This window comes from Nomascus leucogenys, chromosome 23, assembly GCF_006542625.1.
Source record: "Nomascus leucogenys isolate Asia chromosome 23, Asia_NLE_v1, whole genome shotgun sequence".
NCBI lineage: Eukaryota > Metazoa > Chordata > Mammalia > Primates > Hylobatidae > Nomascus > Nomascus leucogenys.
Genome location: NC_044403.1, coordinates 22767956 through 22833551, shown reverse-complemented (window position 1 = coordinate 22833551; position 65596 = coordinate 22767956). Strand labels below are relative to the sequence as shown.

Below are 65596 nucleotides of genomic sequence, written 5' to 3'. Positions count from 1 at the left end.
GGTTACCCCCATGTTACTGTTCTTGTGAGTTTTCATGAGATCTGATGGTTTTATAAGGGGCTTTTCCCCCTTTTGGTTGGCACTTCTCTTTCCTGCCACCATGTGAAGAAGTTTTTGGTCTGCATTTTGGTCAAAGCCATTCAACAAGTTACTAGGAAGTTCTAAACTTTCCCGTCTTTCCATCTTCTTCTGAGCCCTCTAAACTGTTCCAAGTTCTGCCTGTTACTGAGTTACCCAGCCTCAGGTAGTTCTTTATAGCAGTTGAAAATGGATTAATACACCTACCCTTTAGTCAGAACAGTGAAAGTGCATTAATGGCATTGCCAGGTGAAAGCAAACTGCTTCAGGTGAATCTTATGAACAGGTATGGAGAAAAAGGGATTTGATAGATCAATAGATGTATACCAAGTACCAGAGGATGAGTTAATTTGCTTAAGCAATGAAACTATATCTGAAACTGCAGCTGCAACTGTAAGTATCACCTGGTTAAGCTTGTGATAATCCTCCATCATTCTCCAAGATCTATCTGTCTTCTGGACAGGCCAAATACGAGAGTTGAATGGTGATGTGGGGGGAATCACTATCCCTGCATCCTTCAAGTTCTTGATGGTGGCGTGAATCTTGGCAATCCCTCAGGGAATGCGGTATTGTTCTTATTTACTATTTTCCTAGGTAGAGGCAGTTATAATGGCTTCAACTTAGCCTTTTGCACCATAGTAACCCTCATTCCACACGTTAAGGAACCAATGTGGGATTCTTTCAGCTACTAATGGCATATGTCTATTCCAGCTATGCATCTGGTACTGGGAAGAAGACCACCGGATGGACCTGGGGACCCACTGGACCCACTGTGAGATGACCCTGAGCTAAAACTCCATTGATCACCTGATTTTCATAAGCCCGTACTCAGACTGGTAGGTCAAAGTGATATTTTGGGACTCCCAGAATCAGTGTAATTTTAAAACCAGTGTCCAGTAATCCCCCAAATGTCTGATTATTTTCCCCAGTGATTTTTACCCCATTAAAAGGCAGTAGGTTTCTTTGTGCAGGGCTTGGAGAAAGATTAACAGTATACATTTTTGATAGGGTACCAGGGTCCTCCCTCAAAAGGACCTGGACTCCCTTTCATTTAAGGGGCTCTGGGTCTGTAAATTGGCTCAAGTCTGGTAATCCATTGAGGAGCCGTGACTCTATTTTTATGATTCAGGTTAGACTTTTGTTCACTTGACCTAGAACTTTTCTGCTTAAACAGGTAAAAAATGTAGTAGAGTTTCTATTTGCTTCCCTTCTAAGAGCACTATAAACAATTAGCTAATACCACAGGTCTACACAAAGACTATTCTGATTACTGCTTTGACTCTGATGCCCTCTAATGTACTACGCCCAACTTGCCTTGGCCCCTGCTACCCCAAGATCCAATTACTCCTACTGCATTTAGGTTTCCCAATTCAGTGACTGCAGTTCCCACTATGAGGTCTGGCCCATAGAGAGTAGAGCAATCAGAGAACTCTTCAAGGATGCCAGAACTCTCTTCACAAATTTATTTCTTCCAGTATTGCTGAAAGATATGTCTTCTGGACTACTCAGTGTGAGTATGTCTTAAATGACTAATTCACTCTAACATTCTAATGTCCCTATGCCTTTGGATCTCTTCCTTTACATTAAACCAATGCATTTTCGGTATTTCCAATTCACTCATGGTGAACCACCTTTTGATTAATGTTTTAGCAAAACAATCAAATTAATTGTTACAGCTCATTCTAACTCCTTGAGTTGAGCTGCAACATTAAATGTGAATCTCTGCTTAGTGAGCCCATGTCAATAAATTCAGCTTGATCCAATTTTATGTTCCTTCCATTATCACCCTACACTCTTAGTATCCATTCCCACACATATCCCCTGGATTTGTGTGTGTATGAATTAGAAAACTCAAGTAGCTCATTTGGAGTGTAGTGCACCTCCTCATGGGTCATACTTTCTACTTCACCCTTAGAGGCCTGCTGGGACTTGAGTCTAGTTGTAGGTCTAGAAAAAAATAAGGGTATTGGGGGTGGGTCCTGAGAATCAGCATTGTTTCACTGGGCCACTGTCTCAGGGAAGGCAATTACTGTTTTCTCAGACAATTCAGGGTTAATACCACTGGGGGTGAGGATGCCACTGTATTGAGCATGGGGAGGCTGCTTCTTCTGGAGTTGAGGGGACCACTTCTGTGGGGGCTAGGAAGACCTCTTCTACTTGTAAAGAATGCTATAAGAATTGAGGGACTCAATGTCCCCAGCTTCATCAGGGTCTTGCCACACAGCCACATCCCAATGTATAGGATCCCATGCTTTTTCATTTAATGCCCTCACTTCAATACAACATACCATGCAAAGCTGGGAATTCAACTTGCAGTGTACTCGGCCAGTCACAGGATGAGGTTCTGCCTTCGATTTTCAGCAATTTCAGCCATACAGCTACAGGAGGTAAGAGTCTCCTTCAGGTCAAACATAGAAGCTCTTGAGACAGTTATGTAGTGCCTAAGCTGAGATTTCATATCCCTGAGCTCATCCTTTTCTTTCAGTACTCTATCTAGCAACATAGGAACAACCAACTAACATCATTATTTTCCTTAGTTTTCCAAAAATGGTTGAGAGTATCATATACATAGTCACTTAGCTCCTTGCTTCCTTGTAAGTGGTGGACTAGGAGTACCCAGTGGAGAAATTTTGCATATCTCCATAAACAGTTCATGCCATACACTATCAATGCTTTATTTACTACTGGAAGTAGTCATTAGCATCTTTAAATCTAATCAGATTAGACAGTCAATTCTGGGAACTCCAGAAGCAATTCTGAAAACTCATCCTTAAAATTCTATTCCTCTAGAAGCACTCTCAATACCAAAATCTCTATTAGTCGGGGTTCTCCAGAGAATCAGAACCAGTAGATATATATATCTCTCATATATATGATGTATACATGATGTATATATATGTATATATATGATGTATATATATGATGTATATAAAAGATTTATTATAAGGAATTGGCTCATTATAGAGGCTGAGAACTGCTTGCTGTCTGTAAGCTGGAGTTACAGAGATGCCAGTGGTTTAATTCAGTCTGACTCCAAAGGCCTGTCAGAGGAGCCAATGGTGTAAATACCAGTCTCAGGCAAGAGAAGATGAGATGACATGTTCCAGTTCAAGTGGTGAGGCAGGGAAAAAGGGGCAAATTCCTCCTTCATCTGCCTTTTGCTCTATTCACGGCTTCAATGGATTAGGTGATGCCCACACACACTGTGAAGGACAATCACTTTACTGAATCCACAGGTTCAAATGCTAATCTTTTCTGGAAACACTCTCACAGGCACACCTCAAAATAATGTTTAATCTGGGTACCCTGTGGCCAGTCAAGTTGACACACAAAATTAGCCATCAAAACCTTCTCAACTACAACGAACTTCATAAAGGAAGGTCTCAATACCCATCAAATGCTGCTTGTTGGGGATGATGGAAATGATTAACAATTGCACATGCCACCAGCAGTCATTTAACCTTAAAATTTAACCTTAAAAAGAAAAAGGCAAAGGACTAAGCAGAAAAAGTAGGAGGAAAGGGTCTGAAAGTTCTGAGTCTGCCAAGAAAATGCCTTCAGGAATAAGAATAAGGAAAGCCATTATCAGCACACTTTACTTTCACAACATCATCAGGGTTATCTCAAACTGTACTTGTCAAAAACGATCTAATATCACAGTTTAAATACACTTTTCTAAATAGAAACTAAATGACCAGAATGAGCAAGGTATTTGATCCTTCTTTAGCTTCTCTCTTACCTATTTTGGTTGGCTATGCTTACGATACAATGTCATTGGCACACACTTGGATTACTCTACATTGGCTGAGACCTCCACTATCCTTTGCCCTGCAATTACATAGAGGTATAGATTACATGTCTCAGGCAGGGAAACATAATCCCTAGATGAGACCAGGACAGAGCCATCCACAAAAAGACAATGGCACATTCTACTTGAGGGAGAGCTGGGATAATCTGAAATGTCTTCCCCTTTACCTTTGGCTTAAAACTACATTTTTCCTTTCAGATATGTTGAAACCACGTTCTTGAGTGAGCAGCCTGAGGTTATAGATGATGAGGGCTTTAGACCTGAACCCCAGATCTTATAACTCCCGAGCTTGTTCTCCATCTAGCCTACTTTCTGTGAATTTCAGTCTTCTAATACATTTGTGTAACCAGCATCCACAATGTTCTCATTTCCTAAATGGCAACAAAAGTGACTAGCAAGGGTTGTTGTGGAGGCCTAAAACAATGTTGAGAACATCGGTATTTAATGTGTTGTTCATTTATGCAAGAGACTTTAAAGATAACTTCACACCATGCTTCTCAACATTTTTCACAAAACTTTTATAATCTTTCACTTTGCCCCACCCGATTTCTCTGCCTTCTGGAGTAGTCAAGACAGGTTTTGGTTAGATCTACTTGAGTTGGCAAGGCAAGTTTCAAAATGGGGGAGGTGCTTTAATTGGCTGGTTCAAACCAGGTCTTTTGGCAACCTCAGTCAGCATATGGCCCCAGGTTCCCTTGTCTCTCCCAAAACTCAGCAGTTATCATGTTCGTAGAGCAGAAACTACATGATTAGATGGTCTTTCTGTTGGTGCAAGGATAAAGAATAATATCACCAAAACCACTAAACAATAGCAGAATTATTTTTTAGAGCCCATGGAACATTCACTAAGACAGACCATATCCTGGACCGTAAACCAAATAAAACTCAACAAATTAAAATAATCAAAATGATGCGGTGTGTGTTCCCTGATTACGATGAAATAAAACTAGAAATTAATACCAGAATAACAGAAAAACCAACAAGCATTGGAAATTAAACACCATACTTCTTAATGGGTCAATGAAGACGTTTCAAGATAAATTTTAAAATACATTAAATTGTATGAAAATATGAATACAACATTTGAAATCTGTGGGCACAATTAATGCTGTGCTGAGAAGGAAATTTATAGCATAAGTGTTTATATTAGAATAGGAAAAAAGTCAAAAATAAATAATCTGAGCTCCAATCTTAAGAATCAGAAAAAGAACAAAATAAACTAAAGCAAGCAGGAAAAAAGAAATAATAAAGAGCAGATGTCAATAAAGTGTAAAACAGAAAACCAGAGAAAAATCAATAAAACAAAAAGCTGGTTCTCTGAAAATTTTGATGACGTTGAAAACCTCTTGTGAGACTGACAGAGAAAAAAATTATGCAAATTACAAATATCAGTAGTGAAACAGAGATTTTACTACCATTCCCAAAGACATAAAAGGAAAATCTAAAAAATCATTATAACTCTTCATACACAAATGTGGTAATAATTTAGAGGCAATGAATTCCTTAAAAAGCATAAACTACCAAAACTCACCCAATATAAAGTAGATAATTTGAATAGACCTATAATTGTTAAATTTGTAGTTTAAAAATTCTCAAAAAAAATCCTCTATGCTCAGATGCTACCAAACATTTAAAGAAAATTTAACATCAGTTATACATAATCTCTTCCAAAAAATAGAAGAGGAAGGAACACTTTCCATCTCATTTTATAAGGCTAATGTTAACTGTGATACCAAAACCAGACAAAGACAGTACAGAAAAAAGAAAAACTACACACCAATATCCCTCATGCACAGAGGAGTATAAAACTTCAATAAAATATTAGCAAGTTAAATCCAATAATATATTTAACATTATACAACATGACCAAGTGCATTTATTCAGGGAATGCTAGGCTGGTTCAATATTTAAAAATCAATATAACCCACCATATTAACAAGCTAAAGAGGAGAAATCATACAATCATATCAACTGAAGCAGGAAAAGCATTTGCCAAAATCCAATACTCATCCATGATAAAAACTCTCAGCAAACTAAAAAACAGAGAGGATCTTCCTGAACCTGATAAAGAAGATCTACAAAAATACCTACGGCTAACGTGATACTTAATGGCGAAAGGCTGAATGCTTTCTCCCTAATATTGGGAAACAGGCAAGAATATCCACTCTACTATTCTCAGTTAATATAACACTGAATGTCCTCACCAGTTAGCACAGTAAGAACAGAAAATAGGCCCGGCGTGGTGACTCACCCCTGTAATCCCAGCACTTTGGGAGGCCGAGGCGGGTGGATCACAAGGTCAGGAGATCGAGACCATCCTGGCTAACACGGTGAAATCTCGTCTCTACTAAAAATACAAAAAAATTAGCCGAGTGTGGTGGTGGGCGCCGGTAGTCCCAGCTATTCGGGGGGCCGAGGCAGGAGAATGGCGTGAATGCGGGAGGCGGAGCTTGCAGTGAGCCGAGATCGCGCCACTGCACCCCAGCCAGGTGACAGAGCAAGAGACTCCGTCTCAAAAAAAATAAATAAATAAATAAAAAATAAATAAAAATAAACAACAGAAAATAAATGAATAAATGGCATACAGATTAGAAAGGAAAAAATAAAACTGTGCCTACTTCCAGATAACATAATCTACCAAAACATTTCCTAAAACTTTAACTTCAGTAAATTTGCATCATAAAAGGTCAACATATACAAATCCATTCTATTTCTATACACTAGTTATGAACAGTGAAAGCTTATAGTGCCACTTGCAATCACTAAAAATGAAATACTTGGATATAAGTCTAATTAAATATGTACAGATCTTATATGCTGAAAAGTAAAATGCAGATGAAAGAAATCAAAGATTTGAATAAATAGAGAGATGTAAGTGCTCATGGATTGGAAGACTCAACATCAATTCTCTCCAGACTAATCAAGGGCTTAACACATTCCGTATCAAAATCCGAGCAAGGTTTTTTTTTTTAGAAACAGATTAGCTTATTCTAGAATGTACACAGGAAGGCAAAAGAATTAGAATGCTAAAACAATTGTGAAAACGAATAAAGTGGGAAGAATCACTCTACTTGATATTAAGATTTATGTAATTATGGCAATGTGTTATTGGCAGAGGGATAACAAACAAGACCAGTGGAACAGAATAGAGACCCTAGAAAAAGACCCACACAAGCAGAGCCAACCTGATTTTGGCAATGGTATAGAAAAGCTATTCAACTAAGACAGTCTTTTCAACAAATGGTGCTGGGACAACTAGACAGACAACAGGTGAAAACAACTTAAACTTCCTATCTTAGACACAAAGATGGAGAAAAACATGGAAGAATATCTTTAAGACCGAGGCTAGGTAAAGAGTTCTTAGACATAAATAACACCAAAAGCACAATCAATAAAGGAAAAAAAATAAATAAATAAACTGGAGTTCACCAAAATTAAAAACTTTTGTTCTGCACAAGACACTGTTAAAAGAGTAAAGACAGCTGGGCATGGTTCTCACACCTGTAATCCCCAGCACTCTGGGAGGCCAAGGTAGGGTGGATCACAAGTTCAAGAGAGAGAGACCATCCGGGCCAATATGGTGAAACCCAGTATCTACTAAAAATACAAAAATTAGCCAGGCGTGGTGGCATGTGCCTGTAATCCCAGCTATGGGAGGCTGAGGCAGGAGAATCGCTTGAACCTGGGAGGTGGAGGTTGCAGTGAGCCGAGATTGTGCCACCGTACTCCAGCCTGGCGACAAAGTGAGACTCTGTCTCAAAAAAAAAAAAAAAAAAAAAGTCAAGACAGGCTACAAACTGGGAGAAAAGTGTTTACAAACCACATCGTTGACAAAGAACTCACATCTAGATTACATAAAGAACGCCCAAAATTCAAACAGTAACAAAAACCAAACAGCCCAATCAGCAAATTGATAAAAGACATGAAAAGACATTTCACCAAAGATGATATAGAGATGGTAAATAAGCACATGAAAATATATTCAACGTCATTAGCTGTTAGGGAAATGCAAATTAAAGCCACAATAAATATCGCCTCACCTATAAAAGTTAAACAAATAATGGTAACAATACCAAATGCTGATGAAGATGTTAAGAAATCAGGTCTTATACGCTGCTGCCATGAACATAAAGTGATATAGCCTCTGTGGTAGTTTGCTAGGGCTGCCATAACAAAATACCACAGATTAGTGGCTTACACAACAGAAATTCCTTTTCTCGGGTCTGGAGGTTGGAAGTCCAAGATCAAGGTGCTGGCAGGTTTGGTTCACTGAGGCCTCTCTCCGTGGCTTGCAGATGGCCTTCCTCTTGCAGCTTCTTCACATGGTCATCCCCCTGTGCATGCATGCTTCTGGTGTTGCTCCTCACAAGGACACCAGTCACATTGGATTAGACCTCACCCTAAAATGGACTTATTTTAAACTCATCTATCACCCCTTAAAACAATTTATCTCCCAATATGGTTACATTCTGAAGTACTGGAGGTTAGGACTTCAACATTTGAGTTTTAGGGGGACACAATTTGGCCCTTAACAGCCATTCTGGAAAACATCTTGGGAACTTTTTAAAATAACAACACACACACACACACAGACAAAAACTTCTTCCCACAATTTTTATTACTCGGGAAATTCTGTTCTCAACTGATAAGAGGGAGTTTTCACCAGTGGTGCCAAGTCCATATGGCAGGCACAGGCGTTGCCTGAAACCCCTCATGTGCAAGCCTTCATGAATCTGACAATGAGATCAATGCATCAAAGAACAATACTATGGCAACAACAAAGTGGTGATTTCTAGTCTTTTATCACATGCCTCTATTCTATACCTCTTTTACTAGAATACTGTCAAACTAGAGGCATAGGGAGGGATCTGCAAACTAAGCTCCCTGTGTTATTTGACCAGTGTGGATCATTCATTAGAGCTTACCATCCCCATTCTGAAAGCCTGGGTGATTCTGGAGCTAGCTCATCAGTTAAAATGAAATGCTTTCACAAAGCATTTTGGGAAAATCACAAAGCTGATGAATTCTTATTTCTGCTACTGCACAAGATCACATTTCCAGAGATTTATATCAGCACCTGTATCCTTTCTAGACTTTTTCTTATTAAACAAAATGCTTATGCCATAATATACAAAATCAATCTTGAGATTGTTTTCCATTTTTTAACTGAAACCAGCTTCAAATTTAGCTCTAAAATTTTTCTTTAAAATCTCAAAACATTAGTCTTTATAAACACATTCATCCACTCCACTGAGCAAAAAGCTTTCAAAACTTGCATCTTTGCAATAAACACAAGAGCCCTTATGACACTGTTACAGCTGACTTACTTGTGATCTGAAAGCACCCATCACTCTTAAAACATAGTAGGAGACAAATACAGATTTGCGCAGTGCTATTTTCTGATAGGTGCAGTGCCATCAAATATGAACAACCACAGAGTTAAGTTGTGATTGCCGTATGACAGATAGCCTTCTAGTTAATTTCTGGCTGTGGTCTCACCCTGGTAGCCTGTATTTCTTGATAAAGCAATCCAAGGTCCCTCACCAGTAAAATAACATACTTTTGACCCATCCTCACATCACATCCAATTTGCATTATTTCTGTACCTACAACCAGTGTGTTTTCCCCAACTCTGCATTCATCGTTCCATTTTTTTTTTCCCAGAAATAGCTACCATCCTGAAACAGATGATAGTATTTAGAAGTAAGGATGTTGGGATTATATCAGGCAAAATGTTTGCAATGGCAATTAAGATACCCTCAATATCCCATCATAGAAGGCTAGTACAATTATGGATAGCTATGTAATGGAATGTTATATAGTCAGTACAAATGATGAAAGGACTCTACATATACAGTTGATAATAGGAAAAATACTAGGTGAAAAAGAAAATCAGTGCCAAAAAGTATATGGTACATTTTAAAAACATTTTAAAAAGTATTAACATTTTAAAAAGTTTGAAATATTCTATACTAGAATAGCTTTAAAGTGAGCAGGAACAGAGAAAGGGAAGTTAGGAAAAAGAAGACTGGCTAAATAGTATAGCTGAACTATCCATAGAATTTTAAACACGGATATGTCTAATGATTGTTTTTAAGTTGTTAACATAAGCACAATTTAAGCTCATTTCTTCTTCTCAAATTTGCATTAGTCGGCCAATCACACACACACATACACACCAGACTCAAACACATGAAATATGTGAAATGGATATATTTTTAAGATATGCTAACTGGTTGCCTGGAGGAAACTGGAACCAAGATGGGAGCCTTTTTTAATAGAATAAAATAGTTGATTTTTTTTGCCTTGGCCTATTACCAATTTTTACCAACCCTTTTAACTTGCAAGATAATACAAGGTTCTTGAACAGTTCACATCCACCTGCTTGCCATTTATTAGACCAAGAATGCTCCCTCCACCTGCAGTGTTCTTCCCTGCAGATACTTAAATGTCTAATGATCCCTCACCTTAGGACTCCATTTAAATAGGAGACCCTCCCCACTATTTAAAATCAACATATCCCCTATGACTATGCCAGTCCCTATCCTCCTACCATGTTTTATGTTTCTTAATAGCACTTATTGCCATCTAAATTAAATTCCGTATTTGTTTATTTTCTGTATGTGCCTGGTCATTGAAACAATGGTATTTTGTTGGTTTGTTCCATCCTAGTCACTAGAATAATGTTTAGCACAAACCTAGACTCAATATGTACTGTTGCAGCAGATCTGAAAAGTAACTATACGGCACTGAGAGCTGCTATAGTTTTTCTCAACTTAGGGTCACCATGGCTGGAAGGTGGGAGAAATGTAGTTGTAAAGAGCTCCCTTGTATACCTACAACACAGCAGTTAGTGGTAAAAACCCTCAAGTTTAAGGATGTTAGAACTATTAACTCCTTCATTAATCTAAAGGTCATCACGTCACCTCACTGAATGAAGATTACTCAAAAAGAGACAGTACCAAGTAATTCATGCCTACTACTGAACTCAGACATGAACTTGTCAATTTCCAGCTGTACATTTCAACAGGAATCCAATTTTTTTATCATCTCAAGCTTATATGCCTAAATTTGTGAAATAGCATTAATTTAACTTTACATTTGGCTTTGAATTTACTATTAATCAAGTCAAGTAAATGAAGTGGTGGTGAAGACAAACACATGCTAAGGTCGGCAAAAATACACTCCCATTAAACATTGTCCTTTGAAGGGTAAAAATTTTATTTTTGAGGAACTTCTTACCGCACATTTTCAAAGAGAGTCACATACGAAAGCAAAAATGTTATCCTCCCCTCATCCTAGAAATAAATAAGGAGGACATAAATTTTTTTTTTTTTTTTTTAAATCATGACACTTGGAGGTTTAGCACCAGCATCCAAAATGAACAAAAACGGAAAAAAAAGCATTTACTATATATTTCAGATTTCTTTGGTTGGGGTTCTCCCCATGTGGTATTAATATTTCTTGTTTCAATATATGTATTACCAAAACAGTAAAAACCAGGAAAAAAAAATATAAACCTAGCGGTTGCTGAAACTGGGGAGGCTGCTCTCTTGTCTTCTGTGCAGGAATTCCCAGATTCTCAGCTTGCTGGAAAAATGTGTTGACATTTTCTTTTTGTAGTTGTTTCTTAAAGAATAACAGTAAACATTCCAATGTCCAAATCTTGGTTAGTCTTCCACTTTATTGCTTGGATGTTTCTTTGGTGTTGGTAAGGTTGTGGCCTGCTTTTTGCTTTATTTCTGAATGGTCATTAATTCTTTAGGTCACCTGGGAAAAATTAAAATCAAATTTATAAAGAGTGACAAAGTAACGATGAGTTAAAGAATAAAAAGGCAGAAATTATCTGCTTTTCATATAATTAGAAAAAGAGTACTTCAAATGCTCTAAATACAATCACATCTTGTATAGATCTGTAAGCTATATGTTAATTAAATGGAAACTCTCACTTTTTAATAAAGTATTTTTATAAACCAGAAAAGTCAGTACATAAGAGCAAAGATTTTATAAAATTGTATAAAAGAAAAGTACCATTACTAATGAACAATACTCAAAATCATTTTAGTGGCTGCACCCTATCTCTTAATATGAATCTATCACAATTAGTTAGCTATTTACCAAATGTCAGACAGACTGTAAAAATATTTTTTCCCAATATTTAAAATTATTTCCTTAGAAACAATACCTAGAAATAATGTTACGCCATAAAAGGTTATGGCCATTTTTATATGATTAATATGTTACTCTAAATCAGTTAATTCCAAGTTTGAATAGGGAACTTATTTCTGTGACAAACTGTCCATGCCACCCAAGATAAAACAGAATATTGTCCTCATAGCGAATGCTTACCTAATTAACGGCTGATTAAAATCCCACATCACTGGATATAAAAGCAGATGGCCTTAAGACACAAGAACTTATAATAATCTCAAAACTTCATTTATGCAATTTTAACAATTTTTGAAAAATAGCATTGACACTGAGTTTACAACCTCTCTCTTAACTAAAAGCCAATGGAAAGGGTGATAACCAAGGAGTATACGAACTAATGTCTCAGTTAAAAGGGTTATAGGTTAAAAAAACAAAAAACCCAGAATTTATAATTGAGTTGACCTTTCTAGCTATAATTCTATGTAAATAAAATGCCCAAGACCTTTAAAAGACAGAAAAAAGTAGAAAATGACAAGAAAATAACAAGCTATCCTTTTATGAGAGGTTATTCTTTACCATACCCTATTGTAAACACTTCCTGTTTTTTCACTTAATAATCCTTGCACAACCCTAGTAAGTATAATTAGTATCCTAATTTTTACCAGCAGCAGACAGTACTGAGACAGAGGATCAACTGCTCAAGATCACCCAGCAAATGAGAGGTGCAGCAGAGCCTGCATTGGGTAGAAAAACCTTGGCTCTTATACACTATGCTGCACCGCCTCAAAATAAATAAAGTTGATTATCAAAGAAAAAGGGAAGGAAAAAAAAATCCTTCAGTTTATTCTACTGTTTCTGATTACTAAACAGGTTCTGAAACTGTTTCTGATTACTAAAACCAGGCCTTTGTTAGGGACTTTTAGCATCAGTTTTCCTAAGTGGTACTAGTAGATAAAAAACTGCCTGTCTAGAAAAAAGAAGTTGAGTATCATCAACTCTGTCTGAATGCTTATACCCTTATCAAAGCTTATCAAAATGAGGTCAATCCCAGAAATATTTAACCACCGAATCACTTTTTCTACAGAATCCCAATAGAGACAAGGGGATGGCACAGATGAACTGCAGAACTAGTTTAGACTAATTTGTACTCTTGTTGAGAAACCAGTGATACTAAAAAGAAAATACCAATTCAAGACTGGGCTGCCCCAGCTCTTACCTGCCGATGGTGAAGGTGCCTGGGGAGCCTGGTGTTACTCAGCACTGCTCTGCTGGGTGGGTGGAGCAGGGTTCTCAGTTGGTGCTTCACCTGCCTTGGCCTAAAATGCAAAACAAAGCCATAAATCAGATAAAGTCAGATGACAGTGGAAAGTTCAAGACCAAAAGTTCTTAAAAGTTTGAATTTTCCTGTGAAGGAAAATTAGCATGCAAAAATTTAACTACTCGTATGTATGAGTCACAAATTAGTACCATATTCAGTCCCTGGCATCTCTACCAAAACAAAACAAAACCAAAACCCACAAAAACAAAAAACAAAACAAAACAAAATTAGTACCATAGAAGAACAGCTTACAAACCGCAACCAAATACCACTACTCTCCATAAAGTCTGTGATATACAACTGCTTTCAACTCATGCTTAGAGGCAGCTTCCTCTCGATAAATGCCTCTCTTCTTTGAAGAACCCTAAATGTTTTAGCTCTGAATCCCCATTAGTATGGGTCATTCTTTCAGAGAATGTTAACTGGATTCAACAATGTGGTCTGTGTTATGTGCAAGGCATACCCTATATATATGGATCTTGAGCAAAATGTTTTTGTATTTGTTAAGTGTCAGGTTATCATGTGATAAAACCACTTTTAGAATGCTAAAGTTTGACATGATTAAAGACAATCTGGCAACATCCGCCCTGACTGGTTGGATTTACCTCTTTGCCATCTTGTGAAGGAGCGTTAGGAGGACGCGGGCGACGCCGGTAATTGTAGGGACGCCGGTATCCACGGCGAACAGACGGCTGGTTCGGACCACTGGAGGCTTGCTGATTTTCTTTATCTTCAGCCTCTCCAACTGCTGGGGCAGGTCGTGGGCGAGGAGCTCCCCTGCTGTAGGGAACACAGAATAAAATAGAACAAGTGCCAACGGGACAGGGCTTCTCCAGAAAATAAGGTTTTATTTTTAAAAATTAAAAAGTCAAGTGATCAGGGCCAGGCATGATGGCTCACCCCTGTAATCCCAGCACTTCAGGAGGCTAAGACAGGTGGATCACTTGAGGTCAGGAGTTCCAGACCAGCCTGGCCAACATGGTGAAACTCCATCTCTACTAAAAATACAAAAATTAGCCAGGCATGGTGCCACATGCCTGTAATCCCAACTACTTGGGAGGCTGAGGCATAAGAATTGCTTGAATCCATGAGGCAGAGGTTGCAGCAACCCGAGATTGGCACTGCACTCCAGCTGGGTGACAGAGGGAGACTCCATCTCAAAAAAAAAAAAAAAAAAAAGCCAAGTGATGAGTACTTATTGCTAGAACTATTCACAGGTCAATGCAACAAACGGAATAGAGGTTTCATGAAAAAAAAAATCTTAATTTTCCATCATTTTCCCCTTTCATTTGAATACATATTTGTAAGGAACATACATATACCGAACACATACTCTGTTCCTATCAGGCCCTTTGATAAGCACTAAGAATAGGAAAATCAAAAAAGAAAAGAAGAGTCGTCTGGTATCTGCCTTCCATGAACAGAATTTAGCGGAGACTAAGGGAATTAAACATGAGAAGAAACATTATTATGTGCCAGAGCCTGTGCTAGTCGGTTTTAAAATTAAATATTTAATTTGAATGGTAATTCTGTGGATGAGATTTATAACAAGAAAACCAAGAGGTTTAGACGATAAAGTATATGGCTGAGCTATATAAAAGTGCTGCTTTTATAGGTTAAAAAAGGTCAAATATGACTTTCCAAGATCACATATCCAGGGACTGACAAAGCTGAGCCTCACACACACTACTGAATCCTTTTTGTTCCAGTAAGACATTTCTATGCCGTCTCTTTTATTTTGAAAGTCCTTAGTACTTAATCATTAGTGATTATGCCTAACGCTGGAGGAAACCTTGTGAAGAAAAAGGGTACAATCCTTTTATAATTATACTGGTAGAATCCTTTCCCAATATAATATACTTTTTATCCTTCAATAAACCCATACTGACAAATTTCAAGATAGCATAAACATCATTCAGGAAGGAAGTTGTGGTTTTTCCACTTACCACAAAGGGTAAGATAAAAGAATGGGCAGGTTTATATTATAAAAAGCTTCAAAGGGATCTTATGGAAGGAGTCTAGCCTAATTCAGTCTTCAAAAGGAATAAAGCACAAATACAATAACTCAGCATTCACACTAATATTAACCTCAATGGTGGTGATAATATCTAATACATAGTGAGGCCTTTATTTTATCAGGTACCACACTAATTATCTTAGCTGCATTAGTACTTTTAATCCCCAACTATAGAATATCTCTTTGTTTTCAGACAGAGTCTCACTCTGTTGCACAGGCTGGAATGCAGTCCAAGAACATACATCTAACAAATTGTAGAGTAGGAAGATAAATTCAGGCGATTTGATCATACCCTGATTTAACCCCTCTAGTGGACTGCCTCGGTGATTAATATTCACTCTCCCAAATACCCTCTGACACTCAATTCTTCCTCCATTTGCAGCATTACCATGGAATTGCCCACCAATAATTTATCTGATTTCTTTTGATAAAAATTAAGTATTAATTTACATCTTATTATAATTCCAGAATACAAAATGATGCTTTGGTGCAGAGATAACTAAAAAGTCTAGTATTAAGTAGGTGGGAAATGTCACACCACCACCTGAAAACTCTGGCATGTAGTCAAAGCATTCACATCTTCTAGATATGTAATAAATCCACAAAACAGAACCACACAGTCCTCATTCTATCATTGTGCACACAAGTCCTTTAACTGGCCATTAGTGGAAAATGCGACATACCTACGGTACCTTGGGCGGTAAGTTGGATTTCGATGAACCGGTCCCTGAAGTTGTGCTCCCTCTGGGACTCCATCCTTCATCTCTCCAATCTCCCCAGCCTGGAGAGGCAATGAGAGCTGACAGTGAGTGTCACGGCACAGGGGATAAGATACAGTGCATACAGCTACGCTCAGAATTTTTTTTAGAAGTAAAAAACAAAATGCTTCATTACAGAGCTAGGCACTCGCAGCTGTAACACAAACTGTTTATGAGTAAATCTTCGTGAACAACTGAAAAGGAAGACAAACCTAGTCTGACTAGAACAGTCACGTGCTTAGTCCCAGAGCACCTAACTTTATTTTCGCGTATCAATTTTACATTTTGAAATTGGATACATTTCATTCATCTCTTTAAATAAAATACTCTTTTATTTTTCTTTACAACCAACTTACTTTAAGCCAGTGGAATAAAATTAACTTATTGTACAACTTCCAGGGGAAAGAAAGAACAACTTAAAAAAAAAAAAACAAAAAAACTCACCAACAATGTCTGCAATTCTTTACCATACAGCCATATCTCAACTTTCTTTTTTCTCAAAACATCCCTTCCTCCCCCTAAGAGCCAAATACTGTCCTTCATATTTCATCAAGAGAAACAGTCAGAAGACAATTTCCACACTCATTAGCAAATCTACCCAGCTCCCTGTATTTAAATTAGAATTTTCTTCTCTCCCATTGCCCTGGATAAGTGGTCCAAGTTCATATCTGAAACCAACAGCCTCTTTATTCTCATCAACTAGACACAGCATGTTAACTCTATCCCTTCACTATATTTTTACCTTTTCTATCATTTCCATCCAAGCATACATACCCAGTGAAATAGCACCCAACCTTTTCAATTTTTTAAAATTTTGAAATAAGCACAAAGTTACAGAAAAGTTACATGTAATTCTCAGAGCCCATTCAAGTTTCACCATTTGTCCCAATGATGCCCTTTATAGCAAAAACACCATTTCGAAATATGCACTGAAGTAAGTTATATCTTTTTGTTTGGAGCATTTTTTTTTATTATTTATTTATTTGAGATGGAGTCTCGCTCCGTCGCCAGGCTGGAGTGCAGTGGCACGATCTCAGCTGACTGCAACCTCCGCCTCCCTGTTTCAAGCGATTCTCCTGCCTCAGCCTCCCAAGTAGCTGGGACTACAGGCGTGTGCCACCACGCCCAGCTAATATTTTGTATTTTTAGTACAGACAGGGTTTCACCGTGTTGGCCAGGATGGTCTCAATCTCTTGACCTCGTGATCTACCCACCTCAAGACTTCCAAAGTGCTGGGATTACAGGCATGAGCCACCACGTTGGTTTTCATGACCTTGATGTTTCTTTAAAGATTACAAACCAGTTATTTTGTAAAATATCCCTCAACTTGGGTTATTGCTGTTCACTAATGATTAGATATTGTTTTTGCATCCCCAGGGGGATGGAACAAAGTGACACTGCATTCTCCTCAGTGCATCCTGTCAGGTGGCATATAGTTTCAATTTGTGCCATTACTGATACTGTTCACTCTGATAATTGGTTAAGGTGGTATCTGCCACCAGAGTCCTCCACTGTAAGTTGACTCTTTCCTTCTTTGTAATTAATGAGTACTTTGTGAGGAAGTACTTACAAAGTGCGTAAATATACTATTCCTTATCAAATTTTTCAATATATTGGTTTATTTATTTATATTTGTACAGACTCATGGTTTTCTATTTTATTCAACGAGTTGTAATCTGTTACTATCATTACTGGCCAATGGGAACCCCTTCAAGCTGGCTCATATCCTTTTCATGTGTTTCCAACATTCTTTGAGTACTTCTTCACTTTCTGGCACAAGATGTTCCAGGCTCATATTGTACTTTCTCTGTCCCAGCTCTGAAATCAGCCATTTCTCCAAAGGGAATTCTTTTTGTTTCATGTTATTTAAAAACAAAAAATTGGGGGACAGGTATGCTCAATGCTGTTTCTAAGGTATCACTGCTTTCAGGACCTTTCAGTAGACAGAACTATGGAACACACACACACACAATGTTACATATATATGTGTCTATGTATGTGTGTATATATATGTATGTGGGTTTATGGCAAACACACATGCCTACCTTGATCTGCCCATTTAATGGCTTTAGAAGTAGTTGGTGAGATAAGGGGTAAGGGAGAGACCAGGGGCAACTCTGCATTGTAAAAAGCAAATCAAATCAAGCCAAAATCTTGCTCTGATCCCTTATCTTCTTCCAGCTACTACCCCATTTCTTTACAGACATACATACTAAAGAAAAACCAAATACCGTGACCACCACTACAGAAACCTCAATGGGGAATATGTCTCCTCTTCCTGCCCTTTGCTGTTTCTTAAGTTCATTCTATTTAAACTTGTCTTCACCAAACCACTGACCTCCAAGTTACCAAATCTAATAATCAATTCTCAGCTTAATCTCCTCTACTTATCAACAAGCATTTAACACATTTCCTTCTTGAAATACATTCTCCTTGGCTGCTCCTTCTCATTGTCCTTTGCTAGACAATCCTCATCTTCCTACTTTTTAATTGTTGGTGTGTCCCAGAACTTGATCCTAGGATCCTATTTCCACCTACACTCACTTTATAGTTAATATCATCCTGCCCCTATGGCTTTAAATATCCTGTTTTATAACTCCAAATCAGCCAGGCACGGTGGCTCACGCCTGTAATCGCAGCACTCTGCGAGGCCAAAGTGGGTGGATCACGAAGTCAGGAGATGGTGACCATCCTGGCTAACACAGTGAAACCCCGTCTCTACTAAAAATACAAAAAATTAGCCGGGCGTGGTGGTGGGTGCCTGTAGTCCCAGCTACTCAGGAGGCTGAGGCAGGAGAATGGCATGAACCCAAGAGATGGAGCTTGCAGTGAGCCAAGATCGTGCCATTGCACTCCAGCCTGGGCGACAGAGCGAGACTCTGTCTCAAAAAATAAATAAATAAATAAATAACTCCAAATAATTATTTACAGTCCCATTTCTCCCCTTCAAACTCCCATTCACGCCTTTCCTGGGACCTGATGGACTTGATCCCTTGCTCCATTTAAGTGTCTTCTCAAATACAACTTAATGAACTCCCAAAAATGCTGTCAACCACTGTATCTAAGACTACACCTTCCATCCTCCAGCCACTTTCTACCTCCTCCCTCTGCTTTATTTTTTCTGCCTACTTAACACCTCCACTTGTAGGTGAATTTAATGTGAGAAAAAGACCTCCAAAGAATTTTCACCTTTCCCTCCAAACCCAATCTTTCTTCAGTATTCCCGTATTTGTTTAAATCAAAACTGCAGAGGTATTATTTACTCCTCATACAATATATTGCCATTCCTCATACTCCTCACTCAATCCATCATGAAATGCCGACACCTTTATATGCTTAAAACATTTTCCAAATCTAACCATTTAATTAGACCTTCCACTGCCAGCTTATCTAATACAACCCATGTTCATCTCTCTACTGAAAAGATTATAGCAGCTGTTCTCCCTACTTTTATACTTTTGCCTCCTGTGGTCTAGTCCCAACAAAACAGTCCAATAATCTCCTAAATGTTTTTCTTCTGTTGAGATCCCTTTACTGGCTTCTCATCACATTTACAGTAGGTCAAGTATTTACAATCGTCTATCAGCATGTCTGACCTCCCGAGATCTCACCTCAAACCCTGCCCTGCTTCACTCACATCATCCCGATCACAAGAGCCTCTCTTTAGTTTCCTAAGTAAGCTCGGCCATTTCTTCCTCAGAAACTGTTGAGTCACAAAAAAAGACTGAGAGAAACAGCAATTAACGTGTACAAAGGATGAGAGTCTGCCAGAAAGACTGGATGACAAGAACAAAATGAATTGAAATTAAGTTCTACCACTTCTTGTCCATGTAAAATAAAAGTTGCTGATTTTTAAAAATAATCAAATTCCTTCATTTGTGACAACAACAAAAACTATGGAAACCACTGCTTCCCTCAGGCTATAGAGAGAACTAAAGTAAGAACCAATTGCAAATATCTGTCACCTGGTAGATGCCACAATGTTGCTCCCTTCCCTCCATCATATAATTATTTTCTCAAAGACAACAAGTACATAGTAGCTCAGTGAATGATTCTACTTAATTCTCAAATCTATAAAACTATTTTCTTTAAAAATGGAAGTCATTCAGTCACTAATAAATCATGCTGTATTATGTCCTTAGTGCATAAGGCAAACACCACTGGCTTATATATTCCTAATTTTTTTTCTATTATGCCCAATAAATTTCATAGCGTTGTAATAGTAGAAAATGTTGGTGAAGACTTTTCTATTTGATCTCAATAATTTTTACTATCCTAGAGATCCATCTATATATTTTTAAGACAGCACACTGACAACCTTGAAGCAGCTTAGTTATACGGATGAGAGCTTTAGGAATTTTCTTTTGATGCTCTTGACTGGCTTGATCAGACTACTTAGGAAACTAGTAGATATTATAAAGATTATTAAAAAATATGGTTTAAAGGATCAAGACAACTTTTACTTCTGACATGGAATAGGTAGGAAAGTCAGCCATTCAATCAACAACTAAATGCAGTGAAGTTACAAGAATAAGTGTACATGTTCAAAAGTAGCTTTCGATTAGCTTCTGCATACGATGTTTTACATGGCACTAAGGAATGACTTTGCTCTGCAACTTCAATTCCTAAGGTGAAATACGTTTTATTTCAAAAGATATGAAAAAGAATCATCATGCTTTCAGCAAACGTGATGTATGTTGTATAGGCCAAACACTAAGGAGGAGCATTTCAGGAAAGCACTATTAAGACACTAAAAATAAGTGCATATTACAATCTCACCGACTTTTCCTGTCCTTGTTTCCTAGAAGCCCAGAGTGCTGCCCTAAAGCTACTATGTCTCATGTACCCAATCTCTCCATATATGTAAGTCTACTTGTTATTTTTAGCACATTTGTCAGAGACAGCTGTTGAAGAGTAGAAGGAAAAAAACAAGAAAGAACACAGTCATGCATGATGGGACAGGAGAAGGGTAGCAAACAACAGACAGAACATAATGTTCAGTCAAAACATCTAGTGGGGGGAAAGAAAAGAAATACCCAAGGACACCAAGGAGAAAAAAGTTGTGGCTAGTGATAACAAAAATGATGACCTATCCCTAGTTTTCCAAGCTCCCTAGGAACTGCAAAGTTGATGTAAGGTTTATTAAGCACAAAACAAACTCACAACAGCTGTACTAATATTTTGCAGTAAAAAAGGAGAATCAATAATCAACAACCTCCGTTCTGGTAGGTTGCCTTTAAAAATCAGCACTGTCTCATTTAAATCCAATACTTTATAAACGTTATTTATGGCTGCAGGCATCTTTTGCTAAATCCTTTATATTTAATCATCACGACCCTATGGTGCAGGCATTTAATGCCCCCATTTAATGGATGAACCTAATCTAAAACTTGGTTTTCTCAAAACCTCACAAATAAGTAGCAGAAACAGGATTCAAATCCAGCCTGACTTCAGAGTCCAAGCTCTTACACATTCCCCCTGTCTTATTACCTTAATTCTTTTGTTCTTCTATCAACTAGAAACTTTAGCCATGAGGGTTCCCTATTATAGGCATGGATCACGTGGTTTTGCTTTTAGAAATGTTACCGGAATGACTGCTTTGAAAAAGCAGACTGAAGGCCTTGCCTCAGCTTTTGTAGCATCAGGAAGCCATAAGCAAGGTTTCTGGCAGCTGGTGTTGGAGGAGGAGGAGGAAGAGGAGGCAGAGAAGGACGGAAGGGTGAGGATTGCTGAAGAGAAGTCTCAGTTGCAATTTTACCTGTATTCTGTTGGGATGGGGTAAGACCCGTGAGCGACGGTCAAAGGTCTGTCCCACGTGGTAAGGCGGGAACCGCCGCTGCCGGTACTGAGGGCGATACTGGGGGCGGCGCAGCTGATTCCGGGCCCCAGAGAACTGCCTATCAGTGGCAGGGGGGTCAAATCCTTCACTGCTGCCGCTCCCTTCCTCCTCCTCCTCCCCAGCGTACTAGCGAAGCAAAGAAACAAGAGATTCAGAAGTTTTAGCAAGGAAAGAACCAAAGAACACCATTTAGGATATCACCAAAAGAAAATCTCCCCAAAGCAATATAATCCTCTCCATTATACAGACAAAATGCATTTAACCCAGATTATCATGTGATTGCCTGGGATAAACTACATTAAGATTAGAGTAGATCTGTGCAGATAAAATACCAAGAAGCAGAGAAGCAAGAGCAATCAATCTACAATCAATTCAATAGTCATCTAATTAGAACTGCTATCAGCTAAGCAACCACCCGAACAGTATCTGCAAGGTTTATAATGTTTAGCTCCATCAAATGCGTGTCTCCCAGCATTTACCATCCACTGAGGCAATGTCAGGGAAAAGCCAAAAAAGAATACATTTTATGACGTTACCAACGTATTTGACCCCAGTGGTATTCTTCCTACAACAGTCTGTAAAGTTTAGATGGGATCTCTGAAAACTTCCAGGGGGTCTGCGAGGTCAAACTATTGCCATAATATTACTAAGATGCTATTTGCCTTTCCCAGGCATTCTCTCAGAAGCATATGGTGGGGTCTCCCAAAGGGTACAATGACATGTGGTCTCTCAGCAGACTGAATGCAGAAACAGTTGTGAGAATCCAGCTATCTTCTATTAAACCATACATCAGAGATCTGCAAAAGTATAAAGCAATACCACTCTTTTCAATTTAAATATTTTTTTCCATAAAAACTATTATTTTCATGAACATATAGTTATTTTAAATCAATTAACATTTTATTTTGCTTTCTAATATAATATTAATATAAATAAACATTGACGAAAACTCCAGAATCCTCAATAACACATAAGCATATAAACAGATCCCAAAATCAGGAAGTTTGAGAACCACTGACCTATGGCATGACTGCCTTTATACATTTAGGAGTAAAGCTTTAATCGTACTTTGATGGTAGTAAGCCCTGATCCTGGAGGTTTCTAAATACAGACCTTATTAATGTTAACAAAAGAAATTACTGATTCATTTTATATTTTTCTATTTAAATTATATCATATACCACCATTTTACATTTTAAAAAACCAAACATCCTACAAAAACTACATGATTTCAAATCTTACTTTAAAGAGGATACGCAAATGTCTTTAATGGGAAGTAACTAGTTTTTAAAAATGAATAAATAAAAAAAGCAAAATAATGACCCATTATTTTTTCTTACAGGAGTGTATTTAAGCTTTGGACCCTTCCAGAACAAGTCCACATGTGCAACCAAGCTCCCCCTCCAAAAAAGCCTCAACTAGTCTAACTTCAAAACAAAAATCAAGTCATTCTACTCTTCATAAAGCCTCTAGCAAAGAAGAGATTCACAATTACGTAAACGTTTATTTGCACAGAAAATGCTTACCAAAATATTAAGTGTGAGACAACATAAACTGTTTTTCTTCTTGGGCTTATCTTCCTCTTTTGCATTTCACACAATCAAATCTTTAAGAGTTTTACAAAGCATACTAATGGCACCAGCACTGCTGAACACGCTCTTTTGAGAGATACTGAACAAGTTGTTGGGACTTAGATATTACAACAAAAAAGCTCATTTATTATATTTTAAGAGTTTTAACAATTTTATTTCTTAAGCATTTAAACAATTTTGTTTCTATCTTTTATTTGCATGACTTTAGAATTTTCAGGTTTTGGAGGGGAAAAGTCTTTAAGAAAAATTTTTCACTGAATGTTTTCCTACCACTTTTATTTTTGAACTAACCTGGGAGTCAAAATAATCAGTTAGAGCTCTGTGACTGATGAACGTGAAAGAGAACATGATGTAGGAAATGCTACAGCAGCTCATTCCTAGTTATCCTCTCATAGTTTATTAAAAATCAAATAAGCAAAAACAAAGAAACAAGTGGGAAGTCCTAAGGAATCTGATAGAATTAATTTGGGCAGCAGGATGTGATGATGGCAGAATAAAGAGGAAAAGCAATTAGGTAAACAGAAAGATATAAATCTATGCAAACATAAAGATAGGTCATTCTCGATCTGCAGATATTTAATTCTGATGAGTTTTTCTTTGGATGAGATAGGTAGTCACAATCCTGTGCTGACAAACATTCGGAGTTTTCTTCAATGTGCCAATACCTGGTTCTAATTCTAGACACACCAAGAACTGATTCAAATCTAGTAAATTCCTCATGACCACAAATATACTGGGTCAACTTTGGGTGCCTTGAGAATACTCCTATAAACTGAGCCTCCCAAGAAAGCTCTAGCCAGATTTGCTTACAAACCCTTTCCCCTGCACTGAAACCAACCTAAAGAACTAAAAATCCACAGAATCACTTATTGTGTCTTTACTTTGAAATAATGGAAAAATGCTATGCTAAATAAAACAGCCTCTTAACCAAGGCAATTCGTTAATAGTTCTGTGGCCTGAACTTTTATTGCCTGTTCACAAGTTATTTCCCATTCTTTCACCAACCAAATTTTAATTTTCTTAGAGGTCAACAGTGTTGGCACCAAGGAATGAACAAGGTTAAGTCAATGATGGAAATCCATTCCCCTTTGCCAGTGAATATCTGTGACTAGGTTCTGGCCAGAAAAAAAAGGCCAAATGAAGAGAAACCTTGTTAAAACCTCAGCACTGTCTCCCTTAAGTCCTCCTGTTACAAGACAATTAAATGTCTATTACTTGTAGCCAAATATATCCTAACTGATACAACTTATGAATGGCAAGTTTCTAATGAGACCAGTGGCTCTGGAAAAATTCTGAGCACTAAAATTTCCCCTTAAGAGTACCGTGTACACTGCTCCAGTGATGGGTGCACCAAAATCTCACAAATCACCACTAAAGAACTTATTCATGTAACTAATCACCACCAGTTTCCCAAAAACCTATGGAAATGAATAATAAACATTTTTAAAAAAAGATAAAAATTTCCTCTAAAGAAAAAATAAAAATCACTTAAATCATTTGTCTCCAGGAGAAGACAAGGTATTTATCTGCTCCAAGTACATACACTTAATTCCATGCATGAAGAATTTCTCAATCACTGGCAAGTAACAGAGACAACGTACATTCCGGGGAGGGCCACGGCGCCTTCCATAGTAGCCACGTCTGTAACGGCGCCGATCTGCAGCGTAACGACTCCCTTCCACAGGAACTCCATCCGGGCCAGTCACATTGGCAGCTTCTGCACCCTGAGAAGAAAATAAAAAGACGGCCTCAAAATTAAAAAGAACATAAACTAACTCAAAAAACAGCCTTGGACTGCTAGAGTATAAGACTGGCAGAACATACTAGGAATTCCCACTGTGATTTTAAAAACAGATCTAGGTTTTAAACAAAGTGAGCAAGGTACTTCACATCCTGATTTAAACATGTATGGTTTGTTTGCTCACAGAACCTGAGCTTTGCTTGTCTAGTTATGTCAATCGCAAAAGCAATGTGTAACCTCCTTAAAGAACATAAATTAGCAAATATACAACTGTCAAAGTAGAAGCAATGCTAGACCAGGAAGAATATTCCTCAATGGGAAAGACCTGAGATACTGTTATTTTCCTAGAATGTGTTGAAACCTATGTTATTCTAGGAGGTACCAAGAGGACAATCCCTATTCATGGGCTCACGATTCTCTGTCCAGCACAGAGGTACTGAGTGAAACTTCTCCCATTTTGGCAGCAACAAGAAGAAAGGGTCTTTGATGAATAATATTCTCCACACATGTAGTCCTTCGTTAGCCTTTCCTATTATCCTTGAAACAGATTTAGAATTCTTATTCTCATATGGACAAATGGAAAATGTTTCAAAAATGTTAAAAAAATGTAGACCAAGAAGATTTCAGAGAGTGTATTTCACACCTTGCATCAATTTGTAAAACCCAGAGTTCTGAAAACATACAGAAGAAAAATCAACACAAAACAATTTTTTAAAAATTGGATGGGATATCAGAGATCCTCATAGACCAGCATGTGCTGGTGAGTGATTTGAAAATCTAAAAGACTTACAAGACACCCTGGGGATCACACTGGTAAAGATAATCACTTAAATTTCTGCATCAGGTGAAATAGTTTTTCTTTGAAAACACAATGGTTTGAGAGCCATTAGGAACATGAACTATGGAATGGTATATGTGTATGTGGGAGGAGCACATACAGGGAGTTAACCTGTCATTCAGTTAATTTATAATTCAGCTGCCATGATTAGCTACCATGGCAGTTGTGCTATATGTAGTTTTAGTGTGTTTTTAATCTTACTCAATATTGTTTTACTAATATCTATAACACACTAAACACAAAGCATAAAGGACATTACTGACACGGAATTAAATATATAACAGTATTAAAAACTTCTGTAGCTAGTCTTCAGGATAATCCCTTAACTTCTTGGATTCAATTCACCTGAACAAAGCTATTTTAGGGTCTATCAGGGTACCTTCAGCTTCCCAAAATCCAAGCCAAACAGAAAACAAAATGATTAATATTCAATTTCAATCTCCTTTTATTGAGATTAAAATATTCTTTACCATGTATTATTTGTAGGCAGAAGTGCTTACAAGTCAGCCTGAAAACTTTACTTTGATAAAAGAAATCTTTTGCCCCAAAGCAGTTTTTTTTTCTTTTCTTTTTTAAACAGAATCTTGCTCGGTCGCCCAGGCTGAAGTACAATGTCTCAGTTCACTGCAAACTCCACCTCCCAGGTTCAAACGATTCTCCTGCCTCAGCCTCCTGAGTAGCCGGAATTACAGGCGTGAGACCACACTCAGATATTTTTGTAATTTTAGTAGAGACAGGTTTCGCCATGTTGGCCAGGCTGGTCTCGAACTCCCGACCTCAGGAGATCCGCCCACCTCAGCCTCCCAAAGTGCTGGGATTACAGGTGTGGGCCACCACGCTCAGCTGCAAAGCAGTTTTAATATATTGTTAAAGGATAAGATAGTTAAATTTTAATCTGCATTTCAAAATATGTACCTTTGGTATAAAAATATAAGTTATCTTTAAATTGAGAAATCAGCTTTTCTTTCCATAATCAGAGTTGATCATTTATTAAATAAGAAATTAAAGTATCTTTACTGCAGAATGTTTATAATGACAATGTCAAAAATATTTCTGCTGGCTGGGTGTGGTGGCTCACACCTGTAATCCCAGTACTTTGGGAGGCTGACACAGGTGGATCACCTAAGGTCAGGAGTTTCAAGACCAGCCTGGCCAATATGGCGAAACCCCGTCTCTACTAAAAATACAAAAATTAGCTGGGCATGGTGGTGGGTGCCTGTAATCCCAGCTACTATGGAGACTGAGGCAGAGGAATCGCTTGAACCTGGATGGTGGAAGTTGCAGTGAACCAAGATCGCGCCAAGGTACTCCAGCCTGGGCAACAGAGGGAGACTCCCATCTAAAAAAACAAAACAGAACAAAACAAAACAAAACAAAAATTCCATTTAAAAGTCACTTCCTGCTATTGTATAAAAATTCCAAAGTCATGTCAATTCATAAGGGGCTGACAGATAATTTATTGTGCAACAAAACTATGTGCCAGCACTTTGATACCCAACCACAATTTCCTCTCACCTTCTCTCCTTCAACCACATCAAACTCCACAGTTTCTCCATCTCCTACACTGCGCAGATATTTCCGTGGGTTATTCTTCTTGATGGCAGTCTGGAAAGAGAATAGAAAATTTTATTCGATGTATATTTCAATATTGGCCACAGATTTCACTGCTTTCAAGTACACTAGAGTGAACTTGAAGAAACTGTTGACCAATTCTTATTTTTCCACCATTCTCCCACTAACTTGGATCTCCAACACAACAACAAGAAAGCACTATAAAACTATATTACACATTACTTTCTTGATTTGTGCTATTCATCTTGACAGGTGGATTAAACAGAACATGTTTTTTCTGTAATTGCAGTGTGTGTGGTGACTACACACTACTGTTGCAGGCTGGTCACCTGATCATATCAGATGTATTAATTACCTCAAACCATTAAGCTTCGGAGACTCTCTGAAGGAGGAAAGGAGGCAGTGATAAAGAAAAACAAATTAAAATGCCAAGGGGATAAATATTTCTGACAGAGTAAAACAAAATTATCTCAAGAATCAGAACGTATAAGTAATAATCTGGCCTCCCCTCTCCTCCCATTTTGCAGATGAGTTAATATGAGGCTAACAGTTAAAGTGATTTATCTGAAGTCACAAACGTAACAGCCCCAGGGATGATGGGGGAAGTGGAGGAGAGGGAATTCATATCCCTGTACCCTACCTATATGATATTTATTCAACATTTCCCCCATCACACAATTCATATTTCAACAAATCCTATGTTCGCTGATAATACATTAAAAAGTTAGTGAAGATGCTATTCTTCATTAAACATCTGCACCTAAATATCTGCTTATGAATAGGTGCTGCTCTCTCTTTTTCAATCAATGAAGGCAGAAAGTTAATTCCTGCCATGCATTTCCATTTCTTTGGCTGGTATCTCTAAACAGTTAAAGGGGCTTGAGTTTCTATGGAACTAGGTCAACCTTACTTTATAAAGCGATTAAGCATGCATAATCCAGCCCGTCCCCTAACTCTGAGTAGGAGGGAAAAGAAATAGTGAGCTAAGAGAGCAGAGACCTCACCCACAGAGGAAAAAAGGCAGTTCAGGACAGGATATATGCGCACACAGCACGAACATTCAGCCATTCCAAAAACAGCCCCTCCCTGCTGGCTCGCTCCCTTTTTCCTGTTAAACTGGGCAAGCCTCAACACATTGAGGTGACTCACCACACAACCTCACGGGGGCTGGAATCGGGTCATATACTCACAGGCTAATAAAGCCAGCCACCAATACAGCAACTTCTGAGGACCTTCACGCTAGCAGTCTTCAGAATTCTTACCCCAAAAGGTCTATTAACCTCAAACCTCCAAGTATTATAAACAACACTATTATGACCCTAAAAGTCACTGTATCTGAACAAAATAAATCTACTCAAATTATCTACATACAACTGAGATATATCCAGTCAAGTAGAAATATAAACAATAGAAACCACAGCTAGATACCACTATCTTCAAATCCTACGGTCACTCCAATACACAGACAAACCTAAACAGAAGGAAACAAAAACACAGATGTATTCTGGATTTCTGCATTGCAAGAGAATGGGCTGGCATTAGTACCTGCTGCTCTATCTTCCTTATTGTTATACCCTGAGAACGCATATTTCAGACAATTCACTGAAAGCTAAATAAACAAAAAGAACACTAAGGATAGTATTCCTTCTCTTAACCTATTTTATAAAGGAAGTGTAGGACATATTAGTAACAGAATAAATAACACCCTAGGCTAATAAAGCAAAGAGAAACTGAGGCACCTATAGCAGAGAAGCTCCATATCTTACCCATTTCCTCTATTTCCTGCAAATCTAAGGGAATTTGCAGCTTTTGACCTGGACATGTCCTAACATGCCTCATTTAACAAGAGTGAGGGCTACCCTGGGAACTGGAAGTTTTCTCATCTTACTGTCTGCTTCTCTGTGCTGTTTACTTCAATTCAGAGCTGCTCTGATAGAGGAGCTTTAACCAATACCTACCCAGGCAGAAGCCAGATTGGCTCCAGGCAAACACTAAGGAGGAACCACATCGGGAGAACAGGATGCTAAAATGGAAATAGACTTTTTTTTTTTTTTTTTTTTTTGCTAAGGACTCAAGGCTTTAAAAATTAGAAAGTGGTCTAACCAAATATCACTTTATACAACTGCAAAAATAAAACTATTTGAAAACAGTTAATATGATGGGGTAGAAGAACTTATTTGCCAATCTTAAAATGTGGAACTGAGCTCTGGTTGCAAAATAAATCACAGCAAGAGTTTAGATTAAAATAATAATCCATAGGACTTACTTTTGGGAAAGGGCTGACAGAAGATTACACACCCCCTCCTCACATAGCAAACGTAGTATTTATAATCCCTCTTACCTGATGTACAAATACATCTTCTTTGGTGTCATTTCTGTTGAAAGACAAAAAGCTCACAATTAAAGGTAGTAGGTATGTGGAAAAACTTAAAAGAACCTATGTGTTATGAATTTAAATCCCAAGTCCTCAAAACACAACACATATTTTCACTTATTTTCTACACTCAATTCAGACACCTCAAATCAATCCTTGTTGAACATTTCTAACCCCACATGCCACCCACCTTCCTCCTCCACATTGCCACAGTGCTTAGATCCAAGCTCATAGACTCAACATACAGAAACATCCCCTTCCTCTGTCTCTTTCTGAATCACATGGTGTGTAATCAGAGCCTTAGATTTTCCTCCCAGCAAAAGCAAAGCAAGACAGTTAAAAGGACAGGGCACAGCTGTGAACTAGGCTCTCCTTACACTGAAACTTAAAACAGCCCCCCACCCCCACCCCACCAAAGGAGACAAGAAATTGGAGGAACTTTCAGAAAGGGTGGGAAAGCAAAGAAAATGCCGATATCATGTAAAAACCTCATAATACTCCCAACATCTTGTAGTTGTGTTCTCATTCCTGTATGGTTAAAAGTTACCACAGTTTACAGTTTCTACATAGGACTGGACCAGAAGTGGGTTACAGATCCAGCTCAATTACTCACTAGTTGGGTGACCTTAGGAAAGCTGCTTAACCAGTTTAAGACTCCATTTCTCCATCTGTGAAATTATGGACATGGTCTCATTTATCCTAAGGCCCTTCCCATTTCTGATTTTATCTCCCCCTCCTTTTTTTCCTTAATGACTAGATTTTATGAAATAAGTTATTTATTAGTGTCCTGGAAATGTATTTTAAGTAATATTTAACAACCAGTAGCTTAGAAATGAGAATATTTACAGTGCTTAGAAACCTAAAAAATTTATATAAACCATTAATGAAGGCTAAGGGATTTATAACTGCTGGTGCCACAATGTAAGTATAAACTTAAAACATGCAAATATACACACACACATACCGATTTATAAATCCATATCCATTTCTGACGTTGAACCATTTGACAGTGCCAAGGACTTTGGTGGCTAAAATAGGATTAAGCAGATAAATTAGTACCTGACCTACAAAGAGATAAAGCTCATATCACTAAGATCTTGATAACATTAGACAAAGCCTAAACATACCTAAAGAAACCATTAAAAGCTTAATTCCCAAATACATTAGAAAAAGAAAATGGAGCAAGCCAAGATCTCATAAGGAAATACTTTTCAGAAGACTAAATCTTTCTTCCTTATTCAACTTTTCAGGAAAGTCACAAGATAGGAGTGGTTGTAAGTCTATACAATTCTGTAATCATTAAAATCGAGAAACACTGAAGGAAAAAAAGAATGTTCAAGATGAATGTTCCAAGTTTTAACCTAGACAAATTTTATAAGTTCAAAAGATGAGCTACAATAAAAGAGTGAAAGACCTTAACACATCACTTTCATACTTGGAAATATTAGGCAAACTTTAATGAGAAACAAGGTGGCTCCTTGTTAGCAGGCAATCTACAAAGACGTAAAGCAACTTGTCCAGTTGCCAAATGGGAGCCCATCAGAGGAGTCAAGAATAATAACAGAACTGCTGCTGTCTCAATCCAGTTCTGTACTTACCACCCTGAGACATGATATAACAGGTCTTTTCAAACCACATGATGAATTTGGGCTTGTTTCTTTGTTTACCTTGCCCTCTACAGTTGTGTGAATCAAACTTAAGCATTTTTCCATAAAGTCCCCCTCTTTACCGTGATGGTTGTCTCTACCTCATGAGCAGGACCACTTCCCTACAATGCCTGATTTTAGCAGAATTAAGAGAAGGAATCTAAACAAAATAAAACTTCATGTAACTTGTATTTTGTAGGTTTATATTTATCTCAATTATTTCAAATATGATCTTTGGAATCAGTTGTGAATGACAAATTCAGTACTTCTAGGAAATGCCCCTGTCTCAATTCAGGAAGTGCAAAAAGCAATTATCAAGACTCAATGAAACAGGAAAATTGATAATAGATTACCTTAAAGAAAAAATAAAGAAAAAAGGCTCAGTAGAGAATGAAACTAATTATTAACATCAATCCATGCTGTCTCTCCATAAAATACAAAGTTTATAATTTCCAAGGATAAACAATAAGGCTTCACTTTTAAATTCAAAACTAAAATAGTAATTAGGACTTGCTCTGTTGCAGGCAGGGTTAGTTCTGAATTTTGCTAGACTGATATACTTGGGAAAATACTTTAGCTCTCTTTGTGGGTGGAAAGAAAAAAACAAAAAAACTTGTCTTTATATCTCCAAAGTTATGCGGTCTACATTGATTAGGCATTCTCCAGCTTTAATTCCAAAGATCTCTCATCTCTCCAAAGGAGAGATCAAACCCAGGCAATCTTACGTTACAGGCCCCTCTAATTGGAGCAGCAAGGCAAAGGAGAAAAAAACAGTTGATGTTTTAGATGCAATGTACACAGAAGAGGCCTGTTTTTGATACATTATATGCATTTAAGTCAGGCAATATTCCAAATAATATGCGTTTAGTGCCTCTTTTCATTTGCCCAAAAAATTAATTACCTGGGAAAATATAAAGACTGGAACTGTTTTTAATAGTTAGCATTGTTGAAGGAATAATATTATTAAAATGGCAATACTAATAATAAAGGAAAAAGATGATAAATAATTCTCAGGTCTAACCTCAATCCAAGCTGAAGGTTATTTTTACTCTCCAATGTAGTTTAAAAAAAGTTTCGTAATTCCACAAATACTTCTCCAAGGACTTCTTATGATCAAATTCATTCCCACTTCTTGCTTTAAACCATAAATCCACTTCATATACACTAAGGGGAAGGGTTGGGAAGGAAGACCATCGATTTCCATAATATTTATCAGAAGGAAAATTTTTTTCCATTCATGAAAACTATTTTTCCTGGCCTATGTGCCTATAAACTCAAGTTAAGGCCCATTTGCAAATACTAGAACATACCCATTTTAGTCAGCACCGTGCCTGGCACATCTTAGGCATCCATGTGCTTGCTTGGCAAAGGAAAGGGGATGGCAGGACACACCAGACAGAGACAAACAGTGTTGAGGTGTCATGTACAAAGGGCTGTCCTTCATTTTTAGAGAGACGCAGTAAGAGTGGAAAGATAAAAGTCATCAGACTCATCACCAGGGATCTGCAGAGGCAGTTGGTTGAGGAAATTAACCTTCATTTATCTGTTTCCTTCATCTTTAAAGATAGTATCTGCTTTCCCAATCTCAGAACAGTACAGGATTAAGTGAAAAACCGCAAAAGCCTTCTACAAAAATAAGGTATCATTAAGCATGTTATCTTAACACTGCTTTGGAGAACACAAGATTGTCTCTCTCAGACATCTGGCAGAAAGTGTTCCAAGAAATATTTGCTAGAAACAACATCACAATGTACTACTGACTAGATTTAAGCAACTTTTAGTCCAGCAAAATCAGGCCTATTTTGTTTCTTAACCTACACAGGTTACAAGTAGCATGTTGTTTGGTAGGGACTTAGTAAAAGCCCTGGAAAAAAAAACGAGAAAATAGTCCTCTCAAAGTGGGGAGTATTGAAAGGTGTTACACTTTTCTCACATTGCTTCCTCAACTTTCTTCCCAAAGGGGAAGTAGGGCTCAGAGAGATGAGACAAACATGCCCCACCCCAAATAGTGAAGTTGTCTCCGAAGCATCCTACACCATCTGTTAACGTTCCTGTTTATAAGAGCGAACGATATGGACACACACCCCTTAGGGAGGTTATTCACCACCCACCTGCTTTGCAAGCGTTTAAGAACTCACACAGGGGCGTTACTTACGAAGAGAACGCTTAAGTTATGTGACTAAACCAACAACCATCACAGAAACCCTTTCCATCCACTGCCCCCCCAAATCTCAACATTTCATCTTCCTGTTTCCCTTCCTAGGTTACAAGTGCCAAGGTAACAATGTTTTGAACTAACGTCATACCCCCACTTCCGACGAAGTTTTTTCAGCTGCTACACCACGTGCGTTCCCACAGTCCGGGAAGAGGGAAGCGTGTAGCCATTGGTGGACACTGAATGGCTGTTTGCAGCAGTGGGCCCACAGAGGGGGAGGAGGACGTGGGACTAGGACCCAAGTTTCCCGGAGACTATTGCAACACCTCTTTGCTGGCATGTGGCCAACAGGAGCATGGCGTCTTTCCCATGCCCATGTGGGAAGGGCGTCAGGGACAGACACCTGACCCTTCCTGGCAAGAAGCTTTTCTATCTTTCCCTCCCCGTCTCCTTCTAGCGCCTTCCTCTTCCCCAAAGGAAACGCTCTCCTTTCCCAGATCCCAAGCAAGGACCCCAAAGTGCCAGGCACACGTGTCGGTCCTTCCCCTACATCCATCCCTACCCAAGGTCCCCTCTCCCAGACTGCCTCTCCTTTCCTCTCCAAACGCAGGCATTTTCCACCACGGGAATCCTCGACAGTGCCCGTCTGGGAGACAGAAGTTAAGACCTAAACTTTCTGGCCCGGAACCAGAAGGGAGGTGCACACGGCCGCGAGGAGCGCAGGGCGCAGCGCGCTCACCTGGGAGCGCCCGCAAGGGAGGCGGCCAGCGCTGGGGACCCGGAGATCCCTGGGGACCCCATGCTGTCAGCGTCTCCAGCCCGGGTGGGAGATGTAGCGCTAGCTGCCCACACGTGCTCCGCGGCCGGCTGGGCCCGCCCCACTACGGCAGCCCCTGCTCTCCCCGGCCTGACTCACCGAGAACTTTTTTCTCCGCGTCTTCGCTGCCGGCGACGGTGGCTAAAGAAGCGGCGGCCGCGGTGCCCGTGGCTGCTGGGGCCGCGTCTCCACCGGGGTTTCCTGCGACGTGGGCGGCGGGCGCCGGGGCCGCGGCCTGGGGCGCACCGCTGCCCACCGGGCTCTTGGGCGCGGGGTCCTGGGGAGCCGCGGCGGCCGCCTCTGTCGGAGCCTGCGGGAGGGTGGTGGTGGTGGTGGTGGTGGTGGTGGTGGTGGCCTCGCCCGCCTCGCTCATGCCTCCTCCTCCTCTGCTCTCGCTCAGGCGCCTCGGTGGCGGTTGGTCGGCGGTTAGCGCGGCTGGTGGTCGCGGCGGCCGGGGCTCGCTCTCGGGGAGGCCGGGGCGGATCTCGCGGCGCAGGCGGCGGCGGCCGAGGTGGGGTCGCGCGGCGGAGGCGGCTCGAGCTTCGTGCTGCGCGCTCGCTCTTGGGCTCCTCGCTCGATCTTACTGCCCCAAAAATGGCCCCGCACAAGTTTTTCTAGGCGGCGCACCGACCCGGGAGGGAAGGGCGGGCGAGGGGAGAGGGTGGGGAAACTTAGCTCTGGAGTCGGGCCCGGGACTCTCATTAGCATTTAAAGGCGCCCAGTGCGCTTTCCATGGCTCCAATCCGCCGGGACGCGAGCGCGCGGGCCGCGTTGCAGAGCCAAGGAAAGCCAGGGTGAACTGGGCGCCCGGGTTGTCGTCTGGAGCGTTCCGAGGAGCCCGCGCTGCTGACCATTTGTTGGAGCGGGGTGCAGAGGCTCTCCTCCCTCAACCCGTCTTGGCACCCGCAGCTGACAAGGAGAGGTGAAATAGGGCACCCCAACTACTCTGCGCTTTACCCTCTCAAACACTTGTTTTTAAATCGTTTGCATCTAGTCAGTCATTCAACATGTATCAAGCACCAGCAGCTATTCGTAGCACAGCCGTTAAGAACTGGAATAATAAAACCTTAAGACTATTTGGCAACTTACTCCTGAAAGCTAATATACAGATAATTTCATCTGTAACACGGAGATGAGGAAATTGACCTCACAGATTCAATGTAAATTCAGAGTTTACACCAATTTAACCGCGACGAATAATGAGCTGTCAATATATATTTAATAAGGAACACGAAAAAAGCTGAATAAATCCACTTCCTACCTTCTGCTCCAGTTGCCTCTGCCAGCTGGTGAAAGCTTAAGGAACTGAGCCCTCTTAGCCTCGAGGATGAGAGGTATAGAGAAACAGATCACCCAGTAAACATTATTCCCAACTTGAAGAGCCCACATGGCCCTTTGAGAATGGACTGGATGGTACCAAACACAGGGCCAAAGGGTCTGGGATCTGTACCCAAAGACTGTCTGGAATACAGGACTATTTGGCCCCTAGGGTTCAGACAGACTAGGTATAAATTCTGGCTCTGTTTTTTATTAAGCAGGTTAACTTGGGACAGAGATTCCATGTCCCAGAGTCGGTTTCCTGCTTTATGAGAGGTTCTCAAAGGTGACATGAAAAGTAGATGAGATTATCATGTGTAACTCCAGTGTCCGGTCCACCTACATCTCCTTTGTTTTGTTTTTTAAGTTATTGCCTGTTCCCTCAAACAATTTACCAAATTTTTTCCAGGAATGTGTCTGTAATGTCGATGTCTACCTTATATCAGTAGGGTAACTATCAAGTGTAATTCATCTTTGTATCTCCACTGGTTAGTACAGTACGTAGCATAAAGTTTGGACAGTGAATGTTTACAAAATGGAAACAGACCAAATTCTTCCAAACTCAATTACTTATCTGCACATTTGCTATCAATTATTATGAAACTTTCCTGAATTCTTACTTTCTTATTTCATCCACAAAAAACACAAAGAAAATAAATTATTTGAAAAAATAGCAAATTATGGAATTTTGAGCTTTTCTATGTAATTCATCAATATTTTAAAAATTACAAACTCTTAAATGTTAGATTCATATTTTAGTCTGACTTCAGTACGGAGTATACAGTGATGTTATATAAATGTAGATGCTTTTAAAATGCTGGTCTAATTCTAAGAATGATTAAATTATTTCTTAATTTTAAGGATTATGGTCTTAATTACAATTAAATTATAAACATGATTTATTCTGGTGAGGACTGACCATTGACTTTCTTATTCAGCAAAATAATTATCATTGCTATTTACCTTTCAGAATTACATTACAAGAAAAAAAATTATGGAGATTGAACTCTTCAAACTGATCCAACAGTAAAGTCTGTAAAAAAAATTCATCCTTGGAAATAATTCATAACTAACAGGCGTGATCTCCAACCTCTGGAAGACCCTAAAATAATTACAGATGCACCCTGGGATTTCCTAGAATTTGTGCTGGACTAGCTCCCAAAACTACTCATCACTGTCATCCAAAAAAAGCAGTGAGCAGCTGGAAGTTGTTGGTACTGTGCTAAATAAATCTAAAGAAAATTAGAACAAATATGATCTATGTTGTTTTAATAATCATAACTAGGAAGCAACTTGGATACAGATACACATAAATTTATCCATTCCTTCATTCACTAATTCATACACTCATATTTGCCAAGCAAATGCTATGTCCCAGACAAAGGACACCATTATGAGTATCCAGTGTTGACCAAAATGGAGATGGTTGTAAGGTCTTTTGATGTGATGTTAAAATTATTTTTCACTATCAACATTTCCATTGTAAGACAATGTCATCATTTACTAAGTTTAAGAGTAAGTCAACAAAGAATTATAATCTAATTGCTGACAGCAATCATTTTTAAGCAATTATTGGTTTGATCATAAAAACAAATGCCACTCTGTTCCGAGTATGGAGGAAGTTAAAGCTTTCACAACTGTTGGAAGGGCTGAAGGAGGGAAACTCAGAGAAGCTCCATTGAAGATCTCAGACTCCAGTCCCCAAGACAGTGGTTCTCAGGAGTTCTGCTGAAGCCACTGGAGCCACAAAATCTTTCGAAAGTTCTCAGCAATTCAGGGCTGGATTCAGGTTTTGTGATGCTTAAAACTAATACAATTTAGAGAGCCCTTTTTGAGATAAAATAAAGTTATGAATACTAAATTGCTAGGACTGCTCCTAGAGTCTTAGAAAGGGTCCGTGCAAGACAGGAGCCCTGAAATTTAAACTTCATCAGCTTTACTCCTGCACCTGCTATCTCAGTCAGCAACACAGACGCGGTAAGTCCTCAAGAAGTTCATCTGGAAGCAGCTTTGACGCCCATGCATCTTTCTATAACTGACTCTGGAATATAATGGTCTTCTCCTCTTCTTCCTTCTAAACTTTGAGCGAAAGGCTCTCATTGGCAGATTCCAACTTGAAAATATACAGGCCGGGAGGGAGATTCTGGGAAATGTAGTTTCTGAGTTTGAAGAAGCTAAAGTTGATGCTAAATTGACAAGAGACTATCCAGCATATCACCCTAAGGAAGAAAATGTAATTAATTGACTAAGGAGATTGAGGAGAATTCAAGTTATTCAAGGGACTGGAGCTTAAAGTAAGGAAGCATTGTGTATTAGCACATTTGAAACTGGAAAACGGTGAAGTATTAATCTAAACTTAATTGATACAAAAAAGAACATGAGGGAAATGATCAGTTTGGAACAAAAAATTTCAAGAATAAGAGAGTAAAGGTATTTCAGGATGTCTCCAGCAATGTTCAGGGGGAGAGTGGACCTTGGTTATCATGCTCTGTTTGGCACTCAGTAATAATTCATTCAGCACATTTATTAATCATTCTAATTCAGTGCTAAGAACATCATGCAAAACAGGACAGGAATGCCCCTGTATTGAGTGAATTTATGGTATAGACCCACACTGTCCCAGTGGAAATATAATCTGAGCCCCAAATATGAACCGAATATTTAATTTTGAATTTTCAAGCAGCCACAATAAAACAGTAAAAAACAGATGAAATTAACTTTAATAGATTTTACCTAACCTAATCAATATAAAATATATATTATTTCCACATTTAATCAAGAGTAAAACTATGAAGGATGTATTGTACATTCCTCTTTTTTTTTGGTACTATCTTCAAAGGGTGTATCTTACACTTCTAAGACATCTCAATTTGAACTCACATTTAAAGAGTTCAGTGTGGCTAATGACTACCATATTGAGTAGCACAAGCCTTCTAGACAATTAGAAGTTTAGCCTGAATAATTCTTCAGGATTCCACTGGGAAAAAGTCCTGGGTCTGAAAGCTGGACCATACATCAGTCTGTGGCTACCCAGCAAGATAATGCTACCTGTTGTGCTGGTTTGAGCTTCCTTTGTGACATATAATATCCAAAGAATTTATATGAACCATAATGCCATCTGAATAACTCTATAATGATGTCACTGATAATCTTTAGGGTATGTAAACAAAGTGAATTTACAATATCCGTTCCCTGTCACCACTGCCTTTATGGACTATGCTTCTTCTTTAACTTTCACATATATTGGCCTACCATAATGAAGATGTATTATAGGATTTCTTCCTTTTCATTAAGAGAACTAAGAATATGGTGGGGAATTGGCTGTGACTTTACTCTCCCTTATGGGAAGCTGGATTTAGAGTTCAGAAAATGTTGCACCTCTAGACCTGAAATTATTAAGCAGGAAAAGAAAAAAAAAAACAACAAGCAATTACTGAGAAGTTTTGAAAAACCTGATTATTTCAGCATGTATTGATTTTATATAAAAGTTCCAGCTTCTAAGTGACTTTGTTGCATTTGTCTTGCTTCTACTTATTTTCTCAACTATTTAGATGTGTTTTTAGTGTTTATTTAAAGACTAGCAGATTGGTACAGTTTTGGTGGAAGAACTTGAAAAGATTATCTGGTAAGTAAGAACTAGAAAGAAATTTATCCATCTCAACCCCACTCATTTTAAAAACAAGGAATTGCAGTTCAGAGATTAACTGACTTTCTCGAATTAATTTATGTATTTAGTGGCAAAGCTAGAACCAAAACCTGAGTCTCCTTATACCCGATTCGGCGCCCTTGCCACCATAAAATTCTGATTGACAAAATGTCCATGCTTTAGCATTGAGTCCCCTCAAAAATAAAGCAAGGCAGCACTTTGGGAGGCCAAGGCGGGTGGATCGCTTGAGCCCAGGAGTTCAGGACCACACTGGGCAACATAGCAAAACCCCATCTCTACAAAAACAAACAAACAAAACAAAAACTAACAAAAATTAGCTGTGCCGGACATGGTGGCGCATGCCTGTAGTCCCAGCTACTCAGGGCTACTCAGGAGGCTGAGGTAGGAGGATCACTTGAGCATAGGAGGTCGAGGCTACAGTGAACCATAATCATGCCACTGTGCCTAGCCTGGGTGACAGAGTGAGATCCTGTCTTAAGAAAACAAAAGAAATAAAGCAAGGCTCTCTGGCCACTGAAGATAATGTTCAGATCTTTCCAATTAGGACCTCTGGAGAGGAAACCAAACAGCTGTGTGCAATTTTATTTTACAGCATTTTGGAACTTTCTGAAACAATGAATAAAATATATTCTCTTCTTCCTAAAAAAGCTTTATTCTGTCTCTTTTTGCACATAGTATTTTTCTCTTTTTTTTCTGTTTTAATCTGCTTTCTTTATTCTTTTAACTTTCTTTGTCACCTCCCTTTATGTCCTCACTTGTTGAGGAATTAAATCTCAGAGAATATCAAATCTAGATTCTTGTCTAGAAGATATAGTGTCTTTTATTTCTTGGTAGATATCATAATTCTTAAAAATGCACTCTCAAACAGCAAACAAAGAGGAAAATGGACTCTCAAACAGCAAACAGAGAGGAAAATCATCCAATGTGTCTCTTCTTCAGTTTTTGCTCTTCAAAATTCTTCCTTCTCTTCTCTTCAAATTGAACTCTTCCTTTTAGTCAGACTTTCATTTGATCTCTATTAGCATCCCTAGTGGTTCACCGTAATGATCTATTTAAGTACTCATTTTTTGGAGACATCTGTTTAATTGGATTTTGATGTTCCTTTAACATGGGAACTTTGGAGTAGAAATTGAGAATGAGAAAATTTGGGAGAAAGAAAACTGGTTCCTAAGAAAATTCCAAGAGAGAAAGATTTGTTAAAATTCCATACGAGTTTTAACTTCCAAATGATAATTCGGAATAATTGATCCAATTACAGATCAGCTTGTTGCAAATTTCCAGAAACACATCAACCTAATGACATTTTACTTTAAATCATAAAAGATATTTTTGAAATAGTTTTAGTAAAATAATTTTTATTCTATTGTATTCTTTTTTTGCAACCTACAGTGATTTGCAACCTTAACTCTCAAGCCAGCTTTTTCTTCTCTTTGACTTTTTATTAAATTTAAGATGAAAAAGAGTAATCAATAATAGAATGTTTTTACTGATAAAGACAGATCAATTTTAGAGTTTTTCAAGATAAATGTTTTAGAGTTTGAAGCTATACCACTCTAGAAGTACCCACAGTGAAATTTTACATGGAAAATTAAGAAACAAAACTAGGAGTCTTGAAATACCAAAGGGATAAACTTAAATTCAAGTAGGTTAATTTGTAAAAACAAGATTGCAAGAATCAGCTGGAATGATTTGGTTTGTTTTCTGAGGGGGTTACTTTTTTTGTTGGTGGTGAGTTGAGTGATGATTTATATATATATATTATTATTATTTTGGGGACCATCCTAAAAAAAACCCACTAAGCTAAAAACCTGTATGTTAGAATAGAAGACAATATTAAAAAGTATGTTCCAGTAAAGATATATACTGTTTGGCTATGGCTACTCCCATTCTCCTGTATGTCGATTTCATGAATTTCTATTCAAATTCAGGATTCATAACCTATAACTACCATGAAATATAAAATATTTCCCCAAAGTATGGAACCTGACATCTAAAAGGACCCATTAGGCATACTGGGGCCTAAGAAAATAAAAGAGTGCCATTTTATTTGAATTGCACTGATGTGTATAACTAGCTATTTTAATGTATCTAATAAGCGTAAAACAGAAGAACACAAGTTAAATTGTACTAAGAAGGAACTTGGTTTGGTAGCATCAAAATGTGAGAGGGTGAGAAATTCCACCATGTGACAAAATGACTTTGAGGTATCCCTTTGAGGTAGCTACAATCTTTGTGGGCAGGGAGTTGATTAATGGTTGGATGTAGTCTGGGCTGTCTGTGAAAAGGCCATTAAAATATACTCAATTAGGACTTGACTGTCCAGATTTGACAGGAGTAGGAATCTGCTGTGGAGGGTTATCCACACTCCACTGCATCACTCAACTCTTCTTTATAGATTAGGAAATAAGATTCACTATGAAGGCTCAACAGGTATAACTGGGCACACCTTATCCTTGGTTTCTGATCTCAGTGTATTCTGGTCCTTCAAGACTAGTTGGCACTTTCCTGACCTTTATTATGGCTGAAACTCTTAAGCAAGCTGTACGTACCTACAGACATAAGCCACAGTGCTGTTTGAGTTAGAAGTCTGTCAAGAAAAAGCTGGATTGGGGTTACTGATGCCTTTTGCTCCAGATGGGGACCAACCCCTGTTGAGAGTAAATTTGGTAATCAGAGGATCCCTCTCATTTCCTGCAAACAAAAACTAGAAAGAAGAGACAAAAATATGAGTAGAGACTCTTATAATTTCATTTGTCCTTAACTCTTGGTCCAGTTCATTTTTCTTTTTTACTTTTTTATTTTCTTTACAGACAGAGTCTCACTCTGTCACCCAGGCTGGAGTGAAGTGGCACCATCATAACTCACTGCAAACTGTATTTTCCAGGCTTAAGAGATCCTGCCTCTCCTGCCTCAACCTCCTGAGTAGCTGGGAATACAGCTATGTTGCTATGTTGCTCAAACTTCTGGCCTCTAGTGATCCTCCTACCTCAGCGTCCTGCCTCAGCCTCCCAACCTGCTGGGATTACAGGCTTGAGCCACCACACTTGACCAGTTCATTTTTTTAATCCATCAACTTCTCAGGCCTTTCTCTGGTTTTCTGTATTCTGTGGTTTTGAAGGTGGTACAATTACTTGAATATGAACAGGAAGTACTCTTCATCTGGTACCTACCATGGTCTACGTACTAAACAGGGACCTTGTATTTATCATTTCTAATCTTTACACCAGCTCAGCAAGTTTGGTGTTATCATAATTTTACAGATGAGGAAACCAAAACTCAGAATGGTTACTCGATTTGCTTAAGATCATAAAGCTAGTAGGTCATAAAATAGGGATTCAAACTGAGACTCATCAGGGTCCAAGTCAGGACCATCTCCTCAACTCTGTACTGACGTTCATTCCTCTTGTCCTTATCCATGCGGATTATGTGAGACTATCAGCTCTGGAAAGTAATTAAGTACATGTTCAGAGAGGCAAGTTTTTTTAAAAATTATAGGGGAAGCTACATCATTGTATGCTTACCTTAATCCTCCTGCCTCCCTCCATCTCTGTCAAGCTCCGAGGCTCAGAAATATGGAGGCAAAGAGCAGAGGGGAAAGGATGTATGTGGAGTGAGGCAAGTGACAAGGCTATGGCTGTTTTTCTATTTTTATATACATTGATTTTTTATGTGTATATTTTTTCTTGTTTCTATCTTATATACAAGCTAGAATTAACATAAATTTCCCCTTCTGCTATGCTACCCCAACTCCACTTAAATTTCCAACTTGATTATGTAAATTAAATTGCATGTTATTTATGTTGCAATAGAAGAGTCAGAGAGAATTCTGACTAACTGGATTTGTTTCCATGATTTTCTTTTTCCTTATTCCAGAAAGCTAAGTTTTTGGCAGTTAGTAGTTTGCAGGACTGAAAGCAGAAGCTGCTTCCAGAAGATCCCCCCGCCCTCTTAATTTTCTGAGAATCCAAGCCCACTGAAGAAATTATGCCAGGAAATTCAGAGTGGAAGGGGAAAAGAGTTAGTGTCTGAAGGAAGATACGCGAAAGCAGAATTCAGGTTAAGGAGAGTCTCAAGCCTGGGGAAAAAAACAATAAGCTCCTCTGTGTAACTGGGACTGTGGCTCTTCCCTTTTGTGCTCCCTGGAAGGACTTTGAAATGTGGAGGATATCTTCATAGTAGGCACATCTGAGTAGCACCCTGTTCCTCAAGGTTCTCAATTCTAGCAAAGATTCCCGTGAACACTGTGGTGCAGAGCCACAGAACCACTGGACTTGGGCATTCCTGCAAGCTGGACAGTGTTCATCTCAGCAGTAAGTGTGGTCAGAATCTAGATTAAAGACTAAACAGCATGTTCTATTGAAGATGGCATGGATGTGATGAGGAGGGGATGGATTTGGGATGGATTCCCCCAAATAAAATTAATTTTAAGTGAAAGAAAATAATGTCGGCTTTTTTTATTTTTTTTGTCTCCAACATCCATTCTTTACCTTTTTTCTCCCTGCTCTGTGCCCCAGAGAATTAACCACTTTGAACAGCTTCTACAGACTTCTGTGCTCTGGCTTCCAGTTGGGTCCAATCATTGGAGGGCACTGCAGAAGAAGAGAATGGAGTGAATTGGGATCTTTATTTCCAAGGATCCCTCTCTTCAGAGTCTCTTTCCTGAAGGCAGCAAATACTGTCTGGGGGCCCTGTCTGGTCTGGGTTGGGTTCTGGAAACAATTTCCTCTCTTTGCACTCTCAAACCCTAGTTCCTTCTAAGCCTCCCTGTTGTGAGCCCTGAGGGTGCTTCATCATTCCTGGTTGATTTCCCCAATCCTACCTACACATTTTACGGTATTTTTTTGTTGTTGTTAAAATCTCAATTAATTGCCTTTTATCATGCTTTTTTCCTGCCAGGGCCCTGACTGATACATTATATGACTTTTTTTTTTCATCACACCCAAATATATGGACTATGATTCACATCTCTTATATGTGCATTTCCCCCGGCCCCCCTGCCACTGGAATTACCAAGGTATTTGTGTGGTCCATATCAGAGCCATGGGTAGATTACAACTCTTAGCACTGAAGCCAAATCATTTTGAAATTTTAGCACCGAAAGTCCCGCATCCTGGGAAATGCCTTAGTCCCAGGCAAACTGGATGACTGGTCAGCCTAGCTGTGACTCTGGTATAGATTTGGGTGTGCACTTTCACAAGTCCCTAGTGATGTGTGTCTAGCGGACTATGGTGAGACTGTTTGAAAGTTACTACACAATTACATTGTAAGATTGTCCAGCAGAAGATAAAGAAATTAAATTAGGGTGAATACAATCCTGTTCTAGTGTTTAGCAATTACCTGGAGAGAACTTTTTTGGGGGCATGACTATAAGACCATCATTTCAGAATGGATTGTTAAAAATTAAACTTCTGCTCGAAGATGGTGGCGTTATGTTGTCAGAATCCTGGGCACAAGGCAAACATCATTTCCCCAAACCCGGACATGCCATCTGACACATGGTTTAACATGATGGGACAGATGATACAACCTGAAAACACCACTTAGATTAAGCTGGAGATGATCACGTGCCAGAAACTTAGAGTGTTTTTAGGAGACGCAATTTCCATCCCAAGAGAAAAGACATTTCTATCTTGATCAAGGCTCAATAATGAGGTTGCAGGTAGCTGAGAAAGGAAGATGACCTCTGCAGCTTCTGGGGATGTCAACCTCAGGAAGCCACTAGTGCTCTCAAGTCATGTGTTTCTGAGACTAGTTCAAGGTAATTGACAGCTGGTTCTGGGTTCTTCAAACCAGAGAAGATTGTAGGTAAACATCCCTAATGTTGCCAGAAAGCTCGGGGAAGCTGACTCTATTCATAGTAAGTTTAGCTGGCCCATTCAGCCCTGGTATGGGCAGGAGCAAAGCTGAGCAGCCTCTCTGCAAAGCCTAATCTGACTGTACTCAATCCCTTTGCCAAACTTCTCTCAACTAGTGAATCTGGTAAAAGAAACTGTTTCCTTCCATAGCAGGAGACAGGGTGCAGGCAAATAGATCCTTTTCTGTGGATTGGCCCAAGGCCCAGGAGAGAGTTGATGGGGAATTAAGGTGGCAATTAAAATCTCTGAATGCTACTTTTCAAAGTTTTAGGTAACTGGGGCCCCTGGGTATCCACACTGGATACCCTTCTCTTGTTCTCACCAGAGAATCGGCTTCTGTTAATGTTTGGATGCTAGTACACTCCAGTGAACTGTCATAGACTTTAACCTGCTGTCAATGTGGTGGCCTGAGGCACCCGGAGAGAGCCTGGGACCTGAAAGGGACTGGCCCCATAGCAACACTAGCTCTATCAGTATCATTTTGAAATTTTAGCACCGAACGTCCCACATCCTGGGAAATGCCTTAGTCCCAGGCAAACTGGATGACTGGATAATGGAGATTTGAAGTCATATGTCCTGGGTTTCAATTTTACTAGCTGTGCAACTTTGGAAAAATTTCCATTTCTTTTCTTCAGTTTCTTCATCAGTAAACAGAAATAATAGTAATAGTACCTCTTGCCAACCACGGTGCTTTATGCCTGTAATTTCAATACTTTGGGAGGCTGAGGTGGGAGGATCACTTGAAGCCAAGAAATTTGAGAGCAGCGTGGGCAACATAATGGAACCCTGACTCTACAAAATAAAAAAGAAAAGAAATTAGCTGTGCAGTGGTGCACGTCTGTAGTCCTAGCTACTCAGGAGGCTGAGGCAGGAAAATCACTTGAGCCTAGGAGTTCAAGGCTGCAGTGAGTTTTGATGGCACTGCTAGACTCCAGTGTCAGTGACAGAGCAAGACCCCAGCTCTTAAAAAATAATAATTATAAGGTTGTTGTGATGATTAAATGAGACAAAGTGCATAAAGTGCTTAGAATAATACTTGTCACAACCAAAATACCCAGTAAATGTGTGCTTATCCTCATCATCAGAAGGGACACATTTATAAAATAGATGTTTAGAGTTTAGGAGTGTGCAATCACCCTTCTTTTATTCTGCTTTTGAGGAAAATTTATGTGCTCACAACTAACCACACAATAAGTGCTTTGATGAAAAAGCTGAGTGTGTTTTGGGGTTCTTTAAGAGAGAGAGTTCCAGTGGGCCACTCTTGTCTCAGTAGAAGCCACGTGCAATTGACACCTCTTTTGCTTGACTCACTTTGAGTCTACACACTGTGCTCAGGAACTGGGAAAAGCGAACTAGCTCTTACCAGGTACTTTTTCTCTAATAGAGAACTGGTTGTGCTTGGGAAAGATTTTTAGACAATAATAAACTGGAAATTTGAAAGAGGAAAGTACAGTCTAAACCTTCACCTGGTAATGGATGAAGAGCAAGGAGAGTGGCACCACCCTCTCATTCTTCTCCCAAACATGGATGGATGTGAGCAGGGGTCAGGTCAGGGGGAAAGGAGAAATGGAATGGCTTCAAGGATGAAGAGGCTTGACTGAAGATTTGGTCTGAATGAGTAACTCACTGTTTCCCACCAATTAAGAAAAACCTCATATCTCTGTGTAAGCCCCACATGGCTACTCCATTATCTGAGACCCCAAGTTCTCTGAGGCTAATATAGACTCTGAGTAGCGCTGTCAATGAGTGGATTTGGAACTGTTCTGGAAGAAAGAAAAATTTCCAAGATGACTCCGTTTCTGAAAGGCACAGGCAAGAAATGTCCCCTGTGCTCAGCTCACGTATTCAGCTCTTGAGGAACTAAAGGAACTTACCGCCCCTCTATCCAGCCACTGATTTTTCTGATGGTTCCTGTCTTTGAAACATCTCTCATTCAGTCTAAAAAAAATGGTTTCTTTTTGTATGCTGTGAAGAGGACAAGAAAATAGGTGTAAATTTTCTTTATAGAGATATGTGAATTGATTATGGAAATGAGGTAGAACAATACTGAAATATAATATTAAATTATATCTTTTTGTCAGCCTGGTTGAGTGACAGGTTGGAATTGATTTAATTTCATTTAAAGAAAATAAAATAATTTGACAATTCATGGATATCTCATTTCGTGAAGATTCATGTCCTCATTATTTTCTTGAAACCTTCCTGAAACCATATAAAGTTCTGTAATAAGTGTAGATGTCTTGGTGACAGTTAATTTAGTATCTACCACGTGTTAAGCCCCACACTACAGAGCTAATTCTAACTAGTTAATATCTACACCCAGCCAGCTGATCACAAGAAGATTAGTTTACAGGCCATGAGTCATCAGTGTAACTCCAAAAATTTGCCTTTCTTATGTGCATATCTTAAATAAGAGACAGGTATTAACAGTGTCCATTGTCTCAAGGCCGATTTCCTATTACTTCCTTCTGCCTCTACAGTGTCCCTGGGAAAATACTTTCTTTTACCATTTTTGAATTTTTTCATTCAATTTTTTAAAAAGAGGGAGGGATTTGCGCTGTTGCGAAAAGCTTAAAAAGTAAAGAGTTTGGCCGGGCACAGTGGCTCGCGCCTGTAATCCCAGCACTTTGGGAGGCCGAGGTGGGCGGATCATGAGGTCAGCAGTTTGAGACCAGCCTGGCCAACATGGTGAAACCCCGTCTCTACTAAAAATACCTTGGATCAAGGTAAGATTCATCAATTTACACTAAATCAAGGAAGAAAATTTGATGAGGAGCAGGACATCTCCATGGGTTCAAAGTATCTCCCCACAAATTTCTTATTAGTTGGAAGAGAAAAAGTAGTAATTACATATTGGAGAAATTGAAGAACACCTTGACAAGGTAGGTGATCAAAATTAACACCATCAATGAATGGTAGATGGACATGGTGTGTGTCTAGATGAGGTGTCCTGTGAGGATACAACATCACCTACGTAGGATTCCAGCTGTAAATGCATAATCTGAATTTAATAATGAGGAAATATTGAACAAAACCCAAATGAGGAATGCTGTATTAACATGGGGGGGGGGAGTCTATATTCTTTAAAAATGCCAATGTTATAAAAGACAAAAGAAGCGGAAAATATAGTCAAGATTAGAGGAGGCTAAAAAGGCATGACAACTAAATGCAGTAGTAGATTGGATCTGTGAGCTAGAAGATGAAAAAAATCTATAAAAGATACTATTGGGTCAATTGACAAAACTGGAATTCAGATAGTAGATTAAAGCGTTATGTTTAACACTGTGATATAATGTGGAATTTATTTAAGTTGACACCTGTACTGTAGTTATGTAAGAGATGATTGTGATTGTTAGGAAATACATCCTGAAAAGTTTGGGGTAAAGGACCATGATTTATGTAACTTACCCTCAAATGGTTCAGGCAGAAAAAGAGAGATAATAAAGCAAATGGTGTAAAATTTTAATAAGTGAATCTGGGTAAAAGGCATGTATTTGGATTATTTTTGTACTCCTATTTCCAACTTTTCTGTACATTTGAAATTATTTACTAAAACAGTTAAATATTCTAAAAGCATTTTTTTAACCTTTCAGGATTTTTCTATACATTTACAATGTTTGTGTGTGTGTGTGTGTGCATGTATATATATATAGATACTATATATTCAAATGCATTTTCTGTCATTATAAATCAAGTTTACTTTAAAAATTTATTAATCTACCAATTGCTATGATAAAACCACAGAACTGGGCACTGAAGAGGAGTTAGAGAGGTTCTTAGTGGTGCACCAAGAAGCCTAAGGCCTCAAAGCAGAGAGTATGGCATCTTTGTCATTGGTGATGGTTCCTGTGGTCACCTGGCAGGTTGGGGAACAGGGCAAAATAAGGGTGAAGAGCATAATGTGAATATCTTACTATGTCTAAACACCCAAATCAAAATGTAAAACACATTAAATATATATGATAAATATAGGCCATCATACATTTGGCATATTTTGTCGCTTATTCATCTTAATATATGTCAGATTTGTAATCCATGCAGCATCTAGCATATTGGGGAGATTTAATAAAATTTTAAGATAACTAAGAAAATAACATTATTTTATTAGGTTCTGTTGGTCAATCACAATGCTCATGACCAAAAGGCAAAAAAGACATTAGTTGTAGAAAGACTCTGCTATTGATTGTGAGCCCTTCAGAATACAACCTGCTAAATTTGAGGCCTTTCTTCCCCTCTTATGATTATTTTTGAGATAGGGTCTCTCACTGTCACCCAGGCTGCTGTGCAGTGGTGCAAACAAGGCTCATTGCAGCCTCGATTTCCTGGGCTCAAGGGATCCTCCTGCCTCAGCCTCCTGAGTAGCTGGGACCACGAGTGTGCGCCATCACACCTGGCTAATTTTAAAATATTTTGTAGAGTTGGAGTCTTGCCACGTTGCCCAGGCTAGTTGTTAACTTCTGGGCTCAAGGAATCTTCCTGCCTCAAACTCCTGAAGTGCTGGGATTACAGGCGTGAGCCACCACACTTGACCTTCTTTTCCCTATCTTTAAAAGGCCAAAATAATGCTGATTCATTTCTCAGCAGCTCTCTGGGGAGTAACTTGTAAACAATGTCTGAAGACTTCAATAACTTACGAATGCCTTATAAAGCTAAGTTAATACTGACAGGCGTTATGGGCTGAATGTTTGTTTCCCTTCCTCCCCAAATTTCATATGTTGAAGCCCTAACCATCAATGTGATGGCATTTGGAGGTATGGCCTTTTGGAAGGAATTAGGTTCAGAGGAAGTTATAAGGATGGGGCCACCATGATGGAATTAGTATCTTTATAAGAAGAGGAAAAGACCAGAACCCTCCTTCCACCTGCCTTGTGAGGACTCAGCGAGAAGGCAGCCATCTGCAAGCCAGGAAGAGAGCCCTCCCTGGGGTACCAAGTGGGATGGTACCTCAATCTTGGATTTCCCAGGTTCTAGAACTCTGAGAAATAAATTGATATTCTTTAAGGCACCCAGTTTATATTTCTTATGGCAGCCTGAGCTGACTAAGTCCATCAAGTATGTCTGTCACATACAACGCTGTGGTCTCAGATTGTGAAGAGTGGAGTGAGTGGGAGGTCTCAAGACTGGCTGGAGGCAGTAAAGAGTTTTAAGAAATATTGCATGTGAACATTGTGACGGTAAAGATATATACGTTACTCTTATTTATTTGGGGATGTAATTCCAGGAGCAATGCAATATGTACCAAACAGAATCAAATGAATAATGTAGCAAAATTTTGAAACACCTACCACAAGGAGAAGTTCTTACAGAGCCCAGGAAGGTTATTTCAGGTGCTTACCTACAACTCTAGTTAACTTGGCTTGTTTGCTATCACTCCTCTGAATGATACGAAGCAAAAAGGTAATGGAATTCCCCAAGCTTGACTCAGCTGCCCTTTCTTTCCCCACACCCCCCGCTTTTTTTTTTTTTCTCATTTTGAGACAGAGTCTTGCTTTGTCACCTAGGCTGGAGTACAGTGGCCTGGTTACTACTCAGCGCAGCTTTGACCTCCTGGGCTTAAGCAATCCTTCCACCCCAGCTTCCTGAGTAGCTGGGACTGCAGCCATGCATCATCACACCCTGCTATGAATAATTTTTTTCTTTTGTAGAGACAAGGTCTCACTTTGTTGCCCAGACTAGTCTCAGACTCCTGGCCTCAAGCAATCCTCCTGCTTTGGCCTCCCAAACTGCTGGAATGGCAGGTCTTTTTCCCCTTTTATCATTTTTTCCTCTCTTTTCCAGGCTCTGGCCCTCTCTTCAGCATCACTAGCATCTTGTTACCCTCTCTTACTTACATATATACAGAAGGCTGTCACCAATGAGAACCAATTTGAGTTATTCACATTAAAACTTCACATACTGTAAAATATATGCCCCAAGTAGACTGAAATTCTAACAAATAGAAACACATACATTTCAGTTAGTGTGTTTTTTGGTAAAGAGATTGCGTATCTTGTGAAAACTTCAATGGGTTAGCAGTGGTTACCTGGACTGTTTCATTAAGAAGAGCTCTGGGGTCACATCTGAGCTCAGCATGAAGGAGAACCTTGACGGGTTAGTGACAGCAAACATGTCTACACAGGATTAGTGGAGGTGTTCCTGTGTCAGATCTTCCATCTATAGGTAAATGTATTGCCTCCTCTACAAATCCCCTTTTTACTCATGTGCTGTCATGGCTTCATATGTTTTTACAGACTGTTTCATCTGTCTGGAATATCCTTTCTTGTTTGCACACCTGAGAGCTTTCATTATTTTTTCAAGACTGTGTTCACCCTGTACCTTTTTTCCAAAGCCTCTCCCAGCTTCTCAAAGCTTCTTTTGACATCACTGGATTGTGAACTTCTGGTTTCTCACCAATCTCTGCAGTACCTGAAGAGGGCCCAACTAAAAGTGAGCACCAAAAGAATGATAAGGGAGTAAATGTTCACACACAAGAAAAAACACAATCTAGTGGAGGAAAAGAGAAGACAAGCAGCATCTAATATAGGAAGTTAAGCACACAAAGAACACAAAAAAGTGACTTGCAGTATTGAAGGTATTTGGAGGCAAATAAAAATCTGGGGATAAGGCAAAGAAGCGTGGAGGAAATGACATTTGAGTGACACTTTGACAAACATAATATTTTGGGAGAGATGGCAAGGATCACTGGCATAAAGGCAGTGTAGGTAAGGATGAAAATGTCCTCAAAAAGGCATTTATGCCATTTTACATCACTGACAGTATAATATAAACTAGTTTAATAAAACAGCCTCTGTGGTGCTGAATAAATAGAGAAGATGAGAATCTATTCTATGGAAGTTCAAGGTCAGATCCCACCCTCCCTCTGGGAACAAATCTGCTCTTAAGCAGAAACACTAAAGAATTATTGGAATGATGAAAGAAAAAATGGACGTCAGTTACCCAAAATAAACTTTCCTGCATCTTACATTTGCTTAATTAGGTCTGCCAACAAGGTCCTGATGGAATAATAAATAAAAGTAGTGATCGTTACTTAGAAAGAAGTAAAGCTAAAGAGGGCAAGGCGTGGAATACTAACAAAATGAGGAAGTTATTCTGCAATGAAACCTCTGTTTCATAGCTGCCAGGGAACTTGAAATGGGAACTATAAGACGTATAAGATAACTCATCGTTGTAGAAACATTTGTAGAAACATTTGGCTTCAAACTATTGTGGGTTTGACTTTGAATTTTTGCCTAGATGATCTTGTAATTCTGTTTTTTTTTGTTTGCAAAACAGGAATAATGATGGTTATGATGATGATGACTGAAAAAACTTTTGTTAGGATTAAGTAACCCAATCGAGTTCCTTGCACATAATAGGACCCTAAAGTAATGTATGGTGCCTTCTGTGAGTGCTAGGCATTATATTCTATGCACTAGGCATTTTAGTATATGTTATCTGGTAGTGTTCTCAACATCACTTTTAATAGGTATTAAGAAAACCAGGATACAGTCAAACAAATGTCCTCAGAGAGTTAGGTAAATCCTCAGATTCCATATTTGGTCAATGGCAGACCTAGATCTTAAAGACTGGATGGCCTGGCAACAAAGCTGTAATACTTCCCTTATACCATGCTCCTTCACAAACATGTGACAATTTGAGCACATATATTTTCCCTTTTCATTTTGTCTAGTACTAGCCTTGACTCCAGCTTTTGAGCTTTCAGTAACCTTTGAGAGTATGTAGATGTCATTTGTGAATGCACCTATGTATTTCTTAACTCTCCAGACCGCCATTGTACCAAATTGTAAGTGGACCTTGAGAAGTAGGCCAGTTAAAAATTTTGCTGTATATTTGTTTGATTTTGGTTTTTGTTACATTTGGTTGTGTTTGGTATAACTCTGTATAAACCTAGAAAAATGTCAGTTAGAAATGGTTTCTCTGTCCTGAGCTTAGAGCAAGAGTTCTTAAAGTGCAATCCCAGATCAGCAGCATTGCATCATCCGGGAATTTGCGAGAGATGCAAATTCTTGGACCATATACCCCAGACCTAATGAATCAGAAATTTGAAGGGGGAGAAGGTGGCTGGCAGGCAGAAGTCTATGTTTTAACAAGCCCTTTAGGCAATTCTAGAGGGTACTGTAGTTTGGGAAGCACTGACATAGGGCCTAAGTAGCATGTAATTTAGCTTTTGATAATAGCTTACACTTATAATGCATTGGTAACTTTTGCCTTTCTTTTTTGCTAAGTATAATAATAAACGTTGGTTATAAACAACTTCAGAATGTCATTTTAAAAATTCACTGGCTTGCTTCTAATCAAGATATTAAATATCCTTGCTACATCTGCTTTATTATTATTATTATTATTAATTTTCCCTAGGCTAAAGTCTTTTTTTACTATTATACTTTAAGTTCTAGGGTACCTGGGCACAACATGCAGGTTTGTTACATATGTATACATGTGCCATGTTGGTTTGCTGCACCCATTAACTCATCATTTACATTGGATATTTCTCCTAATGCTATCCCTCCCCCATCCCCCCACCCCATGACAGGCCCCTCTGTGTGATGTTCCCCTTCCTGTGTCCAAGTGTTCTCATTGTTCAATTCCCATCTATGAGTGAGAACATGCAGTGTTTTGTTTTCTGTCCTTGTGATAGTTTGCTGAGAATGATGGTTTCTAGCTTCATCCATGTCCCTACAAAGGATATGAACTCATCCTTTTTTGTGGCTGCATAGTATTCCATGGTGTATATGTGCCACATTTTGTTAATCCAGTCTATCGTTGATGGACATTTGGGTTGATTCCAAGTCCTTGCTATTGTGAATAGTGCCGCAATAAACATTCGTGTGTATGTGTCTTTATAGAAGCATTATTTATAATCCTTTGGGTATATACCCAGTAATGGGATGGCTGGGTCAAATGGTAATTCTAGTTCTAGATCCTTGAGGAATCTCCACACTGTCTTCCACAATGGTTGAACCAATTTACACTCCCACCAACAGTGTAAAAGCATTCCTATTTCTCCACATCCTCTCCAGCATCTGTTGTTTCCTGATTTTTTAATGATTGCCATTCTAACTGGTGTGAGATGGTATCTCATTGTGGTTTTGATTTGCATTTCTCTGATGACCAGTGATGATGAGCATTTTTTCCTGTGTCTGTTGGCTGCATAGATGTCTTCTTTCGAGAAGTGTCGTTCATATCCTTTGCCCACTTTTTGATGGGGTTGTTTTTTTCTTGTAAATTTGTTTGAGTTCTTTGTAGATTCTGGATATTAGCCCTTTGTCAGATGGGTAGATTTCAAAAATTCTCTCCCATTCTGTAGGTTGCCTGTTCACTCTGATGGTAGTTTCTTTTGCTGTGCAGAAGCCTTTAGTTTAGTTAGATCCCATTTGTCAATTTTGGCTTTTGTTGCCATTGCTTTTGGTATTTTAGTCATGAAGTCCTTGCCCATGCCTATGTCCTGAATGGTATTGCCTAGGTTTTCTTCTAGGGTTTTTATGGTTTTAGGTCTAACATGTAAGTCTTTAATCCATCTTGAATCAATTTTTGTACAAGGTGTAAGGAAGTGATCCAGTTTCAGCTTTCTACATATGGCTAGCCAGTTTTCCCAGCACCATTTATTAAATAGGGAATTCTTTCCCCATTTCTTGTTTTTTTCAGGTTTGTCAAAGATCAGATGGTTGTAGATGTGTGTTGTTATTTCTGAGGCCTCTGTACTGTTCCACTGGTCTATCTCTCTGTTTTGGTACCACTATCATGCTACTTTGGTTACTCTAGCCTTGTAGTATAGTTTGAAGTCAGGTAGCGTGATGCCTCCAGCTTTGTTTTTGCTTAGGATTGTCTTGGCGATGCGGGCTTGTTTTTTAGTTCCATATGAACTTTGAAGTAGTTTTTTCCAGTCATTGGTAGCTTGATGGGGATGGCATTGAATCTATAAATTACCTTGGGCAGTATGGCCATTTTCACGATATTGATTCTTCCTATCCATGAACCTGGAATGTTCTTATTTGTTTGTGTCCTCTTTTATTTCGTTGAGCAGTGGTTTGTAGTTCTCCTTGAAGAGGTCCTTCACATCCCTTGTAAGTTGGATTCCTAGGTATTTTATTCTCTTTGTAGCAATTGTGAATGGGAGTTCACTCATGATTTGGTTCTCTGTTTGTCTGTTACTGATGTATAGGAATGCTTGTGATTTTTGCACATTGATTTTGTATCCTGAGACGTTGCTGAAGTTGCTTATCAGCTTAAGGAGATTTTGGGCTGAGACAGTGGGGTTTTCTAAGTATATAATCATGTCATCTGGAAATGAATTATTTCTTTTTAACTTCTTAAAAAGACATTTAGCCAGTCATAACATATGTCTCCTGGGGTGTCTGTGTTTCTCAGAACATACTGCTTTGATAATCATCACCCTTGTTTGTGTTTAGCTGCTCGACAGCTGTAGCCAGGCCATATTGGATTCTCTCTCTCAGAGGTTAGGAGCCAAAATTCACAGATATAAGTCAGTCTCTGATAGTCACTTAAGCTGAGGATGTGGGCATTCAGGAGCTGTGGGGTCTAGAGAAGAGAAAGCCAGTCAATAGAAAGAGGTAATAGTCCAAGGATATCAAGAAAACTATGGACTAGAGAATGTGGAAAGAAAAAGAGCATAAGTTTGAACAACTGTGTAATTCTAATAGTTTTCCAGTTGTTGATTCTAATCTCCTGTATCACTTAAAGAAACTTCTTGGTTTCTTTGAAATGACCCGTAATTACACTAAAAAACCATCTTTTTCCTCCCTTTAACTCAATTTGAATAGACTTCTCTTATTTCTAATTCAACATGCCTTAAGATGACAGTCAATGAAGAAATGTTCCTGCTCCATTTGAGCATTAGGGAAGAAAAGTCAGTGACCCTGATAGACACACTAAAATTGAAATTGCTGTAGCTATACAATTATTATTTAATTGTGGCTTGAAGAGTTATTAATATTATCCTGTGCTAAAAATGAATAGAATCTTTTAAGCTTCTTTTCAGCTATGAAAAAAATGGCAAAATTTCTCCTTTCTATATCAATGAGGAAGAAGGTTAGGAAGCAAGGCCACTTTGTGTTTGTCAAACAGGCTTTCCTCAGAGCTGTCAGCAAGCTGTGATGAAAGAACCATGACACTGAACCTAGACTAACGTTTGAATTCTGCCTAGGTCACTCACTACTTCAGTTACCTTAGATAATTTACTTGATTTCTCTCTTTCTAGTTTTTTTTTTCTGTAAAATGAGGAAGAGAATGGTAAAGTCTCCTTTGCATTACTGTGAGGATTGCCAAGGGTCTGGATCACAGTTGGTTCTCCTGTGGGAATCATTACCATCACCGTCATTGCCTTGTGTACGGCCTTCACGCGTTCCGCCAGCTTCTGTGTCATTGGTGACATCATAAAATCAGGGAAAGGGAAATCTGTAAACACTGGCCATTGAAGAATACGGTTTCTGAGAATTTCCACTCTGAATTCACTTTCAGTTCAGTGTTATCGCCACCCTGTGGATTTCTTGGGTAATGAAACTCAGACCGAGAAATGAAAACGGGGATTTTTAGCAAATCGGTTCCAGTAAATCTCAGTTGCTCTTGTGGGCGCCCTCTTTTGAGCACCGGAGGAATGAGCACAGTTCTTCATTCTTTTGGTTTTGTAAAGTTGTAGCGCTGCATTCATAAGTGACATCATTAATTAATCTGCCCTTCTCCCTAGACCTTCCTCCTCCCCAATTTTCAATATAAAAACTGATTTCCAAATAGTTTTAATTTCAAAGCTGGTCAGTGGTAAATTTAGGAAGATAATTTAAGGTCTCCTGACTTCCAATCAAACATAGTTCCCACTTGCCCAATTGGATAATAGATGTTTATTTTTACAATTAGCTAATTATTTCTCAGTATTTACTTATTTTATAAGTAGTAGATAATCAATCAATTGACCAATTGGCCTTATGGCACTGTATTTACATGTGATCCTGCCCCTTTCTAGTCAATTTTCTGGAGGTTGTCAATCATCTTCCTTTAGAAGTATTTTCTGCCAGTCTTTTTGGTGGAAGTATTGCGTGATTGTCCAAAGGCCTGTCTCTATTTGCGGAGACTCCTTGAGAATGTCCACCTTTCTGTATTTCTCCTACTTCCTGAAATATCCCTTCATTTCTCAGAAACTGTGCAAATCTTATTTCCTCTAAGCCCAATTTAAGTCCTGCTCGCTTCTGAGCCTTTTAGGCCATAGTAACTCTTGCTCTTCTTTCTGAGGCTCATATCATTGACATATATGAATTATTTTAATGTCTTAATTGGCTTACTAAGAGCACTCGAATTCCCAACACATACACGATTAATACTTATTTCTGGATCCATCGTGGGCATCCCTGTTTTCTCTTCCCCTTTCTATCATATTTCTATCTTTCCAAACAAGCAGAAAAAAAATCTATGGCCTATTTTAGGTAGTGGCAGATTATTGTGTTTTGTTTCTACAGATGTTTACTTGTGGCAACCTGTTTCCTCACTATGCATGTGTGTGCATCCTAAGTACATGTGTGTGTTTAATTCCCTTGTAACCTTCTGCTGTAGGCCGGGCGCGGTGGCTCATGCTTGTAATCCCAGCACTTTGGGAGGCCGAGGCGGGTGGATCACGAGGTCAGGAGATCGAGACCACGGTGAAACCCCGTCTCTACTAAAAATACAAAAAAAATTAGCCGGGCGTGGTGGCGGGCGCCTGTAGTCCCAGCTACTCGGAGAGGCTGAGGCAGGAGAATGGCGTGAACCCGGGAGGCGGAGCTTGCAGTGAGCCGAGATCGCGCCACTGCACTCCAACCTGGGCGACAGAGCGAGACTCCGTCTCAAAAAAAAAAAAAAAAACCTTCTGCTGTGAGGATTTTATCTATAAGTATTCCTTGGGATCTGTGTGGAAGTTGCTTTCCTCTACAGGAAAGGTTTTCCTTTGCGTCTTACATGCAAACTGAAGGTATCACTTTAAAACAAATTTTCAGTTTGAAGTTTTGGGGACTAAATGTTGCAAACATGTTTGAAGGCTGGCTTATGGTTATGAATTCTTAATGGCAGTGATTTTCCCTCTCTCCCCTCATTTCCAAGGTTGAAACCTTTAATATATTTGTTGTTCCCTTTTTTGTTGGCTTGTTTGTTTGCTTGTAGCTCTCCATCATAATCAGGGTGTAGTTTTATTGTATCCCAGGTGCATGTGTGCTGGAGGAGTTTCTGTGAATTAGTCTCCAATTTGACAAATGTTTTTTCATTAGTCCAACTTGAATGTGGGCTTTGTGGCTGTCCTTTGTCCTCGTGGGCTATATCAGTGAAAGTTCAGATTATCCTTGATTTACATATACCCTTAGGACAGGACCAAATTTCAGGCTTTACTTCCTTCCCTGGATTTTTGCTTTCTCTTTATTGTTGTTAAATCTATGAACATTTCCTTTTATTTTTACCAGATCAGCCAGGCATTTATCTGTATTTTTTCATGTTACAGCGAGAATCTTAAATTCTTTGAGTTGAGATCGTTGTCCTGGAAGTACACAGTGATCAACCACTGAAACTTTTAGATTAATTTTAGGATCAGTTTGTAAATTTCATGGAACAATTCTGTTAGGATTTTAGATTGGAATTTCACTAAATTTGGAGAATTCCAGGAGAATTAATATCTTTACAATACTCTTGCTTCTCATTCTTGAAAATAACTTCTCATTCCACTTATTTATGTCATTATGCCCTTCAGTAATGTTTATGTTTTTTCCTTTGAAGATCTTACGCTGCGATTTTGTAAACAGGTTTTTTTTTAACTTCCATTTTTTATTTGTCACTGTCCTATAACTAGCTAATACTTACATAGTACTTACTATGTGGCAGAAATAATTTTAAATCCTTTAGTAACCTTTTACCTGGTGAACTTGTTTATTGATTTAAATAGTCTGTCATTTGGTTTCTCTTGAATTTTCAATGATGGCAACTATGTTATCAATAGTCATTGACTCTTTTCTCAATTTCTTGTCCGTACCTGTGCTCTTTATATAATTATTCATTCATTTTTTTCTTATGATTTGTCTATTTGGTGCCTCTCTTTAATGAGATTGTTCTGTACTGTGTGGGTTGTCACTCTTGATTGCAGTTTTATATTTGCATTTGAGAATTCCTCTTCCCCTGCTTACAATGTTTGAATGGAGACAGTTGGAATCTAAAGGATAGAAATCTGACAGGGTTGAACTGAGGAAGAAAATCTGGGCCCAAAGAGAGAAATCAGATAAGATGGCTATGGGTGAGATTTGTTCTGTAGAAATATATACAAACACACACATGTACATATATATAAAAGTATTGTCAAACCATTTGCAGTGGTGGCTCACCCTGATGGTTCAGAGGTTCCAGACAATACAAAATGTGTTGGGAAAATAGTGTTGAAAGACAGATACTTCCATCTCTCATGGAGCTTATATCAGAAGAGGAGTCAAATGTTAAAAAAAAAAGATTATACTAAAACAAAGTCATAATCATTGTACTAAGGACATTAAAGCAATAAATCATTTGGCAATGCACTGCTCAAAAGAATCAAGTTCAATTCTTCTTCCCCTGCCTACGGTGTTCTAGTGGAGACAGCTGGAATCTACGAATGCAAGACCTTCCAGTGCAGGAACAAAGATTTTTCCATTCCTTTTGGGCGTTGCCAACCACCTGGAACACTGGGCTACTTCTGTGACCCATTTATTCATACTAATGTCTCCATTCTGGAAGCAAATGCTACACTGTTCACTGCATGAGTCTCTCTCTCTCTCTCTCTGTGTGCGTGTGTGTGTGTGTGTAAATGTTTGTGTTTGCGTGGGGGTGTGGAAATGGGGCCAACCTGCCTAACTGCTTTACATTCCATCTCTAAGCAGTCATCCGAAGGATGATTACCCTTGGCTCCACACTCCTCTTTATTTTCATTAATTGCAAGTTAGCAGAATCTGCAGAATTCATCTCTCCCATATCAGCCATCTTATCTGATTTCTATTTTTGGGCCCAGATTTTCTTCCTCAATTTGATCCTGTCAGATTTCTATCTTTTAGATACATATGAATATATTTGGTTTTCTAGTGACATTTCCTTCTTTTGTTCCAGCATGGTTAAGACTTTGTTCTTTATTTAAAAATTCTTTCTCAAAGATTAGTTGTGAGGTGAAGTTTGTTGCATTTGTCCATCCTGCTTCATTGATGTAATTTTTATTAATACCTACTTATTAATTGTTTTCCTTATTCTTAGCTATCTTTTATTGGCTGAACTGCTAGTACAACAACCAATAATAGAAGAAATAATAAAAGAATATTTGTATTTATCAGCCTCTGATCAATACATAGATCAGAGAAACAGTGACTTGAAAAAAAATGAATAATGATCATAGGCTATTGTATATTAACTGAAATCACTTTGCATTTCTCCAAAACGTTCATAAATCGTATCACAAAATTCTCCTCACAAGCCTGGGACAATTGGCATAATTGCAAGTAGAGAACAACAGATCCAAAGAGTAAATGAGATTCACACTATTAGAATGTAACAGAATGCCTCAATGCTCAGGGTAGCATGGCTGTTAAAAGCACAAGATGTGCAGCCAGACAGTCTGGGTTCAAATTTCATTCCAATTACCAACTAACTTGTGTTAGCACTGCAAATTATTTAATTTCCTCCTCTCCTAGTTTCTCATCTACAAAGTGTTATTAATTCTTTAAATATTATAGTAAAGATTAAATTTAAAGAGCTTAGAACCATTTTAATTACATAATATGGTGGCTGGGCAAGAAGGCTCATACCTGTAATCCAGCACTTTGGGAGGCCTAGGTGGGCAGATCACTTGAGGTCAGGAGTTTGAGACCAGCCTGGCTAACATGGTGAAACTCCGTCTCTACAAAAAATACAAAAACTAGCCAGGTGTGGTGGTTGGTTTGAACTCCTGGAATCAAGTGATCCACCCACCTAGGCCTCCCAAAGTGCTAGATTACAGGCGTGAGTCACCATGCCTGGACACATATCATATGATTTGTATTAGTCCTTTTTCTCACTACTGATTAAGACATACACAAAACTGGGTAATTTATACAGGAAAAAGGGTTTCATGCACTTACAGTTCCACATGGCTCACAATCATGGTAGAAGGCATGGAGTACTGTGTCACACCTTACATGGATGGTGGCAGGCCAAAAGAACTTGTGTAGGGAAACTCCCCTTTTTAAAACCCTCAGATCTCATGAGACATATTCACTATCATGAGAACAGCATGTGAAAGACCTGCCCCATGATTCAATTACCTTCCACCATGTCTCTCCCACAACATGTGGGAATTCAAGATAAGATTTGGGTAGGGACACAGTCGAAACATATCATTATGCCCCTAACCCCTCTCAAATCTCATGTTCGCACATTTCAAAACCAATCATGTTTTCCCAGAAGTCCCCTGAAGTCATAACTAATTTCAGCATTGACTCAAAAGTCCACAGTTCAAAGTCGCATCTGAGACAAGGCAAGTCGCTTTTGCTTATGAGCCTGTAAAATCAAAAGCTAGTTAGTTACTTCCTAGATACAATGGAGGTACAGGCATTGGGTAAATATAGCCATTCCAAATGGGAGAAATTGGCCAAATGGGCTACAGGTCCCATGCAAGTCTGAAATCCAGAGGGGCAGTCAAATCTTATAGCTCCAAAATGATCTCCTTTGACTCCATGTCTCACATCCAGGTCATGCTGATGCAAAAGATGGGCTCCCATGGCCTTGGGCAGCTCTGCCCCTGTGGCTTTGCAGGGTATAGTCCCACTCCTGGCTGCTTTCATGGGCTGGTGTTGAGTGTCTGTGACTTTTCCAGGCACATGGAGCAAGCTGTCAGTAGATCTACCACTCTGGGGTCTGGAGTATGGTGGCCCTATTCTCACAGCTCCACTAGGTGGTGTGCCAGTAGGGACTCTGTGTGGGGGCTCCAACCTCATATTTCCCTTCCACACTGCCCTAGCAGAAGTTCTCCATGAGGGCCCAGACCCTGCAGCTAACTTCTGCCTGGACATCCAGGAGTTTCCATACATCCTCTGAAATCTAGGTGGAGGTTCCCAAACCTTAATTCTAGATTTCTGTGCACCTGCAGGCTCAATACCACATGGAAGCTGCCAAGGCTTGGGGCTTCCACCCTCTGAAGCAACAGCCCGAGCTGTACCTTGGCCCCTTTTAGTCATGGCTGGAGTAGCTGGGATGCAGGGCACCAACTCCCTAGACTGCACACAGCAGAGGGACCCTGGGCCTGGGCCATGAAACCAGTTTTTCTTCCTGAACCTCCTGGCCTGTGATCAGAAGGGCTGCTGCAAAGATTTCTGACATGCCCTGGAGACATTTTCCCTGTTGTCTTGGCAATTAACATTTGGCTCTTCATTACTTTGCAAATTTATGTAGCTGGCTTGAATTTCTCCTTAGCAAATGGGTTTTTCTTTTTTATCACATTGTCAGGCAGCACATTTTCCAAACTCTTATGCTCTGTTTCCTTTTTAAACTGAATGCCATTAACAGCACCCAAGTCACCTCTTGAATGCTTTGCTGCTTAGAAATTTCTTCTGCCACATATCCTAAATCATCCCTCTCAGGTTCAAAGTTCCACAAATCTCTAGGGCAGGAGCAAAATGCTGCCAATCTCTTTGCTAAAACATAATGAGAGTTCAGTTTTTGTTTGTTTGTTTTTTTTTTTTTTTTGCTCCAGTTCCTGAGAAGTTTCCCATCTCCATCTGATTTTATTGTCCTGGATTTAATTGCCCATATCATTATCAGCATTTTGGTCAAAGCCCTTCAACAAGTCTCTAGGGAGTTTCAAACTTTCCTGCATCTTCCTGTCTTTTTCTGAGCCCTGCAAACTGTTCCAACAGCTGGCTGTTACCCACTTCCAAAGCCACTTCCACATATTTGGGTATCTTTTCAGCAGCACTCCACTCCTGGTACCAATTTAGTGTATTAGTTAGTTTTCATGCCCCTGATAAAGACATACCTGAGACTGGGCAATTTATATAGGAAAAGGGTTTAGTAGACTTACAGTTCCATGTGCCTGGGGAGGTCTCACAATCATGCAGAAGGCAAGGAGGAGCAAGTCACATCTTATGTGGATGGCGGCAGGCAAAAAGAGCTTGTTTAGGGAAACTCCCCTTTTTAAAACCATCAGATCTCATGAGACTTATTAATTGTCATGAGAACAGCATGGGAAAGACCTGCCCCCATGATTCAATTACCTTCTACCCAGTCCCTCCCTCAACATGTGGGAATTCAAGATGAGATTTAGGTGGAGACACAGCCAAACCATATCGTGATTGAAACAGTTCTAAGCTCTTTCAATGTAATATTTACTGTATTTTGAGGGCAGTACTATAATTAACAACATTTTGTAGATGAGAAACTAAGAGATGGGGAAATTAAATAATTTGCAGTGGTAACACAAGTTAGTTGGTAATTGGAATAAAATTTGAACCCAGACTGATTACTAGACTAGTAGCCCAGTAATCCCAGCTACTTGAGAGGCTGAGGCAGGAGAATTGCTTCAATCTGGGAGGTGGAGGTTGTAGTGCCAAGATTGCGCCACTGCACTGCATCCTGGGTGATAGAGCAAGACTGTCTCAAAAAATAAAATTATTTTTAAAAAATCATATAGCATGCACTCAATAATTGTAGTAGTTATTATTGCTATAATTTTGCCCAGCATCTTTTACTGTATTATAATATTGTGTGTAAGACATTTTACATAAATGTAAATTTTCAGCCCTTTTGAATTTAGGTATAAGCCCAGAATAAAGGAAAAGAACTCTAAAAGTGCAAATATACACAAACACATACTTGTACACATATATAAAAGTATTGTCAATCTATTTGCAGTGGTAGCTCAACCTCGTGCCTCAGAGGTTCTAGACAACAAAATGTGTCAGGAAGATAGTGTTGAAAAAGACAGATACTCCTGTCTCTCATGGAACTTACATCAGAAGAGGAGTCAAATGTTAACGAAATGATTATACTAAAACAAAGTCATTATAATTGTATTAAAGACATTAAAGCAATAAATCATTTGGCAATGTACTGCTCAAAAGAATCAAGTTCAATCATGATGACTACAATTTTATCTCCTTGAAGCTATACCTGGAAAATATGGTAGTTGCTTTTTAAATTGTTAAAAAAAAGGTGGTAGCAGAATATTTACAACTCTTATTAGAAGAACTGGAAACTTAGAACTTTTTTATTTCCATTTTTACTCTACAAGTGAGAAAAACAAAGAATCCAACAGGCAGGATAATTCAGGACTTTGGAGACATGTATTCCATTGCAAAGAAAATGACAGATGTTCTATTGTTATTGTTGTTAGAAGATTCTGGAAGTGGGGATATGGCTAAAACAGTAAATATGCATTAGTAGGTTCATGGATTGTAATTAGTATGTTAGGAAGGCAAAAATAAAAACTTTCTATGTATTTATCAGAGATTGCTATACACAAGAATTCTTCCATCAGTTGTGTCATTAATCTATATTTAACTCAAAGTTGAGCTAATAAAAACAGCTTCTGGGGTTTCTAACATTTAACATTATATAAGATTATCCAATATATTCTGATTGCCTACCACGTCCTAAGCACTATTTTAGGTATTTGTGGTGTATTAGTGAGCAAAATAAAGATCTCTAACCTGAATGCACCTCCAACAAGTCAATAGAAAATAACCACTGTGTTCCACAAACCCTGTCTTTGTGGAGAGAAATGGGGGAGGAGTAGAACCCTGCTTCTGAGGATACAACTGGGGGCAAACTAAAGGTAGCTAAGCTCCAGTCAAAGAAAGGGACAGCTGTCATGACATAGTCATGACATGCTCCTCATGCTTGTTCCAATGATGTTTGCTCCCCTGAGGTATCTTCACTGTTTACCCCTTAACAAGCAACTACACTTGCAGGCTCACTTGCCACTAGGTGTACTGTTCAAGCAAAGTCATGAACTATCCTCCGCATCTCAGGTCATCTCTATTTCTAGGCAGAATATTCAGGGCATGAGGAGAAGCCAGATTACAATGGATTGAGAAGTGAA

At 39.0% G+C, this 65596-nt stretch overlaps 1 protein-coding gene across 4 annotated transcripts; it reads right to left on the bottom strand.

Moving 5' to 3' along the window:
* Nucleotides 1-11085: 11085 nt before the first annotated feature.
* On the bottom strand, nucleotides 11086-35408 carry YBX3 (Y-box binding protein 3). Of its 4 annotated transcripts, none has more exons than XM_030804493.1 (10): nucleotides 34804-35408; nucleotides 31051-31114; nucleotides 30054-30087; nucleotides 27656-27745; nucleotides 25163-25285; nucleotides 21889-22095; nucleotides 16056-16153; nucleotides 13961-14132; nucleotides 13254-13353; nucleotides 11086-11656 (listed from the first exon to the last, which is right to left on the bottom strand). In XM_030804493.1, the coding sequence occupies exons 1-9, from the start codon at nucleotides 35075-35077 to the stop codon at nucleotides 13288-13290; spliced, it is 1128 nt and encodes a 375-aa protein (XP_030660353.1). In that variant the 5' UTR covers nucleotides 35078-35408; the 3' UTR covers nucleotides 11086-11656; nucleotides 13254-13287. The 4 variants fall into 4 exon arrangements, with proteins under 4 accessions (XP_030660353.1, XP_030660354.1, XP_030660352.1 ...); XM_030804494.1 differs by having other exon boundaries at nucleotides 16065-16153; XM_030804492.1 differs by having other exon boundaries at nucleotides 11087-11656; nucleotides 13961-14135.
* Nucleotides 35409-65596: the final 30188 nt, after the last annotated feature.

Excerpts from the sequence above, each read along its gene's own strand:
- YBX3 (XM_030804492.1), bottom strand. The coding sequence starts at position 35,077 with ATGAGCGAGGCGGGCGAGGCCACCACCACCACCACCACCACCACCACC. Across the intron at positions 27,746-30,053 it reads AAGATGTATTTGTACATCAG|ACTGCCATCAAGAAGAATAA; the intron begins GTAAGAGGGATT and ends TTCTCTTTCCAG. Across the intron at positions 22,096-25,162 it reads GCCGTGGCCCTCCCCGGAAT|TACGCTGGGGAGGAGGAGGA; the intron begins GTACGTTGTCTC and ends TTGCTTCGCTAG.